The sequence below is a fragment of the Haliotis cracherodii genome, unplaced genomic scaffold (genome assembly GCF_022045235.1).
Source record: "Haliotis cracherodii isolate W230 unplaced genomic scaffold, xgHalCrac1.p SCAF_16, whole genome shotgun sequence".
Lineage (NCBI taxonomy): Eukaryota > Metazoa > Mollusca > Gastropoda > Lepetellida > Haliotidae > Haliotis > Haliotis cracherodii.
In genome coordinates this window covers 6,633,534-6,685,538 of record NW_027266271.1, presented here as the reverse complement: position 1 = coordinate 6,685,538, position 52,005 = coordinate 6,633,534, and the positions used below count along the sequence as shown (strand labels likewise).

The 52,005-nt window shown below is 39.5% G+C and overlaps 2 protein-coding genes across 4 annotated transcripts; one reads left to right on the top strand and one right to left on the bottom strand.

The window, feature by feature from the left end:
* Nucleotides 1-2,928: 2,928 nt before the first annotated feature.
* LOC139463770 (uncharacterized) lies at nucleotides 2,929-44,401 on the bottom strand. 3 transcript variants are annotated; one of them, XM_071245058.1, is made up of 7 exons: nucleotides 44,319-44,401; nucleotides 6,959-7,002; nucleotides 6,711-6,761; nucleotides 6,224-6,415; nucleotides 5,518-5,676; nucleotides 5,068-5,227; nucleotides 2,929-4,009 (listed from the first exon to the last, which is right to left on the bottom strand). In XM_071245058.1, exons 2-7 carry the CDS (start codon nucleotides 6,995-6,997, stop codon nucleotides 3,687-3,689), a joined length of 924 nt encoding a protein of 307 aa, XP_071101159.1. In that variant the 5' UTR covers nucleotides 6,998-7,002; nucleotides 44,319-44,401; the 3' UTR covers nucleotides 2,929-3,686. The 3 variants fall into 3 exon arrangements, with proteins under 3 accessions (XP_071101159.1, XP_071101158.1, XP_071101160.1); XM_071245057.1 differs by having other exon boundaries at nucleotides 6,959-7,035; nucleotides 44,319-44,383; XM_071245059.1 differs by having other exon boundaries at nucleotides 44,312-44,338.
* Nucleotides 44,402-44,464: 63 nt separating this feature from the next.
* On the top strand, nucleotides 44,465-47,221 carry LOC139463775 (uncharacterized). The gene is made up of 4 exons (XM_071245066.1): nucleotides 44,465-44,508; nucleotides 44,882-44,949; nucleotides 45,899-46,096; nucleotides 46,324-47,221. Exons 2-4 carry the CDS (start codon nucleotides 44,883-44,885, stop codon nucleotides 46,623-46,625), a joined length of 567 nt encoding a protein of 188 aa, XP_071101167.1. The 5' UTR covers nucleotides 44,465-44,508; nucleotide 44,882; the 3' UTR covers nucleotides 46,626-47,221.
* Nucleotides 47,222-52,005: the final 4,784 nt, after the last annotated feature.

Sequence of the window (52,005 nt, the reverse complement as noted above, 5' to 3'; positions counted from 1 at the left end):
AATTACCCCCCTTTACCCAATGCATTCAGATAAACATTGGTTCATTTCAGCTGAACGATATTTATGCGAGATAAGCAAGTTACAAAAACTGTTTTCCGATTGATTTTTCACAGCGGGTACATGAGAGGGTAACATTGAAAATAACTGCCCATTCCCTAACCATTCAGAAGCTAGCATCCTAATGTAAGGTGAGATAATGAATGCTGTGGGATGAAATGAAGCCTACGGGCCTCCTTCTCTAATGCCCTGTTACCAGATATAATGGCAATAATCTTCATGTTAGGCTAGTGACAAATGATAAGACCTGGATCCACCACTGTGATCCCGAAAGCAACAATTATCCATGGAGTTGAAATCAAGACGTTTGAATAAAGCGACAAAACCCTTTCCGGAGTCGATTGATCTACTCCGACTATATCACGGGCATGTGTTTATGAAATACTATCAAATAGTGATGATACCAGGTGTTCGCGAAAAGGTGAGCGTATCCTGCCCCCGTCACAAACACATCCAAAGGCATTCAAATTTTTCACCTGAAAAAACACGTGAGCATATGGTACAAGTCAAAATAGGGAATTACGTTATTGCTCGACATGAAGGGAAAGTTGACTATTGGAAAGTTGAAGTAATTCCGCTTGTCATACGGTCTTGTGGAGAGTGTTTTGTCACTATGAATCTTTATGCAAAGATCTAAATATGAAACAGATGAGGCGGTCTCACTTGTCTCCTTTATTTCAAGTTCAGGTGGGTAAATCAATGGAAGTGAATTGGCTATATGTTGTTATTGAACGATATCAGATCATCGATATACCTGAAGCTTAAGTTAAACTTCTTGGCCAAATCACCTTGTGTTGAGTTTGCCAGTCCGAGCAGAAATTCCGTTTCATATGCAAAAGAAACAGATCCGCAAGAAGGGCTGGTTGGTTGGTGTTTTGTTAACGCCGCACTCATATATTCCAGCTACATGACGGCGGTCTTTAAATAATCGAGTCTGACCCAGACAATGAAGTGATGAATATTATGAGCATCGATCAACGCATTTGGGATCGATGACATACATCAACCAAGTCAGCGAGCCTGACCACCCGATCCCGTTAGTCGACTCTTACGACAAGCATAGTCGCCTTTTACGGCCAGCATGGGTTGCTGAAGACCTATTCTACCCGGGATCTTCAAGGGTCTATAGATTATATATTGATACTGACATATATTAAGGAAGCGTCATATAAGAAATTCTTATTTCTTTCACAGAGAAGAACTGGTCAGGGGGGCTCCATTAGGGCCAATGGGGATGCCTACTTCATGCCTAAATGTCTTCTCCCGAAAGTTTGCACAGATGTTATCAATGAGGAAATCAAGCATTTCACATAGTTTTCTCTGTAAACTTCAGATGGCATTTGCTTTCATTTTTGACAAATTGTCTTGAACATCTGAATTTAGAACCGTAACTGTATCTGTGGTCAACACGTTTTATAACAAAAGCCCATGCATCAAAGAATGACGTTTTTTCCTTAGGTTTGTCATGTGGGATAGTGGTGTAGTGGTGTACATGTTAAAATAATCAAATGTTTTGACAGAGTGGTACTTGGTTCTTTTCTGAGATTGAAAAAATCCAAGCAAATCCCTTGAGTTTTTGAGAATCCACAAACTCAAGGGATTAATTCCATGTGTCTCAAATACTTTCTGTGAATATAAAGAAAGTCCTTCTTTGATTGTATTAAGGATTATGATTAGTCTTTGAGACAAGGATTTGGTGGTACATTTGCTGGACCCAGCAATATATCTCTCTTTGTTCGGATTTTTATGGTGCTGTGGAATCCAGTACAAAAGAGGAATGAACATTGTCTTCAGGTTTTAGAGTCAAGTCATAAGTTGAGAGTACTGGTGCATGGTTTTGGAAGATTTCTTCCTCAGTTAACATACCTTATATATGGCATTATTTGATGTGTCATTTATATCAAGTTCTTTGATCAACAATTAATGTAGAGATGCGCACATATAATGGTTATGTTATTTGAGGCCTTGTCAACGGGAACAACTACAAACTTTTCATGTAGGGCAGCCAGACTTTGGATGACACTTGATTTGGTCAGACTAGGTTTATTCCAATTCCGTTTCCTCGGTTTAAGTCTGTGCATTCCACCAATGACAACATCACGCACTGACTTAACCCACCCACCCTGGAAGACATTCAACAGGTTCCTCTTCTCTTTTGCCCCATTTTTTGGCATATGCTTCGACTGCGTCCATACAGATTCTAAAGGTATGATCCCAATTTGCAGGAGGTTGCTCAAGCAAGCAGATCCACTATTTGAGGGCGGGTTATGCCCTCTTTCTTTTAGAAAGGAACTTTAAAGCATTCACCAGACTTATTCACCAGATCTGTCCCTTAGTGACAACTATTTGTTTCTAATTTTAGATTTAACCAAGACCACGGATCGGTTGTTGCCGAGAAGGGCTACTTGACACACCAGGAGTTCACCTTCTACAAAACAGGGATAACGGACCTGACCCGAGATGGAGCAAGTGTGTTGCACTGCAAGGGCACTCTGCTGAAAAATAATTAAAGCTCATGACAAAGATTCAGCTCTATGTAAGCTACGCTCAAAATCTTTTGATACGGTATCGTATATAGGTCAGTTAAATATCTCTGCCAGAGTTTCCAGCTCATTGAACTCTTCTTATGCTGTACTCATTTTAAAAATGAATATGCTCATTTTTTAGATGCTGTCATGTTGGTATATTTTCCGATTTCGACAGTGAACCTAACCCATCCCTACTGCCCAAACAATCCTAATCCTCACCGACACAAGATGCACGAAAAATAAAAAATGAAATAAAGGAGGCAATGGCTGAACATATACTTTTATTATTCATACTATGAGTAATATGCAAAATGCAACTTCTACAAATCATATATGTCTTGCAAATAGTATGTGTTTGTTACCAGACGCCGCACAGCTGATTTTGTTAAAACAAAAAAAATATTTGATAAATATGTACATCACTTTGCAAGTCAGATTGTGGGGGGGTTTGGGGATGTCAGTATTTATTTCGGCCAAAACACCTCTTCTGAACATTAAAGACGAGACTCGAAGTTTTGATGACATTTATGAGGGTTTGAATCCGATTTAAAGTCATCATATATGTTTCGTTTGTTTAAGATATTTTGACCTTGAATCTCAATGCTTATTGAAATAGTTTTATTGGTTTGAAACTGACTGTGGCAGTCGTACTGAAAACATGTAGTCTGGACATAACACAGACATTTTCTTCAAGTATTAATCTTAAACTGAATGTTGATTTTGTGAATAAGATACGTGAATTTGGTTTTCGTTTTATAAATAGGTTGACTGTTATTGACGTAGATGTAATTGCAACAGAATGTGATTGTTTAGTGTATTCTTGAAGCAGCAGAGTACATGAAACAAAGCGTTAGTTATGCCTCAAGCTATGTTGCATGAAGACGAGGCATTTTGCGAGACGCTGTATAAATATAATTCTCACGTTTAATAATTGCCATGACGTAAGAATAAATTATAGGTATTTATATTCAACATTCATAATTTCACTAAAACGGTAGAGACAGATTATCTAAGGTGCAGTTTGTCAGGGAGGGTAGACACCTATAGTTGTCAGAATCAATACTTTGTGGGTATATATAGTATAGTATATATATGTATCGTTCATTGTGGATGTGTGCTTCTTGCGTACAGCTGTTTTCGCATTCTGTTTTTCGTCTCATCCCGTTCAAGTGTGTCTCTGGCAGCGAGCAGGATGTTCTCCAGGGCATGTAGGTACAGGATACTGCTGTTGGTGTTGGTGGCGTTTTCAACTGTGTAGTTCTTCACCACGCTGATACAGGTTTGAGGTAACCCTGTCTCCATAGAAGCAAACCTCACCGCAGCCCGAACCTCCTCCGAGTCAAACACGTATGGAATATTGTCGGAATCCTTCAACAGTGGTTCCACCGCATCGATGTGTGTCAGGATCACGTGGACTGACAGAACTGAAAAGAAACGTTGTTATGTAAATACTTCATCTTAAAACATCAGCGCCGTTTTGAACATGCAACTTATTGTTTTGCTTCATGGAGCATTACCTAAACCTTTATGAAATGAACTATCCCTTTCAAACATATAATTCGTCAACACCAGAAAATAACCAGTATCGATTATCCGCCGAATCAGATTTCATTGGGCGTGAAGGGAAAATAGTGGTAAAATTATATGAATGGATTACTGAAAATCAGCGTTGACACTTAGTGTTCGCGAAAAGGGTATGCATGTCCCATCCTATCTGTAGCACCGCCATTCAATTTGAATAAAATGTAAGTGTTTGTTATTTGACGCCGCACAGCGGTACTATAAACTCATTTTGATTAGGTATATGTTGTTACAAGTGATCAGTGATTTTGCCGATATCATGTCAATGTAACATACATGAATACACCAGAATACTACTGTAATCAGCAGAATATACGTAGTAGGAATATTCAGTTTGAAACGAAAATGCAGTATGTCCAGTCTACAACAGAACAGTACGCGTGCTGTATTGTTCTGCAAGATCTGGACTAGGGTATACATTCTTTACAGTACACGTGCAATAGTCAGGGAATTATATAAACTATATTTAAAAACAATGGATGTGATGATGAAATTGGGCTGGGAAAACACTCTTGTCAATCAAGGAGATTAAGTTATGAAACCAAGTTTATTATAATTTGTAAGCATAAAGTTTATACTAGAATATTGTTGTACATATTTAAACGTCACATGACAGATTGTTTCATAAATCACTTGCATATTTTTTTATGAAATATTATCATATCATTTTACGTATCATGTCATTTCACAAATTAACAACTAATCAATGTCAGGTACACATATAGTCAAATAAGGTACAGTATAAAGAGGAAATGTGTTTGTCAAATTTGTAACTTGATATATTCCTGAATACCGCAGCTGAAAGTAATATTTTATTCCAAGTTAGATATTACTTTGATATGTTCAATACAGTATTTAATCCGTATATACACAACCATTTAATTAAATAAGGTATGTTTACCCCCTTGTGAAAGTAGCGCTCTCAGCACACCAATCTGTCGCTTTACATCATCGCCTATAGCAACTCCTGCTTTAAGGACAAGAACTACGCATGACGCCTTGACCCTCTCCTCTGGCGGGAGGATCTGTGAACTATCCATAGCCTCAAGCGTTGGTTTCACCTGAACACGAAAACAATAGACATTCTTCACACTGACACACAATGAATATACATGTATACGTATATTTTTTTTCCACGATTAGTTTTCACGATTCTTGATGTGACAAACAATGTTTTGTGGTTATGTTGTAAAACTACATCTGTCCACGCGTACGATGACCTGGTTGATTGTGTGGCATCCTGACGAATAGTTGTTTACAAGCGTCTATGTTGGCATATCATTGTTGCTCTGATGTTAATCCCCATCAACTCACTCTTTACGTAGGTGACAAACGTTCCCAAAGTACTTACTTCTGCATAGAAAGGAACCTGTCCTGTGATAATCTTCTCAATACTCTCGTCTGTGATCGCGTCACTGTTGAATAAGCCTGGCATGTCAATTACCCATAAATACGGCTGGCAACTGCACTTTTCTTGACAATAGCTACGGCAGTAACCGTCACTGTTCAGCTGCAATACATACACATATATGTCATTACACAGTTATCATTAGTTATCTGATTACATATTTCCTTCTGTCTGGTATACTGGTCCTAAACCACCAATTCGTACTTGGTTGTCACAAAGCGCATGGTTAACACTGTCTTCTCACATGCTTGGCTATAGGTGTCTCACTTTAAATTTTGTTTCTCCTGATATCACAACAGCCTGGCACAATATAGAATCAAATGCAATATATGTATATTTGAATGCAATATGAATATTATAAAAACCTCTGGGTACACGTACATCACGTATATTTATATATCATGTTGATATCTTTGACTTATTATTAAACAGCAGGTGTACACACACACGGCGTTAAACAAACAAACAAACATGTGATGTTTGTAATGTTTTTAAGCCATTTTGAACTTTTCATTAAGTTTTAGTCAATCTGAAAAATGAACACACTTTTCAGCCAATTTGTAAAAGTACAGACATAATTAGGCATTTAGTAAGTTTGTATAATGAAGTCAGAACTTTGACATTTTGATTACAACATTCAACAACTCACAGCTTTAGTGTAGCTGCCATGTGTGTTAATTCCCACAGGAAAATAATTGGAGACTTTCCTGTCCCGTCTGATGGAAGTTCGAATTCCATTGCCAAAAGACGATTTACCAAATCCAGTCTGACCAAACAGAATCACCACATGCCCGTCTCTGGTTGTGACTTTGGCTATGCGACGGCGAAAGTCATTTTCTCCCTGAAATGAAACACTTCCTGGGATAAGTCAAACACATAGGACCTGGGGATAGTAAACACAAAGATGAACATGGCAGTCTCAGTGAAGGGGAAATCAGTTAGTTCAGATGACTATGTTAACTTTTCGATGATTGGGTCTATTGTTTCGCGTAAAACTCCTGTTTTTATTTAATATTTCCACAAGCAACAAGAGGTTTTTCTTTCACAAGCACCATATGGTGATCGCTAATTGATGATTGACATATGGCATTTCAATATTTTTAAAACTTCTTTTGACTTCTGATTAGCAAACATACCTCTGGTGTCCAGTTCAACGTGACGTCTGCCCCCCATTTCTCTGTCGGTGGCTGAAGCACGACAACAATACTGAATGTTATTATTATTTTTATTATTTAAAAAACAACAACTCTGCAGTTATGTCAGTGTTCTTTCTATACACGTCAACGATAAAATGAGTTCAGAAGTTACAAGTGTCTGGAGTATATGTAACAAAGAGAGAACAATTTAACCGTTTAGATGTCAGATGAGCTTGTCAGCTACTTACAGGGGTGGGGACCCTTTCCTTGGATGATTTCAATCCCATGACTCCTGGAAGATAAATAGTCCTCGTCCTGATCATGACTGAATGAATTAAATGGGTTTTTGAGAAGGGTCGAAGCAATTATCTTAATGGTACAGTGACATTATAATGAGTCAATGTGTATTATCTGAAGCTTTTCAGAAGTCACCCATCCCACATCCACCTCAATTCAAGACGTGTCCCATCTATCGTACTACAAATCCCACCACATCAATTTCACAACAGCAGGACTCGCTACAATACGAGACCCACCAAACTCACTACAGAACGAGACCCACCCAACTCACTACAGAACGAGACCCATCCAACTCACTACAGTGCGAGACCCACCCAACTCACTACAGTATGAGACCCACCCAACTCACTACAGTACGATACCCACCCAACTCACTACAGGAGGTGTCCCACCCACTCACTAAAGTACGAGACCCGCTCAACTCACAACAGTACGAAACCCATCCAACTCACTACAGCAGTTGTCCCACCCACTCACTACAGTACGTGACCCACACAACTCACTACAGTACGAAACCCACCCAACTCACTACAGTACGAGTAGTATAGGTAATGGGGGTTCTGCCGCAACTCCACTGGAGCTGGATTTATTACCTATACTGCTACTACAGGTGGCATTTTTTATGTCAAAATGATGATGCGATTCAACGATAGTCATAAGTTGTATTAAAAGAAACATCAATATTAATTAATAATGGATAAAATTTACTATAGCCCACGAGGATATTGGAAAGGTGTAGGAGCAATAAAAAAATTAGCCACCGCGGCTAAGGTATCTAAAGATGTGGCCAAGGATTGGTTAAAGAAACAAGCGATGTGGCAAATATATTTACCGGCACCTCGTTATATACCGAGGAAGAAGTTTGATATTTTTACAACGAATGAAGTTCATCAGGCTGACCTCTTGTTTCTTCCCCACGATAAGGTAAAACACAAAACGTATAAATACGCTTTAACAGTAGTGGATGTGGCTAGTCGATACAAAGAGGCAGAGCCATTAACCTCGAAAGATTCAACAGAAGTAGCTAATGCACTGAGCCGCATATATAAACGCGGACCACTAAAATGGCCTAAGCTATTTCAAGTAGATCCCGGTCGCGAGTTTATGGGATCGATAACTAAACTCTTAACAAAGCACAATGTCGAAATCGTCCGTGGTGAAAGAGAGGCCCACCGCAGTCAAGCTATCGTCGAAAGATTTAACAGGACATTAGCCGAACGTTTGTTTGGCTATCAGTATGGGATCGAAATGAAATCCGAGCGATTGAGATCAACCGAATGGGTGACACGATTATCAGCCGTTGTATCAGCGCTGAATAATGAAGTGACGAGATTAATAGGGAAGAAACCAACCGATGCTATTAAAATGAAATCCGTGACTTCCAATCTTCAGCACCGAGGAGAGGCAAAGAACAAAAACTTCCGGATAGAGTAAGGGTAAGATATTTATACCAGCCCGGTGAACTCGAAGGAGGCCTACGTCGCCCAACAGATCCCATATGGTCCCTTAAGACGTATAACATTAGTCGATTGGTTATGAAAGAAGGAGAGCCTATTCTTTATTATCTTAAAGATGGACCAGGCAGGGCATTTGTACGAGAAGAGTTGTTCATAGTTCATGACGGTACGGTATTACCACCATAACTATAAGCATAGGTAGTTACACCATCATTATCAATCCATCTCTTTGTATCTAAGGGGGATAATGATGTCTTGTTCATTCTTAATCCATATATCCTATCATTGTAACTTCTTAAAGAGTTCATCTCGTGTTTGAACGTTCTACCGTTGAATAATGCTTCTTTATACTGTTCGTGTTTGATATGCTTTTTTACCACATACTTCTTAACACCCTTAGCTTTTTTATCTCCCCATTATCGGACTTCTTTATAGAATACATCTTAGGTCTTAATCCTTCATACTCCGCTATAGGGGTCCCAGCACATTCATGCTTCATCTTACCTAACACCTTTTTATTTACTACGCTGTGCAGTGGATTATCTTTTGGGTAATCGCTCGTGTCGTACATATCTATTTTTTCTGCCATATCTTTATACACATCCTCTGTTTGTATTTCCATCAACAAAGAATCTGTGTCGGTATATAACGCCTCGCATCTATCGCGGTATTGCTTCTTAAGTTCGTTGTAATAAAAGTCATACATTAAGTGTTTTGACAAGTCGAGAATACTCATACCGACGTACACCGGTCTGTTGAATTTTATATTACTTTTCTGCATATGCAACGCAGCTAAGTCGTTATCGAATATCTTGCTTCTGTTAAAAGCCTGACTGGCTATAAGTTTCCTGAGTCTTTCTTCCTCATTAGATCTGACTAATTTAACATCAACACGCTTCCTTAGATTCTCCATAGTTTTACCAAATACCGAGTTATTCATGAGCTTATACAGATTCTTTTCGAAATCGCTGGTAGTTATCTTTCTTAAATCTGTGTTCAGCCTTATATAGGGCTCCATCCAAGGGCTTTGATCAAACTTTAGAACCCTGTGTATTTTCTTTAGTTTCATACCTAACGATAGATACAACTGGAGATTTCTGTAGTGAACTATATATTTTGTTTTATCCATCAAATTTGGTACGAGTTTTTCTACGTTAGCTAACCTTGTATTACCAATCAAGGAGCGTTGATGTTCCGACATCCAATCTTTATTAACCATTAATCTGTACCCTTTATTATCATCATTTGCATCGATATCATCGACCCACTCAAAACCACCCATGGGTAAAGGTTGACTCATAGCCCATCCGTACAAATTGTTAGCATCGAGATATGATATGTGCGTGTTGGGTTTACTCGGTCGTATCCTTCCACTTATTATCGATATGATGGGCTTAATATCGTTAACATCCATGTTGGAATTAATATCCATCTTCCAACCTCTTAGATATTTACCAACGCCGGCGGATGTGGGTACAAATATTAATTCTTGTTTTTGTTGAATATCATCAACGTCATTATTATTATCTAGTAAAGCGATCAATTCAGCTTTTTTCATTCAAGAATAACCTCTCAGCCCACTTTTTCTCGCTCGAGCTTTGAGTTCTCTAACAGTCTGGGGTTTGTTGTATTCCAAACCTAGTAAGGTAATCAATTCAGCTTTTCTCATTCGAGAATATCCATGTAGACCAGGTTGCTTTGCCATAGCCTTCAACTCTCTGACAAAAACCGTTGTGGTTAAATGGTATATGCAAAATGAGACAAATGTCTAATTGGTTGTTTTCATATATCTAAATACGTATTCTCCCCAACCTATTCCTCTCGTTGATGTAATCTCTCTTCATAGCATAAATAATCTGGTTCCTGACCCTATCAGCACCGTGTTTCTTACATAAACAATAACGACCTTTGACCCCTATCCCACATTCAGAACACGTATAGTTTATGTTTCCGCGCTTGATGTAATAATTGTGTACGCCGCAGTAAACATCAACACAGCGTCGGTTACATAGAGTCGTCTTACCCATGAGTGTAAACTTGCAATTATTCATGGTTATACATCTATCATATCATTTGTCTAAATGCAAATCACATCTACACTATTGAGATATTGATTTATAGATTAGCTGTCACTCTGACTCTCCTAACTAGCCACAGCTGTCACTGCGTAGCTATTGTATAGCTGAAAATCAATACAGCAGTCAACCCCATAATCACAAATGTGACCTCGCGGTTCTTTTGTTCCTCTGACCATGTATAAAACTGACTCATTGTTGGTCTCGGCATTGGGTCGAGTTTTTTCCCATAAACGAGGAAGTATTCGTGCATGGCAGATTCGACATCCTTAAACGTTTGAATTGAATGTCCTTCCTTAAGCAGTTTTTCATGAATAAAGTCTAATCTCTTCATTCTCTGCCGCGTATATTGTGACTGGGCTGCTTGGAGTTGTTCCATTGCTTTGTTATGTCGTTTACGCTCCTCTTCAACTTCTTTAGTGTTTGATTCCTTCATACTAGAAAATAAATAATTACTCCCCGAAAAAGCTAGAGCATTAACAATAGCTCCACCGACCATCATCGCAATTGTTGCCATATTTATATGAATATAATATATTCAAATGTTTAATTACTTCATTATGTCTTCCGGGATAAGTCCTTGTTTGATGAGCATATCCTTCGTTGCCATAGCCAATCCAATGTCCAGAATCATCATTGGTATATCATAACTATTAAAATCTAGCTTGGGAGGTGTGGCTTTAGTAATCATTTTAGCCATACGAGCATAGCCAATGGCCAAGCCGGTGACCACCGCTGAATGATAAGTTGCGTTTACCAACATTTTACCATCTGTAACTGGAGTAGTCATGCTTCTTATAGCATTATATGGGGGCTAACCTCTAATTGAACTTGTTGTTGCATTGGGGGTGACGTTTTCTCTTCTCCGGTCTTATAAAAGAACCATACAGCCGCTATACCAACAACTTCTACTAGTGTCCATGTTTTAATCGGATTAATATTTGAATTATTTATTAATTTCACTTTCCTCGCCAGTCCTCCCTTCCTTCCTGTGGCTATTTTTTGTTTGTTCTTTGTTACTCTGGGTTGTGGTGCGTTCACATGTTGTGTTTTCTCATTCACTGGTGGTGGTTCCTCATTCACTCGTTGTTCGGCAATCTGTTGTGGTTGTGCAGTTTCGTTCACAATCTGTTGTGGTGTCACCTGTTGTGATTGTGTTTCCGCAATCTCCATTCATATTATTAAGTAGGCACGTATGTTTAAATTGACAATACCTAGCCATTATTAAAGCTGTGGTGAGTGGAGCTAAAAACATTCCGTATCTATGATAAAACTCACAGCTCACTGAGCTTATAGCGTGTTCGATGAATGGGTCTTTCTCTAGAGATACGCATAAATACATGCGATGTTCTGTCGGGATAGGGAGAAACGTACTAGCTACGACTGTGTATAGTTGTAACATAGCCGACCCTATCGTTTTAGTCATGGTAGCTCCCAGTCTAGACTCGTAACGCGCGTACAGTTTTTTAATTTCTTCGTCGGTCATGTTATCAATTTTTTCGATGGTATAATGTTCTCCCAAATATTGGGAACATTTTCCACAGGCTACCAAAGCCGCGAGTCTTTCTCTATGTTTATCCAAAGATTTATCTACATTTTGATCTGTATCAGATTCTTTGAGCATTTGTTCGATGAGTTCGTCGCATTCCATAATGTAATACCTAAGGAGATATTTAAGTCTAACATAATATAATATGACATATCCAATAAAACCCGTAATAATGAACTGTTGCAAAAGAATGATGATTTCTAACCACATTTTATGTCATATTAACCGCTAATGTTCAACTTATCGTATTTTTGCTGTAAGTTTGCTATATTTGCTATAATTTTCCTATAATTTTGCTACAGTTTTGCCATATTTTTGCTATATTTGCTATAATTTTGCTATAATTTTGCTAAGCAATTGCATAAGCAGCTGGTTGATCGGTTTTCAATACGAGTTTACAGTGCTTCGTTGCCGCTAACAGTTTGCTGACTTTATCTCGTTCGAGCTTGGTATAAATGACGTCATTTTCACGTGAACATTCCTCGAATGAATCTCGGTCTTTGCAATGAAACAGGGCTACCCATTTGGTCTGCTCTCTCAGATCTTTCAGGACAGAGTTGTATTTTTGAGTAAGTACCCAAACGCTTTGTTGAGTGTGCCGACCGGAGAATGCTAAATACGAAAGCATATCTTTTTTTTTGTAAGTTCTTTACTCGCGCTGCAGTCGTCTATTACGAAAAGGGTTGATTCTCCTTTGTATTTTTCGTGACATACTCGGAGACAGTCTTGTAAACGATCGCACGGAATCGACTCTGTGTACCCCGTCGTCATTCATTTCCCAATCTCTCGATAAGTATGTTTTATTAACGCTTACAGTCGGGCACAGAATAATAATTGGTTCGAAAACGTTCCGATAATGACTTTGTAAAATATCTTGAATAAAAGCTGTTTTTCCGCAGCCCGCTTGCCCGCATATGATAGCGTAGTGCGGATCTTTAGGTAAAAGATTATTAATGGATTGCTTGCACGAATCTCCCATTCTGTATATTAAGTTGCACATCCATAATCACGTACAAATATATGTTTAATTTACCAGCTGATTCCTGAAGCTTCGTTATCTGTATGGTGGCACCCTCGCTAGCATTTTCTATTCTCCTCCCACTGCCGTGTAGTTGGTCATCGTCCGTTGTTCGCATGTCGAGCCATAGCGAGAACTTCGTGGTGAGGTATTCACCCATCGATACACTTCAGAGAGACAGATCTTTCACGACCGCGTTAACTTCAGGAGAACGTTTTATAGAAGGAAGTTTTTTAATCTCATCCCACTGGTGATACACTAGCATTCCTTGGCTATATAGTTGATTAGGAACGCCCTCGATAGTTAATTCTACTTTTGTAATCTTGGGATTGTAGAACTGCTCGGTATTTCTTTTAAATGCATCGGAGGGGTCCTCGAACAACATTAAAATACCTTTCAACGACCTCGTGGGGACGTTTAGATTGATATTCCACATCATATCTTTTTTGTCCCTCGTGATCTTTCGCTGTCGCAGCACGCGATCGTACAAAATGGCTAAACTTCCAGTATACTGGTTACGAATTTGTCTGGGTAATTCGGGATCCGTTATCATATCGTACTCCAGCGAGATATTGTCAATGGAATAGCTAGCATCTTCAGCAGCTCTGATTACTCTACCGTAGTCATTAAAAGTGAGTTCGTATTCTAACCTATCGCCTAGGGATGCTTGATAAAAGGGAATGTGGGAATCTAGTAATTCAAAGTCTAGCGGAATATAGAATCGGTTACCCAATGCGTCGGCAACAGCCTGATCTTTTACGACAGTACCATCACCACTAGAAGCATATACGCGCAGTCTCAATGTGTTCTTATTACAAATACCTTGGTACTGTAAGTTTTCCAGCTCTTTATCCGTTCTCCAGAGATCCATGTAACAATAGCATACATCGCTATCGTCGATACTCAAAACTTCATTACCGCTAATTTTAATGGCTATTTTCTTAACGATAGCACGACCTATGTTCTGAACGGGCTCCCTGTTAACGTCGGTAGAAGTCAAACCAATCGTAAATGCTAGTCGGACAGTTCCCAGAACTAACACATCGTGTGCGCCGAGATTAGGCAAGCGAACCAGAAGCGTTTGATTCTAATCGATGGTACTAGGGTTATTAGTTATAGTTACAGACTGACGAATTGCCTTGACCCCTAATGGATCTCGAAGTCTACGTTGTGGGTTTAACTTGCGTCTGTATTGCGAAGACATTGTTATATTGAAAACATGTACCCTATGTTTAATATAAAAATGACTGATTTTGATATTAATGACTTTGATCTAAGTACCTTTGATGACTTTGATAACCAGAATCCAATCGAAGATACTGATGAAACCAGGTTTAGTAGTCTTAACTTTTACAATCAAACGTCAATGATTATAACGATGCCTTAAAAGAAGATAAAAATTATGTTAAACCAATAGGTCGTGACTATTCAAAGTTTACGATAGATAGTAAAGGAATATTGCGACTGCATGACTCTCCGGATATTGATCTTATGAATTCTCGTACTCGTAAGCCCCTAGCCTTGTCTACTATAGCTGGTAAACATGGCACTGTGTTTGTTTGTGATAAATTAGGTTTTGTAGACTACTCGCGGCTTTCCGCGAAGACTACTAAGGTTCTTCAAACCATGCGTGATGAACTCGATAATACAGATAATTTGGAGGCTTCCTCGATGGTGGCCTCTAACGTACTCGGAAAATCTTAGATACCTATTACGATAATTCCACGGCCAATGTACCATTCTCGGAGTTTAGTATTAGGGAATTACGAGGTCTTGACAAGGCATTACGAACAATGCGGGGAGAACTAATCAATAATATAGCCTAGCTATCCGAAATCGACAAGCATATAGCTCAAGAGAAAACAAAACTTGAACAGGCGGGCGATGAGTTCAGTAGACGCCGCGTACCGGAAAGATTGCATAACTTAGAAGACGAAAGATCGGCCCGCCTCGAAGCAGCTTCCAGTAATAGAAAGGCACTTCGTTCACAAATCAGTCGAATTCGAGAAACTATCAATCAAGTCCTCAACGATGACACTACACTGGCCGATAAAATTAAAACATTGTTCAGAGAACAGGGAATAACAATTGCCAGTATTTTAACCGCGTTGGGATTTATTATATCGACTTTGACTCTCTCGTTAACTGGTGGCAGTACAGTGGGTGGTACACCGCCCACACCCCCTACGTCGGGTGGTATAAAAGAGTGGATAAAAAAGCATTTAAAAGCATTAGGTTCAGCACTGGGAAAGCTCACTGAAAAAGCCGCGGCCGCACTTCCTGGTATAATAGGGAGTGTTGTTTCCTGGCTATTGAATTTATTAGCTAAGACCACCACTTGGCTTAGTCAAAACTTGTGGGGGTTGATCGTAGCAATTGCAGGGCTGTTGTACGTATTCGCTAAGAACTATCTAACCAAATCAGTTCGCTAACCAAATCATGAGTAAACCAGCCGTGACTCCACCAACTACAAGCGCTGTTTTTCATCGATATGTTGTTGATTTTTAGCCACAATATGCGGTGGTACTTGTGCATCAGTAGATGGTTGAGCGATAGTTGGTGTTTGTGGCTTGACTATTCCCTTTTCGCCCGTGATTGTTTGCGTTATTAATTTGACATTCATATCTGAATTTATACCTGGTTTTTGTTGATCGGTAGCAATAACAATTTTATTATTATAGCCTATCACTTGACCGATCTTAAGTTCCATATTACTTGGAGACATGTATAGTCCTGGTGCATGAACGTAGTCCACTTTGGATTGAGCGTACTGTAATGCATCTTGAAAACGCTTTATAGACGATGGTATGTCAACTGGTGAATTAATGGCATCCTCCACGTTTGGGACAAACTGTTTTTGCGCATGGAACGCCGTCCCAGTACCGATAATGGACGTTCGTGTTTGCGATTGTGCACCGAGAACTGCCAATACATAAGTTCTTATCGATTCATTAAATCTTACAAATCCTGGGTTAGTAAAATTATTTTCCGTTTTATCATTAAGAAATTCATTCCAAGCGTCATCGTTCAGTTGTACAAATTTTTTAACAATATAAATAGACCCACTCTTAAAACTCATAATATCCCCTCTCCAATCGTTACTATAAAGTTCCCAGCCTTTATACCAATGACTGGTTTTATGCCAATGATCATATATTCTTGAGTAAAGTTTGCTGGTACGCCGCAACTTAGGGATATCAACTGGAAGTTTCCTAAGTTTTTTATATACATAATCGCTTTCTTCTTTGACGGTTATTTTTTCCTCTGCGTAAGGAACACCTAGACCATGGTTTGCTCCTTTAATACGCCAATCTTTACTCGTAGAAACATTAAATTCCTGACAAATACGCTCATACGCGGACCTATCATAATTATTATTTGTGGAATTCCACGCTCGATCCTGCGGTAATGGAGCACTAATTTCTTTAAGTATACGTCTAATCTGATAGTACATTTGAAATGTTATAACAGACTTATATAGTTCAAATCCTGGAGCATAAAGAGATACGCCACATCCCGTTGTGGCACACCATATGGCAAAGTTTAACTGATTCTGCCAAAATTGCATCGGATTGTGAAACCAATCGTGCACCATTTTAAAGCTAGTTGCCGTGACTCTGTACTTTTCAAAGATATCGGGGAATTTAACGATAAAATCATAACCAGAGGCAGTTACTATAATCGACTGATTAGTAATGTGAGTCGATTTCATATTTAAGTTATGATATAGTATCATTGTATATTTAATATGTATGTTACACTCCCGGGAATAACAAATGGTCAGTCTATTGAACTGCTTCATACTATCGATAACTCGGATGGACAACTCGAAGTAGCTATCTGTGAAGTAACGTATTACCCACTGTGGACCAATATAAATGCTGCAAAAGATAATGATAAGTTGTTTATAAAAGATGAAATTAAACTCATTACTATACCTGATGGGTATTACAGCATATGCTCACTCAATGATGAAATTTTTAAGCCTAATGGAATGAGTGAAATTCTACACTGGAGAAAAAGATTCAATTTATTTTTATGGTATCTTACCAGTTACACTTGGATTTAGGCTTAGAACGGGAATTATGAGAACCAACGAAGCACGACAGGGAGATTCATTACCAGATTTAGTTACCTATAAAGAGTTGTGCATCCATCTTGATCAAATAAGCACGACGGATAATATTCAACAAGAAAGTCCTTCAGCTTTGCTCAGAAGTGTTCCAGTGAAAAATGAAAAATACAATAGTGGCAGAACGGAATCTTTCTCAACATTACAATATAAAAAATTAAAGTGGGGTATTATTTCAGACCTCAAAATTTCTATATTAGATGTAAAACACCAACCTGTACATATAGGATACTTAAGTGTAACACTCCATATTATAAATAATGGTTGATTCCATATTTCAGTTATGATATAGTATCATTGTATATTTGATATGTATGTTACACTCCTGGGAATAACAAAGAGTCAGTCTATTCAACTGCTTCGTACTATCGATAACTCGGCTGGACAACTCGAAGTAGCTATCTGTGATGTAATGTATTACCCGCTGTGGACCAATATAAATGCTGCAAGAAGAAATAATCAGATAATGATAAATAGAAAAGGACACATTATACCTGATGGGTATTACAGCGTATGCTCACTCAATGATGAAATTTTTAAGCCTTTGGGAGTTAGTCTCACACAAAATGAGTCGAATGGGATGCTGATATTAAAAGCTTGAGAAAAGGATGTAAAGCTTTTCATGAACTTAGCAGTTACACTTGGATTTGCACTCGGAGATATAAAAGTAATCAAGACATCAACACAGGGAGATAAATTACCCGATTTAGTTCCCTATAAAGAGTTGTGTATCCATCTTGATCAAATAATTTAACTAGAAAGTCCTTCAACTCTACTCTATCTATTACAGTCAAAGATGAAAAATATAATAGCGGTAGAACGGAATCTTTCTCATCATTACAATATAAAGAATTAAAGCGGGGAATTATTTCAGACCTCAAAATTTCTATATCAGATGTAAAACACCAACCTGTACATATAGGATACTTAAGTGTAACACTCCATATTATAAATAATGGTTGATGCATCAGGCCCTGGAACGCTTAGACAATGTAATACAATTGCGCTTTCCGATTTCGGAGACACAGAAGGATTCGGTAAACCCGGTACCAATGGTAAGTTATACGCTTTACACTTACACGATAATGTTGGCATTATCGCATCATCATTTTGACATAAAAAATGCCACCTGTAGTAGCAGTATAGGTAATAAATCCAGCTCCAGTGGAGTTGTGGCAGAACCCCCATTACCTATACTACTGTACGAGACCCACCCAACTCACTCCAGCAGGTGTCCCACCAACTCACTACAGTACGAAACCCAACCAATTCACTACAGTATAAGTCAGACCCAACTCACTACAGTACGAGACCCACCCAACTCACTACAGTACGAAACCCACCCAACTCACTACAGTGCGAGTCCCACCAAATTCACTACAGAACGAGACCCACCAAACTCACTACAGAACGAGACCCACCCAATGCACTACAGTTCGAGACCCACCCAACTCACTACAGTACGAGACCCACCCAAATCACTACAGTACGAGACCCACCAAACTCACTACAGTACGAGACCCACCCAAATCACTACAGTGCGAGTCCTACCAAATTCACTACAGAACGAGACCCACCAAACTCACTACAGAACGAGACCCACCCAATGCACTACAGTACGAGACCCACCCAACTCACTACAGTACGAGACCCACCCAAATCACTACAGTGCGAGTCCCACCAAATTCACTACAGAACGAGACCCACCAAACACACTACAGAACAAGACCCACCCAATGCACTACAGTACGAGACCCACCCAACTCACTACAGTACGAGACCCAGCCAAATCACTACAGTGCGAGTCCCACCCAATGCACTACAGTACGAGACGCATCCAATGCACTGTAGTACGATACCTACCCAACTCACTACAGTGCGAGTCCCACCAAATTCACTACAGTGCGAGTCCCACCAAATTCACTACAGAACGAGACCCACCAAACTCACTACAGAACGAGACCCACCCAATGCACTACAGTACGAGACCCACCAAACTCACTACAGAACGAGACCCACCCAATGCACTACAGTACGAGACCCACCAAACTCACTACAGTACGAGACCCACCCAAATCACTACAGTGCGAGTCCCACCAAATTCACTACAGAACGAGACCCACCCAACTCACTACAGAACGAGACCTACCCAATGCACTACAGTACGAGACCCACCCAAATTCACTACAGAACGAGACCCACCCAATGCACTACAGTACGAGACCCACCCAACTCACTACAGTACGAGACCCAGCCAAATAACTACAGTGCGAGTCCCACCCAATGCACTACAGTACGAGACCCATCCAATGCACTGTAGTACGATACCTACCCAACTCACTACAGTGCGAGTCCCACCAAACTCAGTACAGTACGAGACCCACCCAACTCACTACAGTACGAGACCCACCCAACTCACTACAGCAGGTGTCCCACCCACTCACTAAAGTACGAGACCCGCTCAACTCACAACAGTACGAAACCCATCCAACTCACTACAGCAGTTGTCCCACCCACTCACTACAGTACGAGACCCACCAAACTCACTACAGTATGAAACCCACCCAAATCACTACAGTACGAGACCCACCCAACTCACTACAGCAGGTGTCCCACCAACTCACTACAGTACGAGACCCACCCAACTCACTACAGTACGAGACCCACCAAACTCACTACAGAACGAGACCCACCCAATGCACTACAGTGCGAGACCCACCCAACTCACTACGGTACGAGACCCACCCAATGCACTACAGTGCGAGACCCACCCAACTCACTACGGTACGAGACCCACCCAAATCACTACAGTGCGAGTCCCACCAAATTCACTTCAGTACGAGACCCACCTAACTCACTACAGAACGAGACCCACCCAATGCACTACAGTACGAGACCCACCCAACTCACTACAGTACGAGACCCACCCAACTCGCTACAGTGCGAGTACCACCAAACTCACTACAGTACGAGACCCACCCAATTCACTACAGTACGAGACCCACCCAACTCACTACAGTACGAGACCCAACCAATTCACTACAGTATAAGTCAGACCCAACTCACTACAATACGAGATCCACCCACGTGAATACATGCGTCACTCCCATCTCACTATAGTACGTGTCGTGTCACATTCATCTCACTGCATCACTGGTCACAGTGATGATGCCACATCACGCACAACATCCACACAAATTGCGTCACTCAGTCCTCACTCCAGCACGTGCACCATCTGTGTTACTTCTGTGGAGCACGTATATGCATACGTCATTCGAATCTTATTGTGACGTGAGGTCGGAATGACGTCACACTAGAAAAGACGTCATAGCTGTTGGCATCATTCGACAAACTGTGGTTCCGCTGCTGTTGGGACTCGCTGTTCTTATACATGTACTAAAATTCGTCTCGTTGGTAATAAATAGATAGAGGATATTTCACTCGACACATAAAATATCCTATTTATTATATACTTTTGGTGTAGTTGTCTGCAGGAAGATTAAATTATAAGCGTAAATTCTCCCTACATAACACACATGAACGGTTTTCCACCCCTGTAAGTACGACTAAAAATGTCGTTCCGTCTTTGCTAAATCTTAAAAAATATAGTAACCAAAAATATTTCATGTCACTAATATTCTTTAGTATACATTTGGATATGATTATATACAAAATCAACTTCATCAAAAAATAAATTTCAAATCAATGAGACGGTTGTTCGAAGCGAAAGAATACACGCAATTCAAGTAACAAAATGGCGCTTTGGAAAATGTAAAGTATCGACTGACAAATCAGAAGAGAAATTCACAGTTTAATACAAATCATTTTCAACAAAATAACAAACGGTTAGAATCGGTATTAACTACATAAATGACCATCTGTCATTATATGACTTATCAACGTTGAACTGACGTAAATCAACAGTTTGTGTACGAGCTGTCTCGTGTAGGCCAACATAGTTCCGTCAACGTGTTATGTTCACTGCAGTGAAATATCAGGTGTTACGTTCACTGCAGTGAAATATCAATTGAAAATATCACTTTTCTCAACTTCAAAGAAAATAAGTCTTTCAAACTGAAGTGTATAATATAACATCATATTCGTGTTCATGTCATACTGTGTGTACGAAAATTCCGGTATTCCATCTTAGACAGTTGACTCGATGACGGTGTGTCAGGATGGGACGTATGGCAGGGCGTCGTGGTCGAATCCCGTACTGACGTAAACGATTCCTGGCAGTTTTGGGATGGATACGGCGCAGTCAAGGAATTGTCTGGGACGTCGTTACTGCCGTTTGGAAACTGTGTCGGAGATGTGTCACTCGAAACCATCTGTCCTGTCTTGGCTTCGTTACTCGGGGACGTCATGAACGTGGGTGGTCGGCAACCTCATTTGTGTTCTGATAACGCCTCACCAATGCCGATATCGTGTTACGATGGCATTGGAAATGTGTTGTCACCTGTTGTTGCCTCATTCCCGCTCGGATCATTCCAATGGCTTCATGACGCTTTGCAGCTGTCAATCTTGGCATGATTTGCTTGTGAGATGCTTGTGTCTGCGCCTGAGAAGTTTTGAATTTTTGAATGACCACAGATCATGCTTTCCAAAGTGACAGCGAATTTTGAGTTGCACATGCTGTGTACAGCTGCACAGGATGCACGTGCAGTAACACATTGCACGTCCATAGGCCCCAATCAATGCCGTCATATCGCATGGCACGTGCATGAGCGTTTGAATGTCTCCAATAATTGCTGTGTTCAAACCTATATTTCATATATGGACGGTGTGCCCTTAGATCTATATTGTCTCCGTGCACAGTTTCTTTATGTGGCTAGTATATATGTCATGTTGATATCGTTCACTTTTATATCATATTGGTATGTTTGACACATTTAATGAGTGAGCACGCGTGGTCCATAAGTAAATTAAATCCCCGAACCGAATCGAAAAGGCTCAGGTTGTTCACGACGGCATGCAGAGACAGATTTCTTCAAAAGAGTCGTTGTTAACAATCAACAATGGAAGGTTAAAATGGCGAAAACAACAACGTTTGTAACCTCTTCTATGATAATTCGGCTTTGTTGACTGTGTCACTAACAGAAACAGCATTTTTCATAAACCATTACCATATATTGATAAATGTATTATTTACCATCTAGTTTATGCCCCCCTGATTGGGTGCACATTCCGTATATGTTTGAATACTTCACATTACAGATATATTTAAGAATTGACCTTCACTTTGTGTGAGTTCATTGGAGTATGAACTTTCATAGAGTGAGGGCCAAACTGTATGAACGTCGGAGTTTGCACATTGGTTTTTCGATTCATACCTCAATGAACCGAAAAAAATACACAGTCAATGCTTATAAATAAATTCGACAGCATAAAACATGTTTTATCTACAATAGTATAACCAAAAACAGTTGTATATATCAAACAGACAAAAATGACGAGATTGATAAACATTCCGGGTGTAGGAATACATACTGTGGCGTGACATGAATCAGGTGATTGTTTAATATATGCACATAAATTGACACGCCTACACTGTCAGCAGCCAATCAACGGAGAGCAGGGTCAAAACAATGTTCATTGGACCTGTCAGTTAAGACAAGAGGCGAAAAGAACTGCAACAGTCAGACTGTAACGAACTGGAAGAAATATGTCCGGGAGAAGGCTATGGGCGACCATTCGGTCAAAAAATACAAAGTTGAAAAAAAGGACAAAAGTACGCAATTAAGGTCACATATTACGAATAAAGAACTAGATGTTACTACTAAAGGTCAAAATACAATATTAATAGTCAAATGTTACGAAAAGACGTCATAAGAAAAGAAAGAACAATGTGTACAAAAGAACGTCAGTGAGCACGAAAGGACGTTTTCAATAAAGAACGTCAGTGAGCACGAAAGGACGTTGACAATAAAGAACGCCAGATGGCGCTGCAATTTGTAAAACATTCCGAGTTTAATCGGCTTGTTCAGCCGTGTATAGTATATGATAACTGCATGCCGAGGTGCACAATGTATTACGTCATTCCTCGTGCAATCACCGTCTGACATCACACATATATATATACATGTATTTATAATGTATAATGTAAACATTGTGTATAAACATGTCTTTGTCACCGCTTAGGGCCTTTTCATAAATACAGTATACTGTGTAATCCAAAATCTGCCTAACATGGGTGCATGTATTTTGTATACAACCTTCAAAAAACACTTAACGCTAAACTAGGATTCATCTACAGTGATCCAATAACTGTTTATGCTTGGTGCAACACGAAGGTGCTATGATGCTGAGTTTTGTTTCAGACGCACATTTTCATCTGAAATGGTTCCTCACTGACTGATATCACTGGCTGATATTTATAGAATAACCCACGAGGTACGAGTGATTACGGAAAATGTCACGAGAGTAGTATAGGTAATAGGGGTTCTGGCTCACTTCCACTGGAGCTGGATTCATATACCTATACTGCTACTACAGGGGGAATTTTTTATGCCAAAATGATTATGCGATTCAACGATAGTCATGAGATTGACTCCAGCTCACCAATACCTGGGTCCAATCATTGCTTTAGATGAGTCTAAATGGTAATAAAAATATTCTTCATTATTTTTATCTATAAAGTGATATTCAACATTTTTATTAAGTTCTTCGTTCATTTTACTAGGAGACCAGACTATATAACTACACTCTTTTTGTAAATTGATAAGAAACAATTGATTACCGTATTTGGTTGGTTTGACATCACTGATATAATAAAACCCTTGTGGTAATTCTCTCCATTTAATAGTTTTTTCCATTATTATATATTTATGTAAGCATTTGTCTAAATGTAATCACACGATATTTTTAATCTCCAACCAGTTCTTTGGTTTTGGCACGGAATAATTGACGCGCTTGTTGCCTCCCTTGTTCTATGAACTTTTTGTTATCGTCTTCGCTAATACCACTGGTCTTATGAGATTTTGATCGAATCTCCTGCTTCATTTCATTGTATTTGGTGAGTTCTGACAGCACTAAACGAAACTCATCCTCGGATATCTTACAATCGGCCACTGCTGTCGAAATATGGTCCTTGATGCTGTTCAACTTTGCTTCGGCTAGTATCCGAATACTATCGTGTTTTAATGCTTTCTTTTGCAACCTACGAGAAATGAATTTTATCGCTATTCCTGCCAGTCCCGAGGCTCCAGCCGCTATTTCCATGCCGAGCACGATAGGCACGGCGATTATAGTTGATAGTAAACCGACACCGGCTACACCGAGTCCCATGCCAGCTACTACAAGCGCGGTGTCAACTCCGTCCAGAGCATTCACGGCTCTGCGATACTTTTTATACAATCCAAGTCTCAACTCCCTATCCTTTTCTATTCGATGTTTTATGTCGTTTATTTGATGTAATCGAAATCCATCAACAGTTTCCATCATTTCATCGAGCGCTGGATATAAACTCATAGTGTATATTACGAATATATAATAGTCTTTAATTGGTCTTGCTTAAATGTTTTGAGAGTATACATCAACCTTATCAAATGTATATTATACGGCAAGAATATCTTAGAAAGAGAAATACTACCACTTTTAATAATTTGAACCCCCTCGAGGGATGTAACGGGTGATGCACCGACATGAATAATACTGCAACGTTGACGCTCGTGTTTCTTGAGCCATTTAATCGATAGACCTGGTAATATTTCGAAGGCATCTACCGGTGCATCTCCGAACAAGACTTCAATAATAAGCGTAGAAATATTAGGTATTGCACTCAAGTTCTGTTTAATATCATCGAATTCTGTAACCAAATTTAAACTAACATTTTGGATTGCCGGACGACTATATAACATATGACCTGGTTTTTCTGGCAGGGGAGTGACTAACACACTTTTTCGTTTTGACGGGATATAGGCCGCGAGTACGATGCCACTATTTATTATCTTAGTTAAATTATGTCCCTTACCCATCATCGCATAAGGTGGGGTAATGACGATATTCAGTAGCCACTTGATGTTTGCCTCGACCATAGTCCATTTATTCTCACTGTTGTAAATAATATTGTACGGAGTGGTTTTAAGGAGTCTACTAACGTCGACATCGCTTAAATCTTCCAGATTACCCGTGAATGTGACTTCTTTCCGCTTGTATACATTATCGTGTAAGTGTAAAGCGTATAACTTACCATTGGTACCGGGTTTACCGAATCCTTCCGTGTCTAAAAATCAACAACATATCGAAATGAAATCCGAGCGATTGAGATCAACCGAATGGGTGACACGATTATCAGCCGTTGTATCAGCGCTGAATAATGAAGTAACAAGATTAATAGGGAAGAAACCATCCGATGCGATTAAAATGAAATCCGTGACTTCCGAATCTTCAGCACCGAGGAGAGGCAAAGAACAAAAACTTCCGGATAGAGTAAGGGTAAGATATTTATACCAGCCCGGTGAACTCGAAGGAGGTCTACGTCGCGCAACCGATCCCATATGGTCCCTTAAGACGTATATCATTAGTCGATTGGTTACGAAAGAAGGAGAGCCTATTCTTTATTATCTTCAAGATGGACCGGGTAGGGCATTTTTACGAGAAGAGTTGTTCATAGTTCCTGACGATACGGTATTACCACCATAACCATAAGCATAGGTAGTTACACCATCATTATCAATCCATCTCTTTGTATCTAAGGCGGATAATGATGTCTTGTTCATTCTTAATCCATATATCCTATGATTGTAACTTCTTAAAGAGTTCATCTTTTGAGAAGGGTCGAAGCAATTATCTTAATGGTACAGTGACATTATAATGAGTCAATGTGTATTATCTGAAGCTTTTCAGAAGTCACCCATCCCACATCCACCTCAATTCAAGACGTGTCCCATCTATCGTACTACAAATCCCACCACATCAATTTCACAACAGCAGGACTCGCTACAATACGAGACCCACCAAACTCACTACAGAACGAGACCCACCCAACTCACTACAGAACGAGACCCATCCAACTCACTACAGTGCGAGACCCACCCAACTCACTACAGTATGAGACCCACCCAACTCACTACAGTACGATACCCACCCAACTCACTACAGGAGGTGTCCCACCCACTCACTAAAGTACGAGACCCGCTCAACTCACAACAGTACGAAACCCATCCAACTCACTACAGCAGTTGTCCCACCCACTCACTACAGTACGTGACCCACCCAACTCACTACAGTACGAAACCCACCCAACTCACTACAGTACGAGTAGTATAGGTAATGGGGGTTCTGCCGCAACTCCACTGGAGCTGGATTTATTACCTATACTGCTACTACAGGTGGCATTTTTTATGTCAAAATGATGATGCGATTCAACGATAGTCATAAGTTGTATTAAAAGAAACATCAATATCAATTAATAATGGATAAAATTTACTATAGCCCACGAGGATATTGGAAAGGTGTAGGAGCAATAAAAAAATTAGCCACCGCGGCTAAGGTATCTAAAGATGTGGCCAAGGATTGGTTAAAGAAACAAGCGATGTGGCAAATATATTTACCGGCACCTCGTTATATACCGAGGAAGAAGTTTGACATTTTTACAACGAATGAAGTTCATCAGGCTGACCTCTTGTTTCTTCCCCACGATAAGGTAAAACACAAAACGTATAAATACGCTTTAACAGTAGTGGATGTGGCTAGTCGATACAAAGAGGCAGAGCCATTAACCTCGAAAGATTCAACAGAAGTAGCTAATGCACTGAGCCGCATATATAAACGCGGACCACTAAAATGGCCTAAGCTATTTCAAGTAGATCCCGGTCGCGAGTTTATGGGATCGATAACTAAACTGTTAACAAAGCACAATGTCGAAATCGTCCGTGGTGAAAGAGAGGCCCACCGCAGTCAAGCTATCGTCGAAAGATTTAACAGGACATTAGCGGAACGTTTGTTTGGCTATCAGTATGGGATCGAAATGAAATCCGAGCGATTGAGATCAACCGAATGGGTGACACGATTATCAGCCGTTGTATCAGCGCTGAATAATGAAGTGACGAGATTAATAGGGAAGAAACCAACCGATGCTATTAAAATGAAATCCGTGACTTCCAATCTTCAGCACCGAGGAGAGGCAAAGAACAAAAACTTCCGGATAGAGTAAGGGTAAGATATTTATACCAGCCTGGTGAACTCGAAGGAGGCCTACGTCGCCCAACAGATCCCATATGGTCCCTTAAGACGTATAACATTAGTCGATTGGTTATGAAAGAAGGAGAGCCTATTCTTTATTATCTTCAAGATGGACCGGGCAGGGCATTTGTACGAGAAGAGTTGTTCATAGTTCCCGACGGTACGGTATTACCACCATAACCATAAGCATAGGTAGTTACACCATCATTATCAATCCATCTCTTTGTATCTAAGGGGGATAATGATGTCTTGTTCATTCTTAATCCATATATCCTATGATCGTAACTTCTTAAAGAGTTCATCACGTGTTTGAACGTTCTACCATTGAATAATGATTCTTTATACTGTTCGTGTTTGATATGCTTTTTTACCACATACTTCTTAACACCCTTAGCTTTTCTTATCTCTCCATTATCGGACTTTTTTATAGAATACATCTTAGGTCTTAATCCTACATACTCCGCTATAGGAGTCCCAGCACATTCATCCTTCATCTTACCTAACACCTTTTTATTTACTACGCTGTGCAGTGGATTATCTTTTGGGTAATCGCTCGTGTCGTACATATCTATTTTTTCTGCCATATCTTTATACACATCCTCGGTTTGTATTTCCATCAACAAAGAATCTGTGTCGGTATATAACACCTCGCATCTATCGCCGTATTGCTTCTTAAGTTCGTTGTAATAAAAGTCATACATTAAGTGTTTTGACAAGTCGAGAATACTCATACCGACGTACACCGGTCTGTTGAATTTTATATTACTTTTCTGCATATGCAACGCGGCTAAGTCGTTATCGAATATCTTGCTTCTGTTAAAAGCCTGACTGGCTATGAGTTTCCTGAGTCTTTCTTCCTCATTAGATCTGACTAATTTAACATCAACACGCTTCCTTAGATTCTCCATAGTTTTACCGAATACCGAGTTATTCATGAGCTTATATAGATTCTTTTCGAAATCGCTGGTGGCTATCTTTCTTAAATCTGTGTTCAACCTTATATAGGGCTCCATCCAAGGGCTTTGATCAAACTTAAGAACTCTGTGTATTTTCTTAAGTTTCATACCTAACGATAGATACAACTGGAGATTTCTGTAGTGAACTATATATTTTGTCTTATCCATCAAATTTGGTACGAGTTTTTCTACGTTAGCTAACCTATTATTACCCATCAATGAACGTTGATATTCCGACATCCAGTCTTTATTAACCATTAATCTTTCGGGAGCTAGCGGATAACTGTTATGGTCTTTATGTAAGGAACTCGGATATTCCAAGTCAACTTCTAGTATGTACCCTTTATTCTCATCATTCACATTGATATCATTCACATTGACCCACTCAAAACCACCCGTGGGTAAAGGTTGACTCATAGCCCATCCGTACAAATTGTTAGCGTCGAGATATAATATGTGCGTGTCGGGTTTACTCGGATCATATCCTTCCACTAATTTATTATTAGCCTTGGAATACCTTTTGGCCGCCATCGATATAACCCCTCTTAATCCTTTCTCAATAAACAAGTGCATATCGTAATCTGTGAGTAGTTTTAGTTCTACGCCGGTCTTCTTCAACAATGCATCCCACGATAGTCCGGGACTGGAATAGTACCATGCCGGGTCCAAGCCGTATTGTTTTAAACACGTCTTTCTAAATATCTCGAATATATCAGCGAGTAACAGTACATCGGTTTTTAAGTACAGATCGTGATAATCACCTAAATTCTTACAACCTAATTTATCCCAGACCTTAAGAGCGTGTTCATAATCGGCATCTGTTATTCTAGATTCCGTTAAGTTACTATAGAATGATTCGAGGGGTGGTAATTCAGTTTCTTCGAATCTAGACCAATCATCCATATATTCGTAAGGATATACACCTTTTCTCAGCAGCAAATGACGAGTTATCTTATCTGTATATTGATTTGTTATAGCGAAGTCATCGGGATTGTTCGCTTTAGCTAAATTGTCCAGGGAAGATAACAGAAACTGTACGGAGTCTATGAATCTAAGCCCATTACTTTGCTTTATTCTAGATTTCCCATCCTTGTCCCTATAATGTATAGGTTTAGTCAACGAGAACGATATGTATTTTTCCATATTGTTAGGAATGCACGTTAAACCGCCGTCGGTCTTTGAGATAGCTTGCATAATGAGATGTGAATCATATCCTCTAAGGTTATGAAACACAACGGGGATGGGTATTGTTTGAGCATTCATTTTTAGTTTCAAGTTACACTCGTTATGAGCGGCTCCCCGATAATTACCCGTGACGTGACAATGATCTCTTACGGAATCCCCATCCAAGGGTTTATTACAAACGTGACAACTCGTTGACTTCTTGTGGGCCCTCCAATCATCTATCGTCAAACGCATGGGTTTCTTACACGATAATTCTTCCCTGATTATTCTCTCTTCATTTTGTAGATATTCTAGGAACTTTCCAGCTGCATCGGGACCTCTGTAAATCACGGGAGTGTTTGTTTTCCCATCATACCTTACAACTATATATCCAAACCCACAAGGAATATGTTCTTGAGTTTTGTACGTAAAACTACTCTCTTGATTATTATGGTTGGTATTTTCTATGGGCTTGATAAGCGCTTCGAAGTCGGCGTAAATTACGTACGGTACTGGCATTTGATTACAATAATGTTCAAATTTTAATATATTTTTTCCCTCTTTAGGCATATCGATCCTGATAGCTGTCTGTCCAACACCTCTACAGTCTTCTTTATGCGATTCTAATAGATCTTGTCTGCTGTACCCATGCAGGCATCTTTCGCAGAAATATTTCTTTCCCTTATATTTAGTTTGATCGTATAGCACCCTGTTTAAACTCTTTATCCACGTATAATGATATTTACAATCTTTTTCGATCAGAAATGAATTGATTCTGGGAATATGTTCCGGAGCGGAGCTTATCCTGTGTACAACAATTCCTTTAGAATGTCCGAAAACATTTATAGCTAAATTATTTTGCTTTTCCACCTTATCAATTTGTGATATTGGTGTAGGTTCGTCTATACCATTGAAGTTGAGTCCATCGTTTTGGGGATAGCTAGAAGGTCTGTCCGCATTTTTGTCTACGGGGAACAATGCAGATCTTATCATCATTCTTAAACAATCATCGGATTTATTTTTTACGTTAATTATGGCTTTTTTCTTCTTATAATACGGGGGTAAATCTATATAAGATCCACCTTTGAAGGGCATATAATTCGCTATATCTAAATATAAACTATCGATTCTATCCACACCCCAACCCGAACCTCTATTAGTCCAGCGTTCTAAAGTTTCCTGTATCCTCTGAATTGATGTATCTAATGATGCGTTTATAGTATCGGATTCAGTTATAACTTCTTGATTGCTACGGAAATATGGTTCGGTATATTCGACGCTATCGTCTGCGTTACTTTTACTCAATGTCATTTTAATCGTCAGCTGGTATTTTATACTTTGTAAATCATCTAATTCCTCGTTAATTTTACTCGATATGATGGGCTTAATATCGTTAACATCCATGTTGGAATTAATATCCATCTTCCAACCTCTTAGATATTTACCAACGCCGGCGGATGTGGGTACAAATATTAATTCTTGTTGTTGTTGATTATCATCATTATTATGTTGAATATCATCAACATCATCATTATCATCTAGTAAAGCAATCAATTCAGCTCTTCTCATTCGAGAATAACCTCTCAGCCCACTGTTTCTCGCTCGAACTCTGAGTTCTCTAACAGTCTGGGGTGGTTCCAAACCGAGTAAGGTAATCAATTCAGCTTTTCTCATTCGAGAATATCCACGTAGACCACGTTGCTTTGCCATAGCTTTTAACTCTCTGACAAAAACCATTGTGGTTGAATGGTATATGCAAAATGATTCATTTGTCTAATTGGTATGTTTTCATATATCTAAATACGTATCCTCCCCAACCTATTCCTCTCATTGATGTAATCTCTCTTCCTAGCATAAATAATCTGATTCCTGACCCTATCAGCACCGTGTTTCTTACATAAACAATAATGACCTTTGACCCCTATCCCGCATTCAGAACACTTATAGTTTATGTGTCCACGCTTGATGTAATAATTGTGTATACCGCAGTAAACATCAACACAGCGGCGGTTACATAGAGTCGTCTTCCCCATGAGTGTAAACTTGCAGTTATTCATGGTATATACATCTATCACATCATTTGTCTAAATGCAAATCACATCTACACTAGGGAATAGCTGAAAATCACTACTGCGGATAAACCAATAATAACAAATGCGACCTCTCGGTCTTTCTGAGCCTCTGACGGTGTATAAAACTGACTCATTGTTGGTCTAGGTATTGGGTCGAGTTTTTTCCCATAAACGAGGTAGTATTCGTGCATGGCAGATTCGACATCCTTAAACGTTTGAATTGAATGTCCTTCCTTAATCAGTTTTTCATGAATAAAGTCTAATCTCTTCATTCTCTGCTGCGTATATTGTAACTGAGCTGCTTGGTATTGTTCTAATGCTTTATTATGTCGTTTACGCTCCTCTTCAACTTCTTTAGCGTTTGATTCCCTCATACTGGAAAATAAATAATTACTCCCCGAAAAAGCTAGAGCATTAACAACAGCTCCACCGACCATCATCGCAATTGATGCCATATAAAATATTCAAATGTTCAATAATATAAAATATTCAAATGTTTAATTACTTCATTATGTCTTCCGGGATAAGTCCTTGTTTGATGAGCATATCCTTCGTTGCCATTGCTAATCCAATATCCAGAATCATCATACCTATATCAAATCCATTAAAATCTAGCTTGGGAGGTGTGGCTTTAGTAAGCATTTTAGCCATACGGGCATAGCCAATGGCCAAGCCGGTGACCACCGCTGAATGATACGTCGCGTTTACCAACATTTTACCGTCTGTAACTGGAGTAGTCATGCTTCTTATAGCATTATATGAGGACTAACCTCTAATTGAACTTGTTGTTGCGGCGGGGGTGACGTTTTCTCTTCTCCGGTCTTATAAAAGAACCATACAGCCGCTATACCAGCAACTCCTACTAGTGCCCATGTTTTAATCGGATTTGAATTATTTATTAATTTTGCTTTGCGCGCCAGCCCTCCCTTCCTTCCTGCAGCTATTTTTTTGGGGTTCTTAGTAACTCTAGCTTGTTTTTGTGTTTGTGGTGCATTCACTTGTGGTTCATCCTCATTCACTTGTGGTTCTGTTTCCGCAATCTGTTGTTGCGTTTCCGTAATCTGTTGTGGTTGCGCAATCTGTTGTGGTGTCACCTGTTGTGGTTCCGCAATCTGTTGTGTCTCCATTTATATTATTAAGTGGGCACGTATGTTTAAATTGACAATACCTAGCCGTTATTAAAGCTGTGGTGAGCGGAGCTAAGAACATTCCGAATCTATGATAAAACTCACAGCTCACTGAGCTTATAGCGTGTTCGATGAATGGGTCTTTCTCTAGAGATTCGCATAAATACATGCGATGTTCTGCCGGGATGGGGAGAAACGTACTAGCTACGACTGTGTATAGTTGTAATATAGACGACCCTATAGTTTTAGTCATGGTAGCTCCCAGTCTAGACTCGTAACGCGCGTACAGTTTTTTAATCTCTTCGTCGGTCATGTTATCAATTTTTTCGATGGTATAATTTTCTCCCAAATATTGGGAACATTTTCCACCGGCTACCAAAGCCGTGAGTCTTTCTCTGTGTTTATCTGCATGTTGATGTGTATCTACATCAGGCTCAGATTCTTTGAGCATTTGTTCGATGAGTTCGTCGCATTCCATAATGTAATACCTAAGGAGATATTTAAGTCTAACATAATATAATATGACGTATCCAATACATCCCGTAATAATGAACTGTTGCGAAAGAATGATGATTTCGAACCACATTTTATGTAATATTAACCGCTAATGTTCAATTTGCTACATTTTGCTACATTTTGCTACAATTTTGCTATATTTGCTATAATTTTGCTATAATTTGCTATAATTTTGCTACATTTTGCTAAGCAATTGCGTAAGCAGCTGGTTGATCGGTTTTTAATACGAGTTTACAGTGCTTCGTTGCTGCTAACACTTTTCTGACTTTATCACGTTCATTCTTGGTATAAATGACATCATTTTCGCGTAAACATTCCTCGAATGAATCTCGATCTTTGCAATGAAAGAGCGCTACCCATTTGGTCTGCTCTCTGAGATCTTTCAGGACAGAGTTGTATTTTTGAGTAAGTACCCAAACGCTATGTTGAGTATGCCGACCGGAGAATGCTAAATACGAAAGCATATCTTTCTTTTTTGTTAATTCTTTACTCGCGCTGCAGTCGTCTATTACGAAAAGGGTTGATTCTCCTTTGTATTTTTCGTGACATACTCGGAGACAGTCTTGTAAACGATCGCCCGGATCGACTCTGTGTATTCCGTCATCATTCATTACCCAATCTCTCGATAAGTATGTTTTATTAACGCTTATAGTCGGGCACAGAATAATAATATGATCGAAAACGTCCCGATAATGACTTCCTAAAATATCTAGAATAAAGGCTGCCCGTTTGCCCGCATATGATAGCGCAGTGCGGATCTTTAGGTAAAAGACTATCAATAGATCGCTTGCACGAATCTCCCATTTTGTATATTAAGTTGCGCATCCATAATCACGTACAAATATATGTTTAATTTACCATCCGCTTCGAGGAGCTTCGTTATCTGTATGGTGGCACCCTCGCTAGCATTTTCTATTCTCCTCCCACTGCCGTGTAATTGGTCATCGTCCGTTGTTCGCATGTCGAGCCATAGCGCGTACTTCGAGGTGAGGTATTCACCCATCGATACACTCCCGAGAGACAAATCTTTCACGACCGCGTTAACTTCCGGAGAGCGTTTTATAGAAGGAAGTTTTTTAATCTCATCCCACTGTTGATGCGATAGCATTCCTTGGCTATATAGTTGATTAGGAACGCCCTCGATAGTCAATTCTACTTTCGTAATTTTGGGATTGTAGAACTTCTCGGTATTTCTTTTAAACGCATCGGAGGGGTCCTCGAACAACATTAAAATACCCTTCAACGACCTCGTGGGGACGTTTAGATTGATATTCCACAACGTATCTTTTTTGTCCATCGTGATCTTTCGGTGTCGCAGCACGCGATCGTACAAAATGGCTAAACTTCCCGAATACTGGTTACGAATTTGTCTGGCTAATTCGGGATCCGTTATCATATCGTACTCGAGCGAGATATTGTCAATGGAATAGCTAGCATCTACATTAGCGGATCTGATTACTCTACCGTAGTCGTTAAAAGTGAGTTCGTATTCTAACCTATCGCCTAGGGATGCTTGATAAAATGGCATGTGGGAATCTAGTAATTCAAAGTCTAGGGGAATATAGAATCGGTTACCTAATGCGTCGGCAACGGCCTGATCTTTTACGATGGTACCATCACCATTTTCAGCACCTACGCGCAGTCTCAATGTGTTCTTATTACAAATTCCTTGGTACTGTAAGTTTTCCCGCTCTTTATCCGTTCTCCAGAGATCCATGTAACAATAGTATACATCGCTATCGTCGATACTCAAAACCTCATTACCGCTAATTTTAATCGCGATTTTCTTAACGATAGCACGACCTAAGTTCTGAACCGGCTCCCTGTTAACGTCGGTAGAATTCAAAACAATCGTAAATGCTAGTCGGACAGTTCCCGGAACTAACACATCGTGTGCGCCGAGATTAGGAAAGCGAACCAGAAGCGTTTGATTCTGATCGATGGTACTAGGATTATTAGTTATAGTTACAGACTGACGAATTGCTTTGACCCCTAATGGATCTCGAAGTCTGCGTTGTGGGTTTAACTTGCGTCCGTATTGCGAAGACATTGTTATATTGAAAACATGTACCCTATGTTTAATATAAAAATGACTGATTTTGATATTAATGACTTAGATCTAAGTACCTTTGGTGACCCAATCGAAGATACTGATGAAACCAGGTTTGGTGACACAAATCTTAATGATGAAATTTTACAATCAACCGTCAATGATTATTACGATGCATTAAAAGATGATAAAAATTATGTTACTCCAATCGGTCGTGAATATTCAAAGTTTGAGATAGATAGTAAAGGAATATTGCGACTGCGTGGCGCTCCGGATATTGATCTTATGCATTCTCGTACTCGTAAGCCCCTAGCCTTGTCTACGATAGCCGCTAAAAAAGGCATCGGCTTTGTTCGTGATGAATTAGGTTTTGTAGACTACCGACGACTTTCCGCGAAGACTACTAAGGCTCTTCAGACTATGAGGAAAGAACTCGTTAATACAGATGATTTGGAAGCAGCCTCGATGGTGGCCTCAGACGGACTCGGAGAAATCTTAGATACCTATTACGATAATTCAACGCATTCGGAGTTCAGTATTAGGGAATTACGAGGTCTTGACAAGGCAATGCAAACTATGCGGGGAGAACTCATCAATAATATAGCCAAGCTATCCAAAATCGACAAACATATAGCTCAAGAGAAAACAAAACTCGAACAGGCGGGCGATGAATTCAGTAGACGTCGCGTTGCTGAAAGATTGCGTAACCTAGAAGAGGAAAGATTGGCCCGCCTCGAAGCGGCTTCCAGTAATAGAAAGGCACTTCGTTCGCAAATCAGTCGTATTCGAGAAACTATCGATCAAGTCCTCAACGATGATACTACACTGGCCGATAAAATTAAAACATTGTTCAGAGAACAGGGAATAACAATTGCTAGTATTTTAACCGCGTTGGGATTTATTATATCGACTTTGACTCTCTCATTAACAGGTGGTAGTACAGGTGGTAGTACACCGCCTAACGATAAAAACGGTATAAGAGAGTGGATAAAAAAGCATTTAAAAGCATTAGGTTCAGCACTGGGAAAGCTAGCTGAGAAAGCCGCGGCCGCACTTCCCGGTATAATAGGGAGTGTTGTTTCCTGGCTATTGAATTTATTAGCTAAGACCACCACTTGGCTTAGTCAAAACTTGTGGGGGTTGATCGTAGCAATTGCAGGGCTGTTGTACGTGTTCGCTAAGAACTATTTAACCAAATCATGAGTAAACCAACCGAGACTCCACCCACTACAAGCGCTGTTTTTTCATCGATATGTTGTTGATTTTTAGACACGGAAGTAGATCGGTTTAGAGTCCGGTTAAATCTTTCGACGATAGCTTGACTGCGGTGGGCCTCTCTTTCACCACGGACGATTTTGACATCGTGCTTTGTTAAAAGTTTAGTTACCGATCCCATAAACTCTCGACCGGGATCTACTTGAAATAGCTTAGGCCATTTTAGCGGTCCGCGTTTATATATGCGACTCAGTGCATTAGCTACTTCTGTTGAATCTTTCGAGGTTAATGGCTCAGCCTCTTTGTATCGACTAGCCACATCCACTACTGTTAAAGCGTATTTATACGTTTTGCGTTTTACCTTATCGTGAGGAAGAAACAAGAGGTCAGCCTGATGAACTTCATTCGTCGTAGAAATATCAAACTTCTTCCTCGGTATATAACGCGGTGCCGGTAAATATATTTGCCACATCGCTTGTTTCTTTAACCAATCCTTGGCCACATCTTTAGATACCTTAGCAGCGGTGGCTAATTTTTTTATTGCTCCTACACCTTTCCAATATCCTCGTGGGCTATAGTAAATTTTATTCATTATTAATTAATATTGATGTTTCGTTTAATACAAATCATGACTATCGTTGAATCGCATAATCATTTTGGCATAAAAAATTACCCCTGTAGTAGCAGTATAGGTATATGAATCCAGCTCCAGTGGAAGTGAGCCAGAACCCCTATTACCTATACTACTCACGAGTGAAATTAATGTTTTAAGTTCCGAGCTTTAGCGAGGAACTTAAAACATTAATTTCACTCGTGACATATTTTCCGTAATCACTCGTACCGCGTGGGTTATTCTATTTATTACCCATATTCATATTAAAGACATGTTTCAAGAAAAAAACAATCAACTGTCGCCGATCAAGAATCAGCTGTTTTGTATCAATCCGCGTAAGAAAAAACACTGTCCACTCATTCCAACCGCATTACTCAATTAACGTGTTGTTACGCGTGAAAAATATAGTTCTGTTAAAAAATTGTAAAGATCACATTATTGCAGTTATATTTCTGTCCGATTTACACAGCGTACACTATCTAGCATTGATAAAGAAGACAGGTTTCCAAAAAGGTTCATCAGGTTTTTCAATCAAAGCTTGTTTTGACAAGATCTCGTCACTGACAGACAGCCCCCGTCGTGCATAGGCAGATACATGCATTTCACATTGAGAAGAGGAAACACGGAAAACCTGTCAATTTTTTTATGTGTCATTTGACAAAAATGCCAAAACCTATAACAACAACATAGATGTAATGTACAGAAGTCTTGTTTGTTAGAGAAAAGTTACGAAAAGAAGCTAAACTTTGAAAAGTACGATTGCTGTCGCAGTGTCGGAATGAATGACCCGACTTGACCCAGATATGAGACAGCCGAAACCAGGAATGACAAGAGAACCGGTTACAGTTTAATCCGGACAACAAGTTTAATTAACATCGTGTGTGATTTGAGACAAGTGTCACTGATGGGAAACATGTGCATGTGGGATTTCAGGAGGATTTGTCAAACGCGGAGTGGACACAGTCAGATGACGGGAGTTTGTTGATATTTTGATGTGATTCATAATGGTCGAATACCTGTTGATAGACAAACACGGTATCTGGAGATTTGGTGCTAAGCTGTCCGCATTCACGGAGTTCATTTAGTTCAATATCGGACACAGGATCAGCTCGCTGGGGTAAGTTTTCCTTTCCTTGTATTTTTTATTATTTTTGTTTTGATTTCAAAACCTCCGAGTTCAGCAAAGTGCGTCGATTTTGCAACCAGATGCTGGTATTCATGTCGCTAAGGTAACACTCTAGGCTACCCTTCATCTCCTTCAAAGTAGACATTTCGAATTCTGATCTGTCTGATGTGCATGCCGAAATGATAAATTTGCAAATAATAATGTTGCACCTTTCCTGTGTCATTAACCCTCATAGTCATAATTATGGTCAGCGGACGTCAGTCAGAATGCATACCGCTCAGCGCCGTACTTTGCAGACGTCGCGGTTACGAAAAACGTATACATTGTATAAAAAAGTGTCACGTCCTCATTTCTTCACACAACGTTACAAAATTGTACGAAATAGTGTATCTTTATAATGTCTTTCGGAAAGTCTAAATGTCGTTGCAAAATGAATTTGTTTTTATTCTCATGCCATCGTTGAAAGTGTGAGAAGTCATATTTTTCGTGCTTTTCTTACCTTTATACATTTGTGAACTAGGTTCATGTCAACTTGTCAAGTTTAGACTTTGTGTTTTCATTTTCATTGGCAGTTATCGATGCCATCATCGTCCACAAAGGCAAACCTGTCTATACAAAGTCCGGTTTTTGGATTCGGGTGGTCGAAAAATTCATCACACAGCAAGCCCTCTAACACAGACGCAAACCAGGACTTGGTGGTGATGATCTTGGCGCCCTAGAAACAGTTTCTGGCAACATAAAAAATCTGAATCTTGGAACTTCAATCTGGCCATATGCAGTTTTGACAACAAAGACATTAAATGTGTTCAGAGGTTGAATTATACGAATAACTTTTCATGTCAGTCAGATCTCCGTCCGCTTTAACGAGGTCATTTACTTTGACAGGTCTCAAATGGCCAGCCATGTTTGTTTACAAACGGGGACGTAGTTTTGGTTTTTACTGTAAAATGAAAATCATGTGAAATAAAAGGAAAAATTGATAATGTGAAATCATGTTGTTAATATGAAACTATGTGTCTTGTCTTAAAAATCTCGAATCAGTGAGATTGTAGCACGTAAAACATCTGAAGGGAAAGGCGTGGATTTGTGAATGAATGGGATGAGAAAAAAATAGTTCCGTTGTCCAATGAAAATTGATCTTTGTTTACTTTATTACCCATGTGGGCTCAAATATGCAGTGTAATAACTTTTTGATATTTGCACAGTGTGCAATTAGTGATTCTCGAAGCTGATTGGTCAGTGGAACAAAGATCAATTTTCATTGGACAACGGAACTATTTTTTTCGTAACGTACAATTTTTTCGTACAATTTCGTAACGTTGTGTGAAGAAATAGACGTGACACTTTTTATACAATGTATACGTTTTTCGTAACCGCGACGTCTGCAAAGTACGGCGCTGAACGGTAAGCAGGCTGACTGACGTCCGCTGACCATATGACTATGGGGGTTAATGACACAGGAAAGGTGCAACTAAACATTATTATTTGCAAATTTATCATTTCGGCATGCACATCAGACAGTTCAGAATTCGAACTGTCTACTTTGAAGGAGATGAAGGGTAGCCTAGAGTGTTACCTTAGCGACATGATTACCAGCATCTTGTTGCAAAATCGATGCACTATGCTGAACTCGGAGGTTTTGAAATCAAAACAAAAACAATTAAAAATACAAGGAAAGGAAAACTTACCCCAGTGAGCTGATCCTGTGTCCGATATTGAACTAAATGAACTCCGTGAATGCGGACAGCTTAGCACCAAGTCTCCAGATACCGTGTTTGTCTATCAACAGGTATTCGACCATTATGAATCACATCAAAATATCAACAAACTCCCGTCATCTGACTGTGTCCATTCCGCGTTTGACAAATCCTCCTGAAATCCCACATGCACATGTTTCCCATCAGTGACACATGTCTCAAATCACACACGATGTTAATTAAACTTGTTGTCCGGATTAAACTGTAACCGGTTCTCTTGTCTTTCCTGGTTTCGGCTCTCATATCTGGGTCAAGTTGGGTCATTCATTCCGACACTGTGACAGCAATCGTACTTTTCAAAGTTTACCAACTTTTCGTAACTTTTCTCTAACAAACAAGACTTCTGTACATTCCGTCTATGTTGTTGTTATAGGTTTTGGCATTTTTGTCAAATGACACATAAAAAAAATTGACAGGTTTTCCTTGTTTCCTCTTCTCAATGTGAAATGCATGTAGCCTATCTGCCGATGCACGACGGGGGCTGTCTGTCAGTGACGAGATTTTGTCAAAACAAGCTTTGATTAAAAAACCTGATGAACCTTTTTAGAAACCTGTCTTCTTTATCAATGCTAGATAGTGTACGTTGTGTAAATCGGACAGAAATATAACTGCAATAATGTGATTTTAACAATTTTTTAACAGAACTATTTTTTATCACGCGTAACAACACGTTAATTGAGTAATGCGGTTGGAATGCGTGGACAGTGTTTTTTCACACGCGGATTGATACAAAACAGCTGATTCTTGATCGGCGACAGTTGATTGTCTTTTTCTTGAAACATGTGTTTAATATGAATATGGGTAATAAATAGAATAACCCAATCGGTACGAGAGATTACGGAAAATATGTCACGAGTGAAATTAATGTTTTAAGTTCCGAGCTTTAGCGGAAATACGCTGCAGTCGGAAAGCGCACGTAAAATCTCCAATATGAATAAGTAAGTATTATAGAATAACCCACGAGGTACGAGTGATTACGGAAAATATGTCACGAGTGAAATTAATGTTTTAAGTTCCGAGCTTTAGCTTCTAGCTGCCTTAGTAAACATACTTCATCTCCACTTTTTTAGAGATTGCTTTGTCATTGCTTGATAAATGTGTCTCTTTTTACATTTTCCATGAATACGACCTGTTTACCCTAATCAGAAAGTTTTGTATTTCCGTTCAAAATATACTCTTCAAAAACAAAGAAACGCAATACGGATATTTGTGGCCATAAAAGCAAAATTAGCGGACCGTGCAAAATGAAGCGGTTCAATGTGTTATTGTCTCGGTGACAAATTTCCAGGATCAAAATGATCACAACAAGGACATGCAAACCAATAGTTGGGAAACACGTACGATTCGAAAAACCGCACCAGTGCATTAACAAAAGGGCCATGAAGCTACACGTACTGTGCGTGCAGCAGCACTATGAACGGTATTAGAGTGCCGGTTTTTTTTATTGCCTGGCATCTGCTTCAATCGAACAGTGACAGTTCAACAACATGCCAAGATTAACAGAAGTACAAAGAAACAACGTCATAGGCCGCTTGCACTTAGGGGAATCCCGATCAGCTGTAGCCAGGGAAATTCAATGTAGCACCCAGCACCATCACAAACCTATGGTATCGGTTTCAACAGTATGGGTCAACACGTGTTCGGCCTAGGTCGGGACGACCAAGAGCAACCACCACATCCGACTGCACCACCTACGAAAAAGGACGACCACAGCCACCTCAACCTCATCCCAAATACCAGGACTGCGTAGAATCTCCGACCAGACCGTATGAAACCGTTTAAGAGCAGCAGGTCTACGAGCAAGACGTCCTGTTCGACGCGTCATATTGAGTTGACAACACCGTCAACAAAGTCTGCATTGGTGTCGTCAACACAGGGTATTGCCTCAAGAGCGATGGAGAGATGTCTTGTTCAGTGACGAATCAAGATTTCCCCGCCGTCGAGATGATGGAAGAGAACGGGACTACAGACGTCGGGGAGAACTGTGAACTGCGAACAAGACAACGCTCGACCGCATACAGCACGGATCACAAGAGCCTGTCAACAAAAAACAACGTTGATGTTCTCCCCTGGCCTTCCAGATCCCCAGATCAGCAGTTGGCTTTTGCTTTGCAGGCCGAGTAGGCTTCCATTCCCCTGGATGTAATTCGCATACTCGTCTCCTGCATGGGCAGGAGATGCCAAGCCTCTATCGATTCCAACGGGGGACATACGCGTTATTGATGGTAGCTCACCTTCACCTTGGACATTTCCTATGTACCGATAACTGAGATGACTACAATCACCAAGTGTTCTCTCAACAACATTTTGGTTCAATATATTGTACGGTTCCTCGTTTAAATTATTTTACTGCCTCAAACAAATCTGACTTTGCGTTTCTTTTTTTTAAGTGTATATATTCTACAGATGTTAAAGTGGTCTTTGATTCAGCTATAAAAAGGGAAGAGTTACCAAGCAATCTAGTTGATAGAGTCCTGGATCCAACGATTGTGGCGCTGGCAACAGCGTCACTATCCTTGGATCGAATATTGGTTTAATTCTTTTTTCCAAGAGGCGGAATAAGAGACGATTTCCTATTATACAGATCCTCATAAAGGGAATTAAATACACAGTTGTATTTAGGGTTAGACTCATTAGAATATAGCTTTGTGATATGCTGTAAAGATATTTTAATGCGACGTTGTTTAAGAGAGGACTCATCGGCTGTCAATAAGAGAGGTTCAGAAAGATCCAAGACAGATTCTTAGACCTTGATGGTTGAGAAAATCTAAAAGTTAAAGATTACTTTTACAGGCTCCACCACAGATATTGGAGCCATAATCGAGTTTAGAACGGATGAGTGATCTATACACGTGAAGAAGGTTGACTGGTTGCCTCCCTACTACGGCTGTAAGAGTGTGGGGGCGTGTGTCATTCTCCAGTAACTTCGACACATTGAAATGAAGATTTACTTTATGCAATATTTAGAAAGGTCGAAGGTCAATTAGATCGTTTACGAAAGCATCATCTACGAAGATGTTAGTATCCTCGACGTAGATGATACTTTTTTTTTCAAAATTATGAACTTAGATCTTAGTATGTTGTAACTTTATTTAATATATAATTCTTTGTGGTAACTATATCTAACGAGAGTGGTGGGGTCTTGTTGTGGTTCGCAGGCCACTCAAAAACCTCACCACCAAAGAGAGACATGCCATGACTGAACTCCGTAAGGATAACACGATCACCTTGACAGAAGCTGACAAAGGCAAAGCAACTGTAGTCATGAACGCCCCAGATTTCCTGCAGCTCGCCTGACACGACCACCAGTATCACTATCCACAAAGACCCCGCTGTTAAACAAGGACGTCAACATAACAATATTATATTTTATAGAGTTTCTGCCTATATCACTAGCAGCAACGTAATGCACATATGTGTTTGTGTGTGCGTGTGCGTGCGTGTGCGTGTGTGTGTGTGTGTGTGTGATTGTACTTGTCTCGAATTAACAGTGCTCGATCACTGAGATATCAAGCCTCAGTTTAACATCGATACCAAACTCCAATGCATTATACTGACTCGAGTCGACCAGTCCTTGATACATCTCCTTAATGCCGGTTGCAGACAGGGTAACAATAATGTACCATTTAAACGCCTGTCAGTGTGGCGAGCCGGGGATCAAACCTCCCGCTGTCCGGGCTGAACGTGAGAGGAGGATGACATCACATATACAGTCATGCCCCGCTTATACGGACTTCAGATATCCGGAAACCTTGGTTCCCGGACGATTTTCATGCAAAACGAAATAATTACTATATAAATTTACCCGTATATACGGATATTCTGTTTCCGGAACCGGATGGTCATTTTCATACAGTAAACATTGAAATGCACAAAAAATTGTCCCACTAACCCGGACAATAAACTTCCGCTCAGTTATACGGAAATTCGTTTATACGGACGAATTGTGAAATGACGCGTGTCCGTATAAACGAGGCACGACTGTATAGAATGTTTATCCATGTCCATGTATGGGCAAATTAGTGAAATTCATCATTGAAAACTTAATTATTGATCATAACCTTCGCTGCCTGGTTTGTTAATGTTTTCTGCGTAAAATATCACGACGCTGACCTAAAACATTTAAAACTGGTAACTTAATACACATTTGAAGCTGTCCATTTTGACGACAATAGTTTATACTTTTTTTCTCCTGCCAGCTTTTCTAACTAATATGACCTTACTTATATCAATATTATTTCTGCTGTTGTATGTCATAATTAAAGCACTCGTGAAAATAATGTTTGTACTGCTTACTTGTAGCTGTCGCGTATCCTCTGCTGTGGGCGATATATGTGCTCTGTGCCTAGGTCCAAGTGCTGTCTAACACGCATTATATTGCATGCATGAAACCGAGGCTGATAACTCAATATTTTACCTGCTCATGCGCAGTTTATATTTGACGAGTGGAGGAGACGGACGTTTCACCAAAGGTAGCTGTAAACAGGTTAGTTTTCATGCTAGACATGTTTTAATATATTTCCTCAATCTACCGTTCGATTGCAAAGCACAGCCGTTTGTCAGATGGAGTTTGTGTTTGGTCAAGCCTGATCATGTTCATCACACAAAACTATTCAACAGGTTTACTATTTTCTAGGAGTATGAACCTAGGGGTTTTTTCAGATTGTTTAAGACAGTTGACCTCCCATCGGGTTCGCGCTACTGTTGGTTATTTTACAATGTCATAATATATGCTGAACATCAAACTATGTTCCGAGTTGCATATTCGATGATTTTGTAAAATGTTTTACGCAAATGTATTTACACAAAACGGAATTTCTCCAACACCAACCTGGTTAACAATATGCCTCAATTACCAGGATGTCAAATGTTGCAGCCAGTCCAGCGACATACCAGAGCATGAGAACGTATGGAAGAAGCAACATGGGTAAGTTGGAATACGTGTGTTTAGTATTGTTGCACGTATTACTTTCATTAAGCACTTTCAAATTACTTGGCACAAAAACTCGAGGCAAAAGTATGATGATGACCCTTTTGCCTCATTGGATGCATGATGTAAGAAATGATCGCTTTTTAGACATCGTTGTGGAAGTTATCATATGTGTTCAAATAAACGACAAGAAGATTAAAAAAAATTACAGTAAGGTCTATTGGACTTGATACAATGAAAACTGATATTTGTATAGTGTGGCTAAATGTAAAAAATGTGTGACATATTTGAACTAGAGCAATGATTCTATTCAAGCTGATTTTCTAAGATGTAGATAAAAAATATAAAATAAATGGTAACAATAGTATAAATAGTAAACATTCACCCTGGTTTCGAACTTATCATGCATATTTTGATTTCGAAGTTCGAAAAAATAAGTCCGCCTTTTTCACTTCTTATAGCTGTCCTGGTGTACTTGTCACATCAGAAGTTCAAAACGTGCAGGTGTAACAAGGACTAAAGGCGAGGCTGGGCATTTCAACATGTCTGATACTATTCATACCAGTATAATTGACATTTTCAGTGCCCCAAAGAGGCACTAAATATACCCAATCCTCTATACCCAAACTATGTGATTACAATATATGAGCGATTTGATTACAACCACAGTTTCTGCTAGAAGTTCAGTGTCACACACGAGTCCTCACCAAAACCAAAGTAGTTTTACTTCTGTGTTCGGGAATTAAGGTCCTGGTGTCCAAGTCAGCACACATGTCCCATCAGAAGGTTGATGACAAGCAATTCCCGTCCCAATCAGAGTTATATTGAATAATAGTATAAAATACAATAGATAGATATCACATTTTTCTTGTAACAACATCCTATAGTTGCAACACATGCCTCCTATAACGAGAGGCCAATGTAACTTTCAGCATTTATCTTGTAGAGAACATACTGAGAGCAAATACTATCACCATCCCGAGAAGCAGTAACGCCGGACATCTAGAAGATGAATTCGTCCAAAATGTGATACGATACAGAGCGATGGGATTGAAGTTAAAAGAGGATTTCCCCGCCATTGTCATATATCAAGCTTCATCGCGTATTAAAGATGAAGAGGAAGTCATTGTTGACAAATTAAGGGGTAGGTGATTATATTCAAATATATCGAGTGTGAGTACACGTGCACCTATGACAAGGAGAATAAAACAATTCTGAGTACACATACTTGGAGAAAGCGTTGTCATCTTTATTTAAAAACAGCCTAAATATATAATGACTATGATAATTGTTCATGTTAGAATTTCACACACTTTGAGTCTTTGTTTATAAATATAGATTCTGTCATATTCTGTCATATTTCTCCCTCAGGTTTGCCTTCAGCAATTCTTATCATTGCATCAGTCGGAAAAGATTCTGAAGTAGGCATCGACCTTCCAAGCGACTTGAATTCTACCGTCAAACAAACATTGCGCCTGTTTATCAAAAATGGACACATTCTCCCCAATGATATGGACAACGAACACACGTTTCACTGTGTGCTGATGCATTGCTGTCAACCGGAGCCTGTCTGGTGGACGTATTTGACAGATCATTGGAAGAAAATCGCCATTGCTGGCGGTGTCATGTGTTTGCTTATTATAATAGTGGCACTGATGATACGCTTTACTTAAAAGAAATCTTGCTTTGGGAACGATCAGCTGATGTTCTGAGGTGAGGGGGACTGGTATTTGTTTAGATAAATTTGTTCTAGCTCCAATCGCCTTCATTATATGCACTGGGCATGTCGTAAAATGTCCTGTAAAATGTCCTGTCCCCTCCTCGAATGGCGGATTCCTTAACTGACACAGCCCCTGTAATGCGACTGTGTACATATTGTCTTGACGGAGCAAACGTCAATCAAATTTATGTAAATGTAAATTCGTTTAAAAATTGCCTATCAAGGATAACCCTCGAAACTACATATGACTGTAGTCATATTTGAATAACAAAATATACAATAACAAAACAACATCTCTCATCCTGGACAATTTTCACGCAGAAGCGTTACGGAAAGTATGTGGTGCAGTTCCTGGAAAACGTTATGATAGAATTTACTGTGAACTGAATCAACTTCCTAAAGTGAAGGAAGAGATCGCTGTACACAGCCTTCTCAAAAATGTTTAACCATGATAAAGGGACAAAATATAATCGAACAGTGATCTTCAGCATGACAAGCGAAGGCTTTAACCCTTCTTTGATGGGGCAGCATTAATAGAAGCACGTTGTTACTAACCCATTTTGTCTTCTGAAAATAAATATATTACATGAATTTATGTTGTTTGTTTGTTGTTTAACGCCGCACTCAGCAATATTCCAGCTACATGACGGCGGCCTGTAAATAACCGAGTCTGGACCAGACAATACAGTGATTGACATCATGATCATTCACGCAATTGGGATATGATGATATGCATCAACCAAGTCAGCGAGTCTGACCACCCAATCACGTTAGTCACCTCTTACGACAAGCATTGTCGCCTTTTACGGCAAGCATGGCAACCTATTCTACCCCGGATCTTCACGGGTATATATTTATGTCTGTAATGATTCTAATGTATTGGTGACGTGTTTGTGTAAATAAATCACGTGAGCCACGAGGGACATTCTTTGTGTGCGTGCAAATTTTTATGGTTTCATCTAGATAGCTTGCAGCATATAGACATTCCAACTACAGGCACTGTTATCCTGGTACACTTGTTTACTTTTAGAAACAGGACACGCAACCTTAATGCATGAAGGGCCGGAGTCAATGCATAAAACGCCGCCAGACGCGTTCCTGGGAATTGTCAATATCACACAATGGAACACTTGCACATCATTTGTATTTTTTTTAAACAAAATCAGTAAACGCACTATCGTGTCACTGGATTTTCTGGTCCATCCCTCAGTTGAATGTCTGGTTTGTTTACAGGCCGCATGACAGAAGTTCTGCTGTGCAGCGTCAGGCAATAATTACTTACATTTTAAGGCAAATTGTATGAATGTACATACATACAACCCTTGCAACACATAATCCTGTGGGGTTGGAGGAAGAATAGTCTAACACAAAAGAAAGTATGGTGTCTTTTCTAGTCGCCTGTGCAACATCTCTTCCGGTATACCTGTCACATTAGAGAAATAGCTGATCTATATGGAAGCATATTTGTGCCACTATCGAAAAAACATATCATCTACGTAATATTTCAGTGTTAAGCAGATGAAGTTGTTAGACGGCGTTATTAGTCATCAAATGACATATTTGGATTTATATCCATGTTTGTACGAACGTTTTGGTCATACAAAGTCATACAATATGGAGCGTCATTCATTATGATGAATTGATGTTTTGATTTTGTACAGGTGAATAGGTTAAGTCAAAATGGGGCGTAGTTTGAAAGTGTTATTCAAAGCCAGTACAAGTGAATTGGTTACTTAAAGTAGATATGGAACGTCATTCATTATCACAATACATAGGATGTGTTATATTCCAAGTTTGCACAGATGAATTGTCATTCCAAGCCTGCATGAAGCATTATTCGTTATAAAAACACACAGGGTGATATTTCTCAAGTGTTGTACATTTGAATTAACCATATAAGGATTTGATAGTTTACATTGCTTATACTTTCATGAAGCATCGTGACAAAATGCGGCCGCCTAAGACATGAATACCTGCCATATATATATCTATATATATGTGTGTGTGTCATTTTTAAACCGATGCGACCAATCTATACCCAAATAAGGCATTAGTTATACACGCAGGCCATCTCCTTATAGGGCAGCGTTTCGTGATCATACTATCAATTCTCCAGGAAAGCATTCGTTCCCCGAGAATCGCTAGACTTGTCTAGACTTTCAAACTTAGTCGAACTTTGTGGCTCTTGATATAAATATAACAACAATAAGGCGTCAGCTTAACCAGTCGTGGCCAACTCGTGCAATGCAGGGACAAGCCCAGACACGTGCCCCCCTCGAAGTTTCCATATTGGCGTGTGAACACGAGAACAACTTTAAACAACGATAACTCTTATTCTAATCGCTTCTTGTAGTGAAATCTTGGCGTTTCTGCAGATCTCGCTTATTTATTTCGTGACTGAATTTGTACTTTCATGGACAGCGTTAACAAATAGTATGCACATTTTGTATGAATTTATTAACATGGGGAAAATGGACAACGTTTTACAAATAATTTATCACGTTACATGCGACATATTAAGGACTGGGTGTAGTGAGAACTTGTGAAATAAGGGGATACTACAAACTAACGGATCATGTTCCAACATCTTAAACCTGCCAAGGCTAAAATTGGTAACACGCCTTCGATATAACCCAGGACCAGCAGCTCTTATTGTGCTGGTCAGATAGAGTTGGACAAACACATTTAAGGCGTTAATACCTTTATCTGTATTTATGGTTATGTCTGTCACCCACCCTTATTAAATCACGCGTACCACGTATACTTTCGTGGCACAACAGCAATAATTGTTCAACTAATCTTCTTCATGCTAAACTTCACTCACACAATTAAAATCGATGCCTCCGTCAAAATAAATCATGTACTTCTGTCGAGGTTCTAAGGTTCGCAATAACACCTTTATCGCTTTCTTAATCAGAAAATAATATTATCTATTGTAGCTAGGTTAGGACGACAGTCAGTCGCACATCCGTCTGTGGTTGACAAATAAACTCTCTGTTTATTTACTCAGGTAAGAAATGTTGCTCTCTTGTTCTATGTTAACTCTTATCTATACGCTGTTACCCTTGGCAAATTTGCCAGTTCGTGTGATACTTTTGAGTATACTTTAGATAGTCTAGTTGTAATACTGCTGTGGATAGATTGTGTCAGTTCTGTGTAATTTCATTAGGGGTTTTATTTTGGGATATGTATTGTGACTAACATAGCATGTATCTTGTGTGAATGCGCACACGGGTAAGATATTAGTTAGGGCGTGTCGGGTATAGTATCTTCAATGATATCATCAGTTGTTGTATGTTGTATAATAATCATCCTGATATGTATAATCCAGTATGTATCAGTAGTTGTCAATTTTTTTCTATATCACGTTCATCTTATGTCCTTCGTATATATGCACTTCTGTATTTGATTGTAAACATTATCCAGTAATTGATTACAAGCATTCTCTAATAATTCATTGTAAGCATTCTATCGTTGACTGATGATATAAATGACTCTTGCGTGTATGATAAACCAAACCATGATTTAGTCATGAATCTGTAATTGAGGAATCCCTATTATTTCAAGCAACCTGTACTTATCTGTTCAGTCATCTCTTGTTACTGTAATAAAGGTATGTAACCCGCATATATGGGTAACCTGGAGAACCAGATAATCACCAACATACAGAATTATAGCAATTAGATCCGTTTTAAACACTGTCCTAATTTTGATACTCATATGACATCTACACAAATCCATCCGTCAATATGTCAATGAAGCAAAGCTAAACATTGTTGTTAAAGCACTAGCAATGGCTAAGGAAAAGTGAATTATTTTCAATACTCGGGATTTTATTGATCAAAATACATATCCTGATCCTTGGCTTGCGCCGTTTCGACTCAGGGCGATCATCGAGAAGGGGACGAGCCTTGTTGTAGGTCACAGAAACATGCTGGTGGTTACGAATGCCGTTAAACATGTCCTCCACACATGAGGCAGTTGTGTTCGGCCCTAGCAAAAACTATCAAGGAAAGCAGAGCAGTCGCTCCCCGAGATTTATACGTTGCAAAAGTTGACATGCACGTATACACACTTCCATGAGATTCTTACGCGACTTTTGTGTTTATGCAATAAAGCAATTAGTCACCCGACCCTTGAAGAAGGTAGAACGAGGGTTTCCTTTTAAGGAAGACTTTAGTGATTACATCGACCCTTGTCGTGGCTCACGCGGAGAGGCATCATGATGTATGTGATAAAGAGAGGTGTCAACAAGATCCACATTCGCTTGGGTCCAAAATCCAAGGAAACTTTGCGAGACTGGCAGCTCTGTCCATCTCCAGATACATTTCGTCGCCTGAGAACCACTTTTGACCCAAAATGATGTATTTGCATTTTCTTTTCAAATGGGTGCTTTTCTAACATTGTTGTAAATTTCATGAAGCCCCTGTTCCTGGAAAGTAGTTTTTCAATGATTCTATGTCTAAAAAATCATAAGTTATTCAGAACCAGCCTGGTCTATGTCCATGTCAATGTCCATGTGTCCAATCAATTTCTTGACACAGATCATGTGACTAGGAGATAGGAACGCATAGTTCCAGAGACCATATGATATGGTCTCTGATAGTTCCAAGTCATTTGGAGATAGATTTGGTTATCATTTATCAACTGTAGAATGTGAACATTGAGAGTGATTTTGTGATCTGTCAGCTACAATACTGAATTATAAGGCGATGACTTCTTTACAATAAGCTGTCTAAATATGTCATCTCTCCATGGGTGAAAACTTTGGTCAAGTATAATCAGAATACGCAAATTGAATTTTCTAATGGAGATCGATCTGAAAACAAAATGTCCTAACTATTTGGATACTCTTACATAAAAATAACATTTATCTGTAAAAGATGGATAAATACTTTTGATTAAAAAGATTATCAATTATTTTGTATTTGTTTGTTTCATGTAAAATAAATGCATGTTGTTTTATGAATTAATATTATACAGCACTTCAAATTTTAAAATATCATTTACTCAAAACTTATCAAAGTGGAGATAGGACATTATGGTTCTCAGGTGACGATTTGTACATTGACTGTAGAGGAAGAAATATCTTTACACCTACGCATTTTGTTCACTGTTCCTGAGACGACAGGTTTTCATTTTTATCACTCGCCAGTAGTATAGTATCAGTAGGCAGGAGCTGGTTTTGGTAGACCATGGTAGACCACCAGACTGAAAGAGCCCCCCAGCCTATCGGAGCGAGCGCAAGTCACGTGGTCGGATAGGATGACTCATGCATCAACAGCGCGTCGGGAAAGGGTGGGGAATGAAAGGTGTGTGTTTACAAGGCAGAA

Excerpts from the sequence above, each read along its gene's own strand:
- LOC139463770 (XM_071245057.1), bottom strand. The coding sequence starts at position 7,033 with ATGATCAGGACGAGGACTATTTATCTTCCAGGAGTCATGGGATTGAAA. Across the intron at positions 6,762-6,958 it reads AGGAAAGGGTCCCCACCCCT|CCACCGACAGAGAAATGGGG; the intron begins GTAAGTAGCTGA and ends GTCGTGCTTCAG. Across the intron at positions 5,228-5,517 it reads AGGTTCCTTTCTATGCAGAA|GTGAAACCAACGCTTGAGGC; the intron begins GTAAGTACTTTG and ends TTTCGTGTTCAG.
- LOC139463775 (XM_071245066.1), top strand. The coding sequence starts at position 44,883 with ATGTCAAATGTTGCAGCCAGTCCAGCGACATACCAGAGCATGAGAACG. Across the intron at positions 44,950-45,898 it reads GTATGGAAGAAGCAACATGG|AGAACATACTGAGAGCAAAT; the intron begins GTAAGTTGGAAT and ends TTTATCTTGTAG. Across the intron at positions 46,097-46,323 it reads CATTGTTGACAAATTAAGGG|GTTTGCCTTCAGCAATTCTT; the intron begins GTAGGTGATTAT and ends TTTCTCCCTCAG.